This window comes from Arachis ipaensis, chromosome B6 (genome assembly GCF_059453495.1).
Source record: "Arachis ipaensis isolate K30076 ecotype BB chromosome B6, ASM5945349v1, whole genome shotgun sequence".
Lineage (NCBI taxonomy): Eukaryota > Viridiplantae > Streptophyta > Magnoliopsida > Fabales > Fabaceae > Arachis > Arachis ipaensis.
Genome location: NC_142441.1, coordinates 46,935,220 through 47,007,308, shown reverse-complemented (window position 1 = coordinate 47,007,308; position 72,089 = coordinate 46,935,220). Strand labels below are relative to the sequence as shown.

The window sequence follows — 72,089 nt, the reverse complement described above, 5'->3', positions numbered from 1 at the left end:
AGAAATTGTGATTACACTTTGATTATGTAAAATTCATCGCTCTTTCTTTCCTTGGTAATGGCGCCAAAAATATGATACCAATACCATGGTTCACAACTTCGCACAACTAACCAACAAGCGCACTGGGTCATCCAAGTAATACCTTACGTGAGTAAGGGTCGAATCCCACGGAGATTGTCGGTATGAAGCAAGCTATGGTCACCTTGCAAATCTCAGTCAGGTAGGGTCAAATGTGATTGGATTAGATAATTAAAAGATAAATAATAAAGGATAGAAATACTTATGTAAATCATTGGTGAGAATTTCAGATAAGCGAATAGAGATGCTTTCGTTCCTCTGAACCTCTACTTTCCTGCTATCTTCATCCAATCAGTCTTACTCCTTTCCATGGCTGGCTTTATGTAATGCATCACCATTGTCAATAGCTACTTTCGGTCTTCTCTCGGGAAAATGATCCAAATGCCCTGTCACGGCACGGCTAATCGTCTGGAGGCATCACCCTTGTCAATGGTTACATCCTATCCTCTCAGTGAATATGGTCAAGGCACCCTGTCACGGCACGGCTATTCATCTGTCGGTTCTCGATCCTGCTAGAATAGGATTTACTATCCTTTTACGTCTGTCACTACGCCCAGCAATCGCGAGTTTGAAGCTCGTCATAGTCATTCAATCATTGAATCCTACTCGGAATACCACAGACAAGGTTTAGACTTCTCGGATTCTCTTGAATGCCGCCATCATTCTAGCTTACACCACGAAGATTTCGATTAAGAGATCTAAGAGATACTCATTCAATCTAATGTAGAACGGAAGTGGTTGTCAGGCACGCGTTCATAGGGAATAATGATGATTGTCACGTTCATCACATTCAGATTGAAGTGCGAATGAATATCTTGGAAGCGAAATAAGATGAATTGAATAGAAAACAATAGTACTTTGCATTAATCTTTGAGGAACAGCAGAGCTCCACACCTTAATCTATGGAGTGTAGAAACTCTACCGTTGAAAATACATAAGTGAAAGGTCCAGGCATGGCCGAGATGGCCAGCCCCCAAAACGAGATCACAGGATCAAAATACAATCCAGGATGTCTAATACAATAGTAAAAGGTCATATTTATAATAAACTAGCTACTAGGGTTTACAGAAGTAAGTAATTGATGCGTAAATCCACTTCCGGGGCCTACTTGGTGTGTGCTTGGGCTGAGCTTGAGTGTTACACGTGTAGAGGTCATTCTTGGAGTTGAACGCCAGTTTTGGTGCCAGTTTGGGCGTTGAACTCCACTTTGCAGCTTGTTTCTGGCGCTGGACGCCAGAATTGGGCAGAGAACTGGTGTTAAACGCCAGTTTGCATCGTCTAAACTTAATTAAAGTATGAACTATTATACATTTCTGGAAAGCCCTGGATGTCTACTTTCCAACGCAATTAGAAGCGCGCCATTTCGAATTCTGTAGCTCCAGAAAATTCACTTTGAGTGCAGGGAGGTCAGAATCCAACAGCATCAGCAGTCCTTCTTCAACCTCTGAATCTGATTTTTGCTCAAGTCCCTCAATTTCAGCCAGAAAATACCTGAAATCATAGAAAAACACACAAACTCATAGTAAAGTCCAGAAATGTGAATTTAACATAAAAACTAATGAAAACATCCCTAAAAGTAACTAGATCCTACTAAAAACATACTAAAAACAATCCCAAAAAGTGTATAAATTATCCGCTCATCAAGGGGCGTCCCTCCCTCCTATTGAGATCTCTGAGACCTTTCCGGATGAGCAACTGTTTTTCCATTCAGGAAGCACCATGGTTTGCAGACATTGCAAATTATAAAGCTGTGAGGTTCATACCCCAGGAATACAGCAGGTTGCAGAAGAAAAAACTAATTTCTGATGCAAAGTACTACTTATGGGATGAACCATATCTCTTTAAGAGATGCGCAGACGGAATGATCCGCATATGCATCCCTAGAGAGGAGGCACAGAAGATCCTGTGGCATTGCCATGGATCACAGTATGGAGGACACTTCGGAAGTGAGCGAACAACCACTAAAGTCCTCCAATGTGGCTTCTATTGGCCTACTCTCTATAGAGATGCCCGAGAGTTTGTGCGTAACTGTGACAGTTGCCAAAGAGCTGGTAACTTGCCTCATGGTTATGCCATGCCTCAACAAGGGATCTTAGAGATTGAGTTGTTTGATGTATGGCGTATTGACTTCATGGGTCCTTTCCCACCATCATACTCAAACACTTACATTCTGGTGGCAGTAGACTACGTATCTAAATGGGTGGAAGCAATTGCCACACCCACTAATGATACCAAGACTGTGCTGAATTTCCTCCAGAAACATATTTTCAGCAGATTTGGTGTTCCCAGAGTACTAATCAGTGATGGGGGCACCCATTTCTGCAATAAACAACTTTACTCTGCTATGGTTCGATATGGAATTAGCCACAAAGTAGCAACTCCGTATCATCCACAGACAAATGGGCAGTCTGAAGTCTCTAACAGAGAATTAAAGAGAATCCTGGAATGGACTGTAATTGCCCGTAGAAAGGATTGGGCAAAGAGCTTGGATGATGCTCTGTGGGCATACAGAACATCATTCAAGACTCCTATAGGAACCTCTCCATACCAGCTTGTGTATGGCAAGGCCTGTCATCTGCCCGTGGAACTAGAACATAAAGCCTACTGGGCAACCAGATTCCTAAACATGGATGCTAAGTTAGCTGGTGAGAAAAGATTGCTCCAGCTAAATGAGCTAGAGGAGTTCAGACTCAATGCTTTTGAAAATGCAAAAATTTATAAGGAAAAAGCAAAAAAGTGGCATGACAAGAAATTGTCATCCAGAGTCTTTGAGCCAGGACAAAAGGTTCTGCTGTTCAACTCTAGGCTCAGATTATTCCCCGGGAAATTAAAATCCCGGTGGAGGGGACCATATGTGATCACAGGAGTGTCACCATATGGATATGTTGAGCTTCAGGATATTGATTCTGACAAAAAGTTCATTGTTAATAGACAGAGAATCAAACATTATCTTGAAAGCAATTTTGATCAAGAATGCTCAAAACTGAGACTAGAATAAAACTCAGTCAAGGTCCAGCTAAAGACAATAAAGAAGCGCTTGTTGGGAGGCAACCCAATTTTATTATATCTATTTATCTTCTATTGTTATTTTATGTTTTCTGTAGGTTGATGATCATGTGGAGTCACAAAAACAACTGAAAAAGCAAAAACAGAATGAAAAACAGCATTAAAAACAGCACACCCTGGAGGAAAAACTTACTGGCGTTTAAACGCCAGTAAGGGTAGCAGAATGGGCGTTTAACGCCAGAAATGGGCACAGAGCTGGCGTTTAATGCCAGAAAAGGGCAAGAAGCTGGCGTTAAACGCCAGAAATGGGCAGCAACCTGGCGTTTAACGCCAGGATTGGCAGCAATGGGCGTTTTGCACGCCTAACAGGATTGACACCTCAGGATCTGTGGATCCCACAGGATCCCCACCAACCTCAACTCACTCTCTCCCTTCACCAAACCACTTTCCATCCCAAACCCACCCATACATTTTGACGTGATGGCAATACTATTGTTTTTCTGAATGAATGCTTGAACAGTGCATATTTTTTAATTTAATTGTTTATGAATGTTAAAATTGTTGGCTCTTGAAAGAATGATGGGAAAAGGAGAAATGTTATCTGATGATCTGAAAAATCATAAAATTGATTCTTAAAGCAAGAAAAAGCAGTGAAAAGCTTACAGAAAAAAAAGGATATATGCGAAAAAAAAAGAGAGGCGAAAAAAAGAGAAAAGAAAAAGAAAGAAAAAGAAAAGCAAGCAGAAAAAGCCAATACCCCTTTAAACCAAAAGGCAAGGGTGATAAAAAGGATCCAAGGCTTTGAGCATCAATGGATAGGAGGGTCCACAGGAATAAAATCCTGGCCTAAGCGGCTAAACCAAGCTGTCCCTAACCATGTGCTTGTGGCGTGAAGGTGTCAAGTGAAAACTTGAGACTGAGCGGTTAAAGTCGTGGTCCAAAAGAAAAAAGAGTGTGCTTAAGAGCTCTGGACACCTCTAATTGGGGAACCTAGCAAAGCTGAGTCACAATCTGAAAAGGTTCACCCAGTTATATGTCTGTGGCATTTATGTATCCGGTGGTAATACTGGAAAACAAAATGCTTAGGGTCACGGCCAAGACTCATAAAGTAGCTGTGTTCAAGAATCAACATACTTAACTAGGAGAATCAATAACACTATCTGGATTCTGAGTTCCTATAGCAGCCAATCATTCTGAACTTCAAAGGATAAAGTGAGATGCCAAAACTATTCAGAGGCAAAAAGCTAAAAGCCCCGCTCATCTAATTAATACTGATCTTCATAGATGTTTTTGGAATTCAGTGTATATTCTTTTCTTTTTATCCTATTTGATTTTCAGTTGCTTGGGGACAAGCAACAATTTAAGTTTGGTGTTGTGATGAGCGGATAATTTATATGCTTTTTGGCATTGTTTTTAGTATGTTTTCAGTATATTTTAATTAGTTTTTATTATATTTTTATTAGTTTTTATTTAAAATTCACTTTTCTGGACTTTACTATGAGTTTGTGTGTTTTTCTGTGATTTCAGGTATTTTCTGGCTGAAATTGAGGGACCTGAGCAAAAATTTGATTCAGAGGCTGAAAAAGGACTGCAGATGCTGTTGGATTCTGACCTCCCTGCACTCAAAGTGGATTTTCTGGAGCTACAGAAGCCCAATTGGTGCGCTCTTAATTGCGTTGGAAAGTAGACATCCTGGGCTTTCCAGTAATATATAATAGTCCATACTTTGCCCGAGATTTGATGGCCCAAACAGGCGTTCCAAGTCAGCTTAAGAATTCTAGCGTTTAACGCCGGAACTGGCATAAAAACTGGAGTTAAACGCCCAAACTGGCACAAAAGCTGGCGTTTAGCTCCGAGAAAAGTCTCTACACATGAAAGCTTCAATGCTCAGCCCAAGCACATACCAAGTGGGCCCCGGATGTGGATTTTTACACGAAACACCCTAGCTTACTCATTTTCTGTAACCCTTGGTCACTAGTTTACTATAAAAACTACTTTTAGTGATTCATCTTATACCTGATGACACTTTACACGTTTCTTATTGTATTCTTTACGGCATGAGTCTCTAAACCCCATTGTTGGAGGTGAGGAGCTCTGCTGTTCTTCATGAATTAATGCAATTACTACTGTTTTCCATTCTATCATGCTTGCTTCTATTCTAAGATATTCATTTGCACTTCAACCTGATGAATGTGATGATCCGTGACAATAATCATCATTCTCACCTATGAACGCGTGCCTGACAACCACCTCTGTTCTACATGCAATCAAGCTTGAATGTGTATCTCTTGGGTTTCTAATCTAAGATTGGAACCTTCGTGGTATAGGCTAGGATTATTGGCGGCCATTCCTGAGATCCGGAACGTCTAAACCTTGTCTGTGGTATTCTGAGTAGGATCTGGGAAGGGATGACTGTGACGAGCTTCAAACTCGCGAATGTTGGGCGTGTGACAGACGCAAAAGGATCAATGGATCCTATTCTAGCATGATCGAGAACCGACAGATGATTAGCCGTGCGGTGACAGCGCATTTGGAACGTTTTCACTGAGAGGACGGGAAGTAGCCATTGACAACGGCAATGCCCAACATAAAGCTTGCCATGGAAGGAGGCTTGCGTGCATGAAGAAGAATATAGTAGGAAAGCAGAGATTCAGAGGACAAAGCATCTCCAAAGCCTCAACCTGTTCTTCATTACTGCATAACAAGTATTTATTTCATGTTCTTTTACTTTTTACAATCAAATTTGAGAATTATTGATATCCTGACTAAAAGTTATAAGTTAACCATAGCTTGCTTCAAGCCGACAATCTCCGTGGGATCGACCCTTGGACGACCTAGTGCACTTGCTAGTTAGTTGTGCGGAGTTGCAAAAGTGTGATTGTAATTTCGTGCACTAACTCCCTTGTTCTGATGTGTGTTTCGCTTGTTGAGTCCGAGTATCTTGTGGAACTTAGGAAACGTCATTATATCTATAATCGTAGAAACCAGGAGAAAGATTATGAGTTGATCACGCCGGACTCCGTGGAGAGGGTTTGCTTTCCTTCTCTGACCCAAGGGGAGCGTCCCTTCTTTTATGGATATGACTATTTTTTCAGTCAGCTGAAAATTACCTTTCCTTTTTCATCTTTTGAGACCGACTTGTTATGGTCATGCAATGTGTCCCCATCCCAAGTTCATCCGAATTCGTGGGGTTTTGTCAAAATTTTCTAGTTGTTATGTTAGGAGCTAGATATTAAGCCTTCACAAACTCTCTTCCTCTATCTTTTTGTTTTGACTAAACCCGGAATTTCTACCAAAAAGAAAGCCTCCTGGGTTTCCATTCGATCCGCTCAGGGAAAGAAAGTATTTTCGATGTATGATGAGTCTTTCAGAGACTTCAAAAATTATTTCTTTAAAGTTCGAGCTGTTGAAGGAGCTCGCCCCTTTTTTCTGGATGAAAATGATGAGCCTATTTTTCCTTTAGAGTGGCAAAAGAATGTTGTGGTGTCGAGGTATTCGTGGGATATGTTGAGTGAGGTCGAACAGGCCTTTGTGAACTTGTTGGAGGAGAATTGGTGGTAGCCTCCTTACCTTGATACTAAAAAGTTTTTAGGGGATCCCTTGCTTCTCCGAGATGAGTTGGGTAGTGCCCGACTTCCCTCCTGTTATCTTTTTTTTTGTTGGTTTCTTTATCATTTTGTAACTTGGTTTTTGCTGTCTTTTTTCAGAGATGGTTAAAAACAATGACTCTATGAGGGCCTTTAAAAAGGCGAGGAAAGCTACCGCGGTCTAGAACATCTCGGCCAAGGTGTCCGGGGAGGGGTCCTCTCAGGTTCAATCGAAGCCGTCCATACCGAGCTCTTCTGGACCGAGGAGGATAATCCCTACTCCTCGGGTTCGTTTGGTTGATCCTCCACAAGCTTCTGTTGCTACCTCTGGTGCTCCTCCTCCGAAAAGCAAAAGACAGCTGAGCCCTTTAACCTTGATGCCCCTGACTTCGATGCTGTCGAGTTTGTTGACCAGCAAATCAGTCCTTCTGGTACCATCCCTACTGATGATGTTTCTCTTCTTCGCCATCTGGATTTTATTACTCACAGTGCATTAAGATGGCACACATGGGGGCGGCTTTATATCGAACTTCCCAAGATCTTCCCCTTCACGCTACAAAGGCCTTTATGGAGGAGGCTAAGTTGGAGTTCGACCGGATGAAGGGTTTAAAGGAGGAGCTCGAGGTGAAAGTGACCAAGCTAGAGAAGGAGTTGGAGGGGGAGAAGACTCGAGCTATTGGTCTGGCGGCCTCTGTGAAATTAGCTGAGGATACAGCGTTGAAACATAAGGAGAGCTATGTTACCACCTATAGAGAGATGATGGATCTCAGGAACAGCTTGGAATCTGTCTAGGCTGATTATGCTGAACTCCAAGGTCACCTTGTAGACAGTGTTAATGCTGCTTATGAGAATCTGAAGGAGCAAGTTCGAGTTCTTGCGCCGGAGCTTGACCTTTCCCTTTTTAGTCTGGACAACATTGTTAGGGATGGTAAGTTTGTTCCTGGTGATCCTGATGATGATGATGATGTCGGCCCTCATGTTGTTTCTTCTGCCAAAACCTCTAATATTCCGCCCTCCTCTACTTCAGCTGAAGTCGCTCAACCAGAGTCAGATCCCGATGTTCAAATTCTGAACCGAGATGATGGAACAGTAGATGGGGTGCCCCTTCAAACTCTACCTCCTTCACCCCGAGATGCTACCACTGGAGAATCCCTGAACCCCATGTAGTTTTATGAATTTTTTGGATGTGTATGGCCCGGTCTGTGGGTCTTTAAACTCTTTTCGATTTGTAGTTTTGTTATTTTGTCTTCTGAACACTTTTAGTTTCTTTGCTATTAGCAACTTTATTTTGGGAAAAACAAAGTATTTTCTTAGGCTTCTTCGAGGTCGACTTCGGGTGGCCTCTTTGAGCCTTGTTAATATTATAACTTTGTTTCTTTTCATAACATGTTTGTCTGCATCTGTCTGGTACCTTTTAGGTTTTTGGGGGTGTTGGAGCCTTGTTGTCCGACCTCTTGTGATTGCCTTTGTATTTTCATACTTGTGGCTTGACTCTTTTGAGGTTGTGGATGTTTGGGTTCAACTTGTATGTCGACTTCCTTACTTCGGCCTAAAGTTGTTTTTAGTAATCCGTTTTGTTTGGACCTTTGTTAGGTCTCTATTAGGGATTACTTTATAATGTTTTGGTTTTTTGGACCGACTTCATTATGTTGGTATCTTCTAAGTTATTTCTAGTAATACTCTTTTTGGACCTTTGTCAGGTCTCTTTTAGGGATTACTTTTTATAACTTGTTTGTGGGAGACCGACTTCATCATGTCGGTCTCTTCTAAGTTATTTCTAGTAATCCTCTTTTTGGACCTTTGTCAGGTCTCTTTTAGGGATTACTTTTTATAAATTGTTTTTGGGAGGCCGACTTCATCATGTCGGTCTCTTCTAAGTTATTTCTAGTAATCCTCTTTTTTAGGGCTGGCCAGGCCTCTTTCCAGGGATTCACTTTTTATAACTTTGGTTATTGTGGTCGACTGGTCCGACTTCTTTATGTCGGCCTGTCTTTTAAGTTATTTTTAGCAACCCATTTTATTAAGACCTCGTCAGGTCATTTCTATGGATCACTTTCGATAACTTCTTGCATTATTCTATTTTTATCGCTTTTTCATCTTTGCTGATTTTGTCGAAGTTAGGTTTGATCTTTGTTTGGTCGACCTTTTGATGAATTTGATTTTCATCTTCTTTGGTGTTTATTGTGGTCGGACAGTGAATTTGATATTCACTTTCTACCGATCTTGCAGCTTTATAATCGGGCGATGAATTTTTTAGCGTTTCAGACTAATGCGTCTTGAGAATTTGTAGAAATTCTAAAAAACTTTATTCAAAAGAAAATGCAAATATATACATGTGGGAGTTTTATCCCTCTAAGTTGGGCAATTTGTAGATCTTGGCTTGGCACCTCATTAAAAAACCTTTTCAGGAAAAAGAGTGCACCTTATTGTAAGATCTTTATTACCTTTAACTATAGTACCTTCTTAGGTTGCAGGCGTGCCATGACCTAGGAAGCTCTTGCCCTTCGAGTTCGGACAGTCTGTAGTAGCCCTTTCCAAGTACTTCTATGACTCGGTAGGGTCCTTTCCAGTTTGCTACCAGCTTTCCTTCTCCAGGTCGAGTTGTTCCGATATTATTTCGGATTAGGATGAGGTCGTTCTCGGTAAAACCTCGTGGCACTACCTTTTGATTGTATCTTGAAGCCATTCGAAGTTTTAATGCCTCTTCCCTGATTAGAGCTCTTTCTCGAATTTCTGGAAGTAGGTCGAGTTCTTTCTTTTGAAGTTGGGAGTTGGCTTCTTCATTATAGTAGATCACTCTGGGCGACCCTTCTTCGACCTCCACTGGGATCATTGCCTTCGTTCCGTAGGCTAGTCAGAAAGGTGATTCCTTTGTGGTAGAAGGTGGTATTGTTCGATATGCCCATAGGACTTATGGGAGATCTTCGGCCCAGGCTACCTTTGCATCCTGTAATCTCCGTTTTATCCCAGCCAATATGACTTTGTTAGCAGCTTCCGCTTGTCCGTTGGCCTGGGGATGTTCTACAGATGTAAATTGGTGTTTTATGTTCAGATCAACCACCAATTTTTTGAAGCATGTATCTGTAAATTAAGTGCCATTGTTTGTGATGATGGAGTATGGAACCCCAAACCTTGTGACAATATTTCTATACAGGAATTTTTGACTTCTTTGAGCAGTGGCGTTAGCTAGGGGTTCTGCCTCGATCCACTTTGTGAAATAGTTTACCCCTACTATGAGGAATTTGACTTGTCCCGATCCCTAAGGGAAAGGTCCGAGAAGGTCGAGTCCCCATTTTGCGAATGGCCAAGGTGAGGTTACGCTAATGAGTTTCTCTGACGGGGCGATGTGAAAGTTGGCATGTTTCTGACATGGTGGACATGTCTTTACGAACTCTGTGGCTTCCTTTTGTAGAGTTGGCCAATAAAATCCTGCCTGGAGTACTTTTTTGGTAAGTGCCTGCGCTCCGAGATGATTGCCACAGATGTCACTGTGTACTTCTTCTAAAACTTCCTTTGTGTTGGAAGTCGGCACACATTTTAACAATGGTATTGAAATTCCTCTTTTGTATAGAGTATTGTTTATGATAGTGTAGTATTGTGCCTCCCGTTTTAACCTCTTTGCCTCCTTTTCATCTATAGGGAGTGTTTCTATTTTGAGGTAGTTAATTATGGGAGTCATCCATCCTTGATCTAGACCTGTTATGGCTAGGACTTTTTCTTCTTCCGAGATTGACGGGTTCTGCAGCATTTCCTGGATGAGGCTTGTATTGTTGCCCATTGGTTTGGTGCTAGCTAGTTTTGAGAGTGCATCAGCTCGGGCATTCTGTTCTTGGGGTATGTGGCGGACCTCATATTCCTTGAGTTGTCCGAGCTATTCCCTGGTTTTGTCCAAGTACCTTTTCATGGTGGGATCTTTGGCTTGGTAGCACCCTGCTATTTGTGAAGTGACTACTTGTGAGTTGCTGAAGATGATAAGCTTTTGAGCTCCAACCTCCCTAGCCAGCTTCAAAACAGCTAGTAGCGTCTCATATTCAGCTTGGTTGTTTGAGGCAGGGAACCCGAATTTGAGGAAAAGTTCGATTTGGGTTCCCTAGTCGCTTTCAATTATCACACCCGCGCCGCTTCCAGTTTTATTTGAAGAACCATCTACATAGAGATTCCATTCTGTAGGGATTTCCGAGGTGTCTGTAAATTCTGCAATGAAGTCAGCCGGATATTGCAATTTGATGGCTGTCCGAGCTTCGTATTGAAGGTCGAATTCGGACAACTCGACTGCCCATTGCAAGATTCTGCCTGCTAAGTCTGTTTTCTGTAAAATCCCTTTTATGGGTTGGTTGGTCCGAACCCTAATGGTGTGGGCTTTGAAATATGGGCGAAGTTGTCGAGATGTTAGTATGAGAGCCTAGGCGAAATTTTCTATTTTTTGGTAGTCAGCTCGGACCCTTGTAGTGCTTTGCTGATGAAGTATATAGGTTGTTGTCCACTGTCATCTTCTCGGACCAGTGCTGAGGCTACTGCCCAATTTTCTACTGCGAGGTACAATATAAGTGGTTCTCCTTCCCATGGCTGAGTTAGAATAGGTGGTTGTCCCAGGAATTTTTTGAAATCTTGGAAAGCTTGCTCGCACTCCGTTGTCCATTCAAACCTTTTTCCCTTTCTTAGAGTGGTATAGAAGGGGAGAGATCTTATTGCCGGTCCAGCTAGAAATCTGGACAAGGCTTCTAACCTTCCATTGAGTTGTTGTACCTCTTTGACACAAGTCGGGCTTTTCATGTCGAGTATGGCCCGGCATTTATCCGGATTTGCCTCGATTCCTCTTTGTGTGAGCATAAAACCCAAGAATTTGCCAGCTTCTACTGCGAAGGTGCATTTTACAGGATTAATTTGCATGCCATGCCTTCTTATAGTGTCGAATACTTGGGTGAGGTCGGACAGTAACGTCTCTTCACGTTATGTCTTTATTAACATGTCGTCCACATAGACTTCCATGATTTTTCTGATGTGATCCGTAAAGACCTTATTCATTAATCTCTGATAAGTAGCTCCCGCGTTTTTAAGTCCAAAAGGCATGATGATGTAGTAGTAGTTTGCTTTTGGGGTTAAGAACAAAGCTTTTTCTTGGTCGGGTGGGTACATCGGGATTTGATTGTATCCCGAATATGCGTCCATAAACGAGATGTATTTATATCCGGATGAGGCATCCACCAGAGCGTCGATACTTGGGAGTGGATAAGGATTTTTTGGGCAGGCTTTATTGAGATCAGTGTAGTCGGTGCACATCTGCCACTTTCCATTTGATTTTTTTACCAAGACGACGTTAGCTAGCCATAGTGGGTACTTGACTTCTCTTATGAATTTTGCCTCCAGTAGAGCTTGTACCTGCTCTTCCACAGCTTGAGATCGTTCTGGTCTGAGCTTTCTACGTCTCTGTTGTACTGGCCGAGATCCTGGGTAGACTGCTAGCTTGTGGCACATTAACTTGGGGTCTATGCCTGGCATGTCTGCAGCCTTCCATGCAAAGAGGTCGACGTTATCTCGTAAGAATTGTATGAGTGATTCTTTTAGGTCTCCTTTTAGGATTGTACCGATATTGGTTGTTTTGTCCGGGATATCTCCGATCTGGACTTTTTCTACTTCACCTTTGGGTTGTGGGCGGAGTTCTTCCCGCCTCTGAACTCCACCGAGTTTGATGGTGTGGAATTTTTCTCCTCTGCCTCTGAGGTTTAGACTTTCGTTGTAACAGCGGCGCACTGTCTTCTGGTCCGCTTTTATTGTAGCTATCCCTTCTGCAGTTGGGAACTTCATGCATAGATGTGGAGTCGAGACTACTGCGCCGAGCTGATTTAATGTTGTCCGACCTATTAAGGCATTGTAGGCTGAACTTACGTCGACCACGATGTAGTCTATCTTGAGTGTTCTTGACTGGTTTCCTTTTCCAAAGGTCGTGTGTAGTGAGATGTATCCAAGTGGTTAAACTGGAGTGTCTCCCAGTTCGAACAGGCTGTTCGAATATGCTCTGAGTTCTTTTTCTTCCAGGCCAAGTTTGTCGAAGACAGTTTTGAACAAGATGTTGGCGAGGCTTCCTTGGTCTACCAGTGTGCGGTGGAGATTTGTGTTTGCCAATATGATAGTGATGACCATAGGATCGTCGTGTCCTGAGATGATACCGGATGCGTCCTCTTTGGTAAAAGTAATTGTGGGGATATCAGGTGCTTCCTCTTTTCCCTCGACATGATATACTTCTTTAAGATATTTTTTGTGAGATGATTTGGAGATCCCTCCTCCCGCAAATCCTCCGTGTATCATGTGGACATGTCTCTCAGGCGTACGAGGTGGTCGTTCAGCCCGTCCGACATCTTCATCCCTTCTTCTTTTTCTGGGATCGTCTACTCAGCTTGCTAAATACCGATCTAACTTTCCTTCTCTTACCAGTTTTTCTATGATATTTTTTAGGTCGAAACATTCGTTGGTGAAATGTCCATAGATTTGATGATATTCACAATATTCATCCCATTTTCCTCCTCCTTTTTTTGTTTTTAAGTGGTCGAGCTGGAGGTATCTTTTCAGTATGGCATACTTCTCTGTAGACATCCACAAGGGATACCCGAAGAGGGGTATAATTGTGGTATTTTTATATCTTTTCCCCATGTTGATCTTTTTTTTTTCTTGGATTCTTTGTCCTTATCTCGGGAGGAGTAGGAGAACCTGGATTTTGAGGTCTCTCCTAGTCGAGAGTTTTCCTCCATGTTGATATACTTCTCTGCTCATTCTTGTACCTCATTTAGAGATGTAGGATGCTTTTTCGATATGGAGTGGCTAAAAGGCCCTTCTCATAAGCCATTGATGAGGCCCATGATGGCCGCTTCTGTGGGCAGACTCTGTATGTCTAGACACGCTTTGTTGAATCTTTCCATGTAACTACAGAGACCTTCCCGATCTCATTGTTTAATTCCTAATAGACTTGGGGCGTACTTGGTTTTGTCTTTCTGGATAGAGAATCTGGCTAGAAATTTCTTGGCTAGGTCGTCGAAGCTTGAGATGGACCTAGGGGGTAGATTGTCGAACCATTTAATCGCCGTTTTTGTTAAGATAGTCGGGAAGGCTTTGCAGCAGACTGCGTCTGAGGCGTCAGTGAGGTACATTCGACTCCTGAAATTGCTAAGGTGATGGCTGGGATCTGCCGTGCCATCGTATAAAGTCATATCCGGGAGTTTAAAGTCTTTTGGAATTTCGGTCTTCATGATCTCCTTGGTGAATGGATCTTGGTCCTTGTGGGAGCTATCCTCATGAGTGGATCGAGTAGCTTTGGCCTTGAGATCGGCTTCGAGTTTTAGAAGTTTGTCCTCCAATTCTTGGCGTCGCCTTATTTCCCTTTGTAGGTCTTTCCCAGCTTCTCGTTGATATTGGGCTTCTTTTTCAAGTTGTTTTAAACGGTCTTGAAGCACCTCCAGGGCTTCCAGGTTTGGTGAACTCTTATCTCCGTTAGGTTGCGGGATATCTTTTGGTGTAGTGTCCACGTTTTTGTGTGGCGTTCTATCTTCTAGATCCGAGTCGTGGTCATTGTCATGGTCGTCCGCCATGGTAGTGGGATGAGTTCCAGATTCCCCGGCAACGACGCTAATGTTCCGAGGGTGGTGGTACCTGCAAGGGACTCTGATGCTTAAGTTAGCAAGGGTATTAAGCAGGTTTTTAGTTGAATCAGAGTATGAGTTATACCTGGGTACTCCAGTGTATTTATAAGGGTGTGGAGTGACCTTCTTAGATAAGATAAGTTAGTTATCTTATCTTATCTTATCTTATCTTTGAGTGAGGTCATCTTATCTTCAAGAGAACCGCCCTTATCTCTAGAGGTTTGAACTACCTTAGGATTTGGATTGTGTTCCTCTGTTGGGCCCTTATTGGGCTTTTCCTGGTGATTTGACCGAATTCTTTAAAAAGAGGTTGGACGGTCTGACCTGAAGAGGTCGGTCGTCTTGTCGCTAAACATCCTGGGTCGGACAGCTCGACTCAGGGTATGAACACAAATACCAAGGCATACATATCATACATACAAGCTTCCATCACATCCTCTAATAATCACTAACCACATACATATAATACAATCCACCACAACCAATCAATAATATCAACAATTCAACTCCTATCCTATGGTCACTAGCCTAAGTTTTCACAATACATTACATTTTAGATACGAAAAACCAAAACCATACCTTGGCTGATTCCCCGCTCAACCTGGAACACCTCCAATTCAACTTTTCCTCAAATTCGCAAGACTTCAACACCTCCCAAACAGAATTTTCAGCCACAAAACTTCACTTCAAGCCTCTAAGACCTCAATCAAGCTCTAATATCACAAGTTTTGACCTTCACTTGATTTCTCACCAACAACATTCAACCTAAACCACATATATCACTATAATTAATCTCTAAACTCAAAATATCAACAATTTCACATGAGGGTTATGGTTCTTACCTTGTCTACAGCTCAAGTGAGCCACACCCAACAAAATTCACAAGCTAATTCAAACCTAAACACTGAAATTAAACAATTCTCAACAAAATTATTCATTAAATTCGAAATTTAGGGAGGAGAAAATTGAAACACGGAAGTAGTTTCCATTCCTTATAATGTACTGGGCTTTGTAGAGCTCGATACTGTAGTCGTGTGGCCGCAAATGGTGCAGCGATCGGAACTCCAGATCAAAAGTTACGTGAATTTGATTATCAAGTGAAGGTTTATATTTTTGGAAGAGTGTTCTTCCCTTGTAGGTATGGTTTCAGCGTGTTTGCTGAATGAAGGAGAGAGAGTGAGCTGAAGCTCACTACGTTAAGTGAGTAAGTTGGGCCCACGAGCCCGTTTTGGGCCCGGTTCGATCGGTTTGGCCTATTCGGCCCAATCTTGGGCCAAATTCTTTAAAATTAGTGTTAAATTTCTTATTTTAATTACTCTATCACATTAAACTATAAAATTTTATATTATAATTTTTAAAATAAATATTAATTTATGAGTTAATTATTTATTAATCAGCCGGGTTTTACATTCTACCCACCTAAATAAGAATTTTGCCCACAAAATTCGAATTCAGTTACATGAGAATATGTGCCGGTAGTCTGTTCGCATCTCTGATTCAAGTTCCCAAGTGTGCTCCTCAACACCAACTCGACTCCACGCAACCTTAACTAACACAACTTCCTTTTCGCGCAATCGTTTAACACTGGTGTGTCGTCTATTCTGACCGGAGTCACTTGGAGCGTCAAATCTTCTTTTAGTTTTACGGATTCAGGTTCTAACACATGGCTAGCATCAGAAGTGTACTTCTGAAGCTACAACACGTGAAATACATTGTGCAGGTTCGAAAGATGTGGTGGTAGAGCCATCTGATACGCCACCGGTCCAACCCTCTCAAGAATCTGAAACGGACCGATGTATCGAGGACTTAGCTTCTTTGTTTTAATCGCTCAACCTACTCCTGTTGTTGATGTTACCTTCAGAAACTATGTTCTTCTTCCTCGAACTCTAAAGGCTTTCGCCTTTGATTAGCGTAGCTTTTCTGACGGTTTGAGCAGTACGCATTTGGTTTCGGATTTCCTTAATCAGTTCAGTGGTTTCAATGACTAACTAAGGCCCCAACAAACTTGATCCCCTAGCGTTATACTTCTATCTCGAGGTTTCTCAACTGCTTAGTTTTGGTTGCTCATTAAATCCCAATTTTGTTAAAATATCATGCATGGATATAGGACCTCCTCCTCCAAACTTAAAAAGTTCTCAAGTCAACATAATTCTTCTGTCGGCTTTTCATAGTGAGAATTTTAACTCAAATTTGCTTGATCATTCCTTGGTCATCTCAACTATCAATTCGAAACTTAAGACGCATCATCCACCAGGTTCACACCCTCACCGAGGCGTTTAACGCATCATGAAACCTCATCATTTTCATGGTGTATAGTCTCGCCAATATCTTAAATAAATAGTTTTCTCCAATAAATAGAAAGCAAGTGGACTTGGTTACTTGATCCATGATTACCTAGCAGCATCAATTTCTATTCTAAACCTTGGCGAACCCATCAGGAAGCCCATAGCAATCCTTTCCCACTTTCATCATTGAATCTCCTAAAAGTTGCAGCATTCTGGATAACTTCTGGCACTCAATCACCATCTTCTAACATGTCAGACACTCAATTATCTATGCCGCCACGTTGTTCTCCTTTCTGGGTCTTCCAAAAGATCTCCTTGACTCACGATGCATTGTAGCAGCTTTAGAGTGAAATGAAAATTTGCTCTGATGAGCTTCAGATGATAGTCTTTGTCTTGAACCTCTGAATTTGGCACAGAATCCTCCTTTGTCCCTCCAAATTTCTTCTTTGTCTTCCCTGATCACTTCTTGATTTAAACGGGCTTTAGTTTCCTTAGTAGTTCATTACTCTCTTACTGTACTTTTCGAATTTTGACCTGACAACTACTTGAAATTTTGAAATTGATTTGGTCTAACGTTCCCAGCTTTCATCTCTATACTCGACTTAAGACTATAACTGTTACTTAATGATCTCTTCTCCTCAATCATTTTCCAACCATACCCAAAGACTTCAAGTTGAGGGTGTCTGTTTACATATCACGGTATTACATTTGTACGCATCCTAAGCCCTTCGATAATGCATCATAGTAATTCTAAGGATTCTAAGGGTGTTCATTTACATATCATTTTGAAAAGTTTCATTGGTCCATATTCTAAGGATTCGAAATGAAATTGCTAATGAGTTAGCCCAAAATGCATCGAGATATAAAATACTCCCAGAAATATTGGAGAAATTGGCAAAAGTGCGTCAAATCCTAGTACCCATAGAAGAAAGAGAGGCCTTGACTTTAGACGAATGGGATGACGATGATTGGAGAAAGCCAATTGCTGAATATTTAAAAAACCCTAATATTCAGGTCGATCAAAAAGTAAAGTTAAAAGCAATGAATTTTGTGTTGATAGCTGATGAGTTGTATAGAAAAGGCATCAATGGAAGTCTTTCTAGGAGTTTGAGTCAGTTAGATAAAAATATTGCTCTAGAAGAGGTTCATAGGGGTATATGTGGTGCCCATCAGGCTAGAATAAAAATGAAGTGGGTACTTCGATGAGATCGTGTTTATTGGCCTTCCATGATTAAAGATTGTATTGATTATGCAAAAGCATGTCAAGAATGCAAACGTCATGGAGTGATACAATAGATTCTAGCTTTTGAATTACATTCGATTATTAAGCCATGGCCTTTTCGAGGTTGGGCTTTGGATTTGATTGGAGTTATACACCCACCTTCGTCAAAACATCATAAGTTTATTTTAGTGGCGATTGACTCTTTACAAAATGGGTTGAAGCTATTCCTTAAATAGAGGCAAGTCAGAATAAAATCATTGATTTGTTGAGGAATATATAATCTATCAATTTGGAATTCGTCAAACATTAAGTACTAATCAGGGGACTATGTTCACTGGCCAACGTATTAAAAACTTTGCAGCTTCAAGAAATATCACCATTGTAACTTCAACTCCATATTATGCACAAGCAAATGGTCAGGTTGAAGCAGCAAATAAAATATTGTTCAATTTGATAAAAAAAAACAAACTGGTCGTAAACCTCAAACTTGGCATGAAACTTTAAGCCAAGTATTATGGGCTTATCAAAATTCACCCAAAGAGTCAACAAGTACATCTCCTTATAAGTTGGTATATGGTCATGATGTAGTCTTGCCATTAGAAATTAATCTTAATACTTTAAGAGTAATGAGGCAGGATGACTTACCGATTGAGGATTATTGGAATGCAACGTATGATGAATTGAATGACTTAAGCCAGGAACGCATTCTAGCACTTGAACATTTAGTTCAACAAAAAGATAATATTGCTCAAAATTATAATCATTGAGTGAAAGAAAGTGTTTTGGTATAGGAGAGTTGGTTTTGAAAGTTATTTTACCAATAGAGAAAAAGTCAAAATTTCTTGGTAAATTGTTCCATAATTGGGAGGGACCTTTTCAGGTGATTGATTTGTATCCCGAAAATGCATATCGAATTAAAGATATTGATTAAGAAAGTGTGATTAAGTCAATTAATGGAAAGTATTTGAAGCAATATCGATGCATGGAAGATGAAGTTTAAATATATGAAGAAGTACAAATAGTAAAAAGAGTTTATAAAAATTAAACTTTGAGAAAGAAAGGTGCTAAAAGTTCCTGAAGTTTGGAATGAAGTTGAGCTCTTTCATCATCAAGAGCAGAATATGCTTCGACTTCATCATGTTCTTCATCTTGAGCTCTACCGAACCTTCTGTCAATTTCCTCTTACTTAGTTTCTACTATGCAAAGTTCCTTGAAGAGTTCTTGTTTCTTTTGTTGCACTATAGCATAGGGCCTTGCCAGTTCAACTCTTCTCTCTCGAATTCTAGTAAGCTCTTTTTCTAGTTCTTCCTCTCGTTTGTCAAAATAAGCTTGAGTGCTAGCAGCCTAGGCAACTCTCAAGTCATATTCCTTGTATGACTTTTGCATCGATTGGAGAACAGTGTTAACTTCTTTTGACTCTGTTTCAATTTTGGCCACCCTCTCCTTTGCTTCTTTTAACCTATCTTGAATAATAGCGCAGTTGTTCGAGAATTTTGTAAATCTTTTTACTATAGAAAAAAATTAAGGAGGAACCTGAAATTCAAGAGAAGAACTTAAGATATTAGACAAGAGGCCATTTAAATTAGGTTGCTCGACCTATTCATTTGCAGTATGTGTCAGTAGCTTTAAGATGGTGGTTAATTATTTGAAAGTTTGTTGGTTGAGATTTACAGGAAGACTTGATGTAGGTAAATCTTCAGTGGTGAGACTCGAGATAGGAATCGCTTCTTCTTGAGTAATTTTGGTTAAGACAGCCACCAATTTAGCCAACTCGACATCTTGAGGTTCAGAGGCTGTGACTGGAGTTTCTTTTGAGAGTTCAAGACCTTGTGAGGAAGAGAGGTTAGTTGCTTTTGTTGGACTTGGTATTTTTTGACAATGAGGTGTAATTTCTCTAACCTCTCGAATGAGAGAATTGAGGGATTGTGCAATGGGAGACTTAAGGATTAAATCAGTATTGATAGGAGAAGGAGGATTAAAAATGTCTACTACTTGAGGTGATGGGGGTTGTTGTTAAGTTAGATTAACTAAGTTTTGTGTTTCAGCATTTGATGAAAGAATGACTTGGATGAGTTCCACCGAAATGACAGTTTGAGCAGAAGAATGGGACTCTTGTGGAGTTGTGGTTCTGGTCTGGGCTGGTGGTGCATAATTTATAACCCACAAACTAACCGGCAAGTGCACCGGGTCGTACCAAGTAGTACCTCAAGTGAATGAGGGTCGATCCCACGAGGATTAATGGATTAAGCAACAATGGTTAAGTGATTTACTTAGTTAGACAAACAGAAAAGAGTGTTGAGAGTTCAAATGCATCAAACAGTAATTTAGAGAATCAAAAAGTAGGCAGTAAACAAGTTGTGAAATATATATGGAGAAACAGTTAAGGCTTCAGAGATATCTATCTTCCGGATTGACTTTTCTTGCTAACTATTTTAATCATGCAAGATTCAATTCATGACAAACTATATGTGACTAAATCCTAATTCCTTAGACCTTTTTAGTCTCCTCTAACCTTCATCAACCGCCAATTCCTTGGTCACTTAATTCCAATTAGAGGGTGAAGTTCAATTCTAGTTTATATGCCACAAAGACCCTAATTACCCAAATATAAGAGGATTATATGTCACGTATCTTGTTAAGTCTAGATAATTAGAAATTTAGGAGAAATTGTTTTCAAGCTGTTGTTCAAGTAAAGAGCTTTTCCAAGTTATATAAGAACTCAATTAGAAAAAGGGTCATACTTCCGTTCCACCTAGATTCATAAGATAAAGAACAAAAATAATTCTTGAAATAGAAATCAGTACATGAATTAAAATAGAAAAATAATAGTATCAATCCTCACAATAGGCGGAGCTCCTAACCTTAACAATAGAGGTTTAGTTGCTCATGGTTCAGAGAGAAAACTAGGATTCAGAAAGACTGTAGATTGCGGAATGAGGTAGAAGAGAAGAGAAGCCCGAAGGGCTATTTCTTTTTCCTTTTTATATCTAATCCTAATTAATGTAAAATATACTTTCTAAAACTAAATAATATCATTTTCTGTTTTTAAAATAAAACAAAAGTTTAATCAAAATCAATAAACATTTCGTGCAGGCCTTGAGGAGCGAGTGGGGACCACCAAGTTTACTAAAGGTAGCACCAAACTTGGGCTGAACCAAGTTTGGCGCCATCACACCCGAATGAAGTCTTCAAGATTCTCTTTAGATGGCGCCAAACTTGAAGTATCTCAAGCTTGACTTCAAATCTACGCCCTGCATTCCTTGGATAAGTGAGTGTGGCGCCAAACTTGGAGAATCCCAAGTTTGGCGTCGTTGAGGCCGAATGCAATGGGAGTTTAAAGCACTCCTGGCACCAAACTTGGAGAATCCAAGTTTGGCGCCACCTCCTTATTCTTCTGTGGCTTCATTTCTTAACACAAACTCTGTCAAATTCGTCTAAAATGCTACCTGAAATAAATAGAATTTCACACAACTCAAAGTAGCATTCATAGTGGCTAAAAGATATTTAAATGTTGATTAAACTTAACGATTCAAATGTAAATTCATTAGGAAAAGATAGAAAAGATGCTCACGCATTAGCTGGTCTCCTTGCTTTCCTGGTTTGAATGCAGGAGATGACGAAGAAATGGATTAGGTAGCCTTCCCAGCCTAAGATATGATAGCAACATTTGTAAGTGAAGTAATTTGAGGTTATTAAAGAAAATTTTAGATCGATAAAAATTATACCTGAGTGGGTTTCTCACAAACGAGGTGTGGGAACGAAGCGGTTTCTGATGTGTCATCCGAACTTGACTCACTTGTAAGACCCAGTTAATTAACGGCTAATTAACCCATAAATGAGAATTTATTCTAGAAAGCCAAAAATGTTATTTTTATGGCTAAATGTGATAGAGGAAATTGAGACGAGAATTTCGGTACCAATTTTATAGAAATCGGACCAAGATTGGACCGAACGGGCCAAACCGGGCCAACCGGACCCAAAGTGGGCCCTTGGCCCAACTAAACTAAACCAAAACCCTAGTTTTCAGCACTCTCTCTCCTCACAACACACTAAACACGCTGAAAATGGAGGCTATGGAGGGAAGAACACTCTCTCAAGTTCTTTCTCTCACTTAATCTTCAAACCACCATAACTTTTGATCTAGAGCTCCGATTGCTGCTCCGTTTGCGGCCACGCGTTCACCGCGGAGAGCTCTACAAAACCCATACAATCAATCTTGAGGTAAGCCACGTTTTACTGTTCGAAATTCCAGCCCTTGATTTCGAGTTTCATGAGCAAAAATGTTGAGATTTTGGGTTCTTTGATGTTATAGGACCCAACTCTCTTGAAGGAGAAGGTTAATCTTGTCTCCTTGGACCTTGGGTGTGGTAAGATTCTCAACCCTAGTATAATTTGTTGTTCTATGATGTTTGGGTATTGAGATGTTGTGTATGGGTATGATGATTGTGGCTTAGGTTGTGTATATGTGAATATTGGAGCTTGATTGGTGATTTTGGAAAGCTTGGAAGAGGGTTTTGTGTGATAAAATCTGTTCTTGGAGGTGTTGATACCTTGAGAGCTTGTGGACAAGTGGTTTGGAAGTGCTCCGGTTGAGCTTGGGGAATCGGCTAAGGTATGGTTTTAGTTTCCCGTATCTAATATGTAATGTGGTAGGAAATACTTAGGCTAGAGGCCCTAAGATAGGCATTGAATTGTTGGTGTTGTTGAATGGTTGAAATATATGATGTGTTCATATATGTGATTATGAATATTGATGCCTTGATTGTGTGAAATATGAGAAATGCATGTTGTGATATATGCTTGATGGATGATTGAGGTTGAATTGATGGGTGGTACCATGTTGATGGTGAGTATGATGTTGATTATATATAATGATGGTTAATTGGAAATGGTATTATTGGAAATTGGGATGAGGAAGGATGTATGACATGATATTGTGTTTGTCCTTTAGCCATTTGATTGAGAAGTGTTAAAATGGTTGGATGTGGTTTTGGAAACCTTGGTAAAGTGTCAATGTGTGAGTTGAGGATGGCTTGTTGTTGATTTTGGTACATTTTGAATGATTTCAAAGAGAAGGATTGAAATTGGCATGTTTGATTGATTTTGAAAAGAGTTGAAAGTGGCTTGTTTTGAAAATGGCACCTTGTGGTTTTGTATGAAAACATGGTTTTTGGGCATACTTTGACGGGACATAACTTGGACTACGGATCTCTGATTTGTGCCAAATCTGTTTAGAAATGAAATTGGATCCAGGATGTCCATGCCGTTCGAAGAACGAGTGAAAAACGATTTAAAATGAGGAAGTTATGTCCGTCGGAAGATTGGGGTTTGAATCTGTAAATTCTGCAGCTTTTAACTTAGAAAATTTTTAGCAGAATGACCCCTCGCGCATAGGCGCACTTGGTGCGTACGCGCCGTTCTTCGAGAAAGCGCCATCCACGCGTGCGCGTGGAGTGCGCGTACGCGTGGACCTGTTTTCATCCCAAAGTTGATTTTTGAGTTTTAAAAGCCAAATTTCATACTTCTAAGCCTCCGATCTCACCACTTATGTCTTAAATCATTATGATATGCCTAGCATGAGAAAAAGGGCTAGTGAATGTGGTAACTTGCGAGTGAAGCAAGGGAAAAATGAATGATCATTGAGGATCAAAGATGATTATGTGAGATGCGGAGAATGGCGGTGGAAGTGCTTGTTGTGCCATGGGCCGAAGGGCCGTAATTGTTAATGAATTGGCTGGTTATGGATTTAACCGTGAGTCGGATGGCTAGATTATTGCCGTGTTACGGCGGAGCCATGTTTATGGCCAAGTATAAATGCATATATGATGTTGATTGAATTGTGAAGGTTTGCACTTCCACCATTGGAGATGAGGGTTTCCCTGGGTAGTAGCAATGGCTAGCCACCATGTGCTCCAGGTTGAGTCTCGAAGCTCTTTTGACCCTATGTCGTAAGTGTGGCCGGGCACTGTGAAAGGCCCGGATGAGCTCGCCCCCATAAATATTCACCAGTGATGGTGATGGATAAATATTCACCAGTGAGGGTGATGGATATGGATCATGATTATGATCAAGTTTATGATGAGTATAACTCGAGTTGGGGATGCACGACAGAGGGACAGTCCAATGGCTAGCTACCAGGACTTGTCGGGTTGGCTCTATAACCGACAGATGATATCATCAGCCACTAGGGACAGGCATGCATCATAAGCATACTACATGAATTGTTTGAGATTGCCTATTTGACTGCATATTACTTGCTAATTGCCTAAATGCCTTATCTATTCCTATTTGTAAATCTCTTGTCTGATATAACTGTGTTTGCTATATTATACTCCTGCTGGTGGTTGGGAGGTCTGAAGGAATTGGAAAGGGAAGTATTAGTTAGACTGAAGAATCTTTAGTCAGTTGCCACTTACGGTTTAGCTTGTTTATAAGCTTTGATATTATCTGAAGGAAGTTCTAGGATTGCCTTCGGCTTTCCTCTATTATTATGTATTATATATGTGGAAGCTGTTACCGTACTGGGGACCTCTGGTTCTCACCCATGCGGATTTTGTGGTTTTCAGATGCAGGACGCGAGGCTTCTCGTTGAGGCATGCTGGAGACTTCTGGATTAGCGAAGATCCTTTGTTCTCGGGACTCTGTTTTGGGATATATATTTTGTTTAGATACTTTTATCTCCATTAAATAATACAAACTGTGATGACTCCTTCTAGAGGGGATTTTGGAGATTAGGTTTTCGGTATTTATGTCCCTTTGGGTTTTCCTTGGGGTTTTCATTATTTTATTATATGTATATATTGCTATGCTCGAACCGGTTATCTTCACAGCCGGATTTTGAGTCTTGATATTCCTGTTTTTGATACTCTTTATATATATGATCTTGCGTTAGCTTATCCTTTGCTCGTTGTGTTAGTGATCGGAGTGTTGCGCTTTGAGTTGCGGTTTTTGTTTATCCTTTTTTTTCTACAAGGCTCCTAGTTATAATCAATCATTCATACTACTATACGTACTAAATTTTTGTTTTAGAGGTCGTAATACCTTGCCATCTCTGAATTATGACTTAAGCATAAGTCTCTGTATGGTAGGGTGTTACATTATGGTATCAGAGCAGTTCGTTCCTGTAGAGCCTGAGGAATGGACTGACTATGCTTCTGTGCATTCTCTGTATGTGTGTTATGTGCTGTTAGTATATCTACTTGATATAGTTGGCATAAACGTTCATGAGCATGCATTTGGGACTTTAAAGTACTAAACTTCCGATATTGAGACTGATCAACTTAATATCGATTGTTTGGTGTGTATAGGAACCAGATGGCGCCTCGTGGACGCGGTAGAGGCCGTGGGAGAGGTCGTACTAATGCTCGTGCGCCGGAGACTAACCCTAATGACCCGTTGAACTTTATGACTGCGTTAGAGAACATGGCTGCTGCTATGCAAGCCACTGCTGAGGCTCTTGGTCAACAGATGAACAACCATGGTAATGACGGAGGTGGAGTTTAGGGTCCGATGACACTGGCGAACTTTTTGAAGGTTAATCCACCGAAGTTCAAGGGAACTACTAGCCCGACTGAAGCCGATACATGGTTTCAGGCCATGGAACGAGCATTGCAAGCGCAAGTGGTGCCTAAAAGGCAGCGTGTAGAGTTCGCTACCTATTTGCTCACTGGGGAAGCGTCGCATTGGTGGCAAGGAATCCGACGCCTCCTACAGCAGGGTGATGATTATATCACCTGGGACATCTTCCAAGAGGAATTCTATAAGAAGTACTTTCCGACTTCTGCTAGGACGGCCAAGGAGCTTGAATTGTTGCAGCTGAAGCAGGGTACTATGTCCGTATCTGAGTATACTGACAAGTTTGAGGAGCTGTTCAGATTCTCTCGTATGTGTCAAGGGACTCCGGTGGAATATGAGGAATGGAAGTGTGTTAAGTACGAGGGAGGACTCCGGAGTGATATTTTCGGTTCGGTGGGGCCAATGGAGATTAGGACTTTCTCCGAATTGGTGAACAAGTGTAGGGTTGCTGAAGAGTGTGTGAAGAGGGCAGCCGCTGAGAAAGGAAGTCACAAAGGATCATTTTCACAGAACCGAGGGAAGAGCTTTGCACCTAGAGGTCTGTCTTTCAAGAGGGGAGGTTCTTTTAGGAGGCCCAACAACAACTACTCCCAAGGGAAAAGGTTTGGGAAGCAGCCTCAGAATGATCAAGCTTGTACTAGGTGTGGGAGTCACCATCCGGGAGTACCATGCAAGGCCGGATGGGGTTTGTGCTACAATTGTGGAAAGGCGGGGCATAAAGCCGCAAGTTGTCCAGAGAAGCAAAAGCAAGGTGCTGGGAAAGCACAACAGACTGGTCGGGTGTTCACCACCTCAGCTGTGGGTGCAGAAGGATCTGAGACACTCATTCGAGGTAACTGTGAAATGGCTGGTCAAACTTTAAATGCTTTATTTGATTCGGGAGCATCGCATTCATTTATTGCATTTGAGAAAGCCCATGAGTTAGGATTGAAGATCGTAACCTTAGGTTATGACCTAAAGGTACATAATGCTACCCATGAAGCCATGGTAACTAGGCTAGGATGCCCGAAAGTTTCGTTCAGGTTCAAGCAGCGTGATTTTGTCCATAATTTAATCTGCTTACCGATGATCGGTCTTGATCTTATCTTGGGATTGGACTGGTTATCTGAGAACCATGTCCTGCTTGATTGTTCTACAAAGTCGGTGTACTTTATGCCGGAAGATACAGAAGGGCCGGTCGTGGTGAATAATTATTACTTGAATTCGATGATGGTGAACTGTTCTGGAATCGAATGTCAGGGTATCATGTTGTTAACCGCTGGTGTTTCGGGTGATGATCAAAAGTTGGATCAGATTCCGGTAGTGTGTGAGTTTCCGGAAGTGTTTCCCGATGATATTGAGGAATTTCCACCTAACCGAGAGGTCGAGTTTGCTATTGAGTTGGTGCCTGGGGCGGGACCAATCTCAAGTGCTCCTTATAGGATGTCACCGTTAGAGATGGCCGAGCTAAAGTCTCAGTTAGAGGAATTGTTGGGTAAGAACTTTATCCGACCAAGTGTTTCCCCGTGGGGTGCTCCAGTGTTACTGGTAAAGAAAAAAGATGGAAGTATGCGGCTCTGTGTGGATTACAGGTAGCTGAACAAGGTCACTATAAAGAATAAGTACCCATTGCCAAGGATTGATGATCTCATGGATCAGTTACAAGGAGCTGGGGTTTTCTCTAAGATCGATTTGCGATCCGGTTATCACCAAATAAGGGTAAGGGGTGAGGATATCCCTAAGACCGCTTTCAGGACTCGTTATGGTCATTACGAGTATACTATGATGTCTTTTGGGTTGACGAATGCTCCTGCAGTGTTTATGGATTACATGAATAGAGTATTCCGTCCGTTTCTGGATAAATTCGTTGTTGTCTTCATTGACGACATACTGATTTACTCCAAGACCGAAGAAGAGCATGCGGAACACTTGCGGACCGTGTTGCAAATTTTAAAGGAGAAGAAACTCTATGCGAAATTGTCTAAGTGTGAGTTTTGGAAGGATGAGGTAAAGTTTTTGGGTCACGTGGTGAGTAAGAGGGGAATAGCCGTAGATCCAACTAAGGTGGAGGCTGTGATGGAATGGAAGCAACCAACCACAGTAACTGAGATAAGGAGTTTTCTGGGTTTAGCTGGCTATTACCGAAGGTTCATCAAAGGCTTTTCGCAATTAGCTTTGCCGTTGACAAAGTTAACTCGCAAAGACACTCTGTTTGTTTGGACTCCTGAGTGCGAGGAGAGCTTTCAGGCATTGAAGAAAAAGTTGACCACTGCACCTGTGTTAGTGTTACCTGAGCCGAACGAGTCTTTTGAGGTGTACTGTGATGCATCGTTGAAGGGTCTAGGGTGCGTGCTGATGCAGCATCATAATGTAGTGGCGTATGCCTCACGACAGTTGAGACCTCATGAAGTTAGTTACCCTACGCACGATCTGGAACTCGCTGCGGTCGTATTTGCCTTGAAGGTGTGGAGGCATTATCTCTATGGGGTTAAGTTCCAAGTCTTTTCCGATCACAAGAGTTTGAAATACCTCTTTGATCAGAAAGAGCTTAATATGAGGCAAAGGAGGTGGATGGAATTATTGAAGGACTACGACTTTGAGTTGAATTACCATCCGGGAAAAGCGAATATAGTGGCGGATGCGTTAAGTCGGAAGTTGTTATATGCGTCTTGGATGATGCTTCAAGAGGAGAAGTTGCTCAAGGGATTCGAGAGTCTAAAAATTGGTGCTCGAGAAGTATCTGGAAACTTGTGTTTGAGCCGATTAGAAATCTCAAGTGACTTTAAGTTCGAACTCCTAAAGGCTCATGAAAATGATGAAGCATTATGGAAGGTGTTACCGGCTATCGAGCAAGGAAAACAGTGGAGAGTGTCGGAAGAAAAAGATGGGTTATGGAGATTCAAGGGTAGGATCATTGTGCCGGATGTTGGTACTTTGAGACAAGATATCTTAAGGGAGGCACACAAAAGTGGATTCTCCATTCACCCGGGAAGTACTAAGATGTACCATGATTTAAAGGTGATGTTTTGGTGGCCGGGTATGAAGAATGATGTGGCGGAATATGTTTCAAAGTGCTTAACTTGTCAAAAGGTAAAGATTGAACATCAAAGACCTTCCGGGATGTTGCAACCTTTAGAGATTCCGCAATGGAAGTGGGAAAGTATTGCAATGGACTTTGTGTCGGGATTGCCAAGGACTGGTTTTGATGCTATCTGGGTGATTGTGGACCGACTGACAAAGTCAGCTCACTTTTTGCCCATTCGGATGACTTACACCCTTGAGGAGCTAGCTCGGTTATACATAAAGGAGATTGTGAGACTCCATGGTGTACCTGCTACTATAATCTCTGATAGAGATCCTCGTTTCACTTCGAGATTCTGGGGTGCATTTCAGAAAGCTTTTGGAACCCGATTAAGCTTGAGTACAGCTTACCATCCTCAAACAGATGGTCAATCTGAGAAGACGATCCAAACACTAGAGGATATGTTGAGAGCTTGTGTTTTGGATCAACCGGCAAGTTGGGATTGGTATATACTGTTAGTGGAGTTTGCATACAATAATAGTTACCATATGAGCATCGGAATGGCTCCGTATGAGGCATTGTATGGGAGGAAATGTCAATCTCCGCTATGTTGGTATGAAACTGGAGAGAAAGGCTTGTTGGGGCCGGAAATGATAGCTGAGACTACTGAACAAGTTAAGAAAATCCGAGATAGGATGCTTACGGCGCAGAGTCGCCAAAAGAGTTACGCCGATCAGAGGCGGAAGCCCTTGGAATTTGAGGAAGGAGATCATGTTTTCCTTAAGGTTACTCCGACCACAGGAATAGGTAGAGCGATTAAAGCAAAGAAGTTGAATCCTCGATACATTGGTCCATTTCAGATCCTGGAGAGGATTGGGCCGGTGGCGTATCGCGTGGCTCTACCACCTCATCCTTCGAACCTGCACGACGTGTTTCACGTGTCGCAGCTTCGGAAGTACACCCCTGATGCTAGCCATGTGTTAGAACCCGAATCGGTTCAGTTAAGGGAAGATTTGACGCTTCCAGTGGCTCCAGTCAGAATTGATGATACTAGTATCAAACGACTGCGTGAAAAAGAGGTTTCATTAGTCAAAGTGGCTTGGAGTCGAGGCGGTGTTGAGGAACACACTTGGGAACTTGAGTCGGAGATGCGAATGGATTATCCGCACTTATTCTCAGGTAATTGAATTTGAATTTGAATTTTGTGGGCAAAATTCCCAATTAGGTGGGTAGAATGTAAGACCCAGTTAATTAACGGCTAATTAACCCATAAATGAGAATTTATTCTAGAAAGCCAAAAATGTTATTTTTATGGCTAAATGTGATAGAGGAAATTGAGACGAGAATTTCGGTACCAATTTTATAGAAATCGGACCAAGATTGGACCGAACGGGCCAAACCGGGCCAACCGGACCCAAAGTGGGCCCTTGGCCCAACTAAACTAAACCAAAACCCTAGTTTTCAGCACTCTCTCTCCTCACAACACACTAAACACGCTGAAAATGGAGGCTATGGAGGGAAGAACACTCTCTCAAGTTCTTTCTCTCACTTAATCTTCAAACCACCATAACTTTTGATCTAGAGCTCCGATTGCTGCTCTGTTTGCGGCCACGCGTTCACCGCGGAGAGCTCTACAAAACCCATACAATCAATCTTGAGGTAAGCCACGTTTTACTGTTCGAAATTCCAGCCCTTGATTTCGAGTTTCATGAGCAAAAATGTTGAGATTTTGGGTTCTTTGATGTTATAGGACCCAACTCTCTTGAAGGAGAAGGTTAATCTTGTCTCCTTGGACCTTGGGTGTGGTAAGATTCTCAACCCTAGTATAATTTGTTGTTCTATGATGTTTGGGTATTGAGATGTTGTGTATGGGTATGATGATTGTGGCTTAGGTTGTGTATATGTGAATATTGGAGCTTGATTGGTGATTTTGGAAAGCTTGGAAGAGGGTTTTGTGTGATAAAATCTGTTCTTGGAGGTGTTGATACCTTGAGAGCTTGTGGACAAGTGGTTTGGAAGTGCTCCGGTTGAGCTTGGGGAATCGGCTAAGGTATGGTTTTAGTTTCCCGTATCTAATATGTAATGTGGTAGGAAATACTTAGGCTAGAGGCCCTAAGATAGGCATTGAATTGTTGGTGTTGTTGAATGGTTGAAATATATGATGTGTTCATATATGTGATTATGAATATTGATGCCTTGATTGTGTGAAATATGAGAAATGCATGTTGTGATATATGCTTGATGGATGATTGAGGTTGAATTGATGGGTGGTACCATGTTGATGGTGAGTATGATGTTGATTATATATAATGATGGTTAATTGGAAATGGTATTATTGGAAATTGGGATGAGGAAGGATGTATGACATGATATTGTGTTTGTCCTTTAGCCATTTGATTGAGAAGTGTTAAAATGGTTGGATGTGGTTTTGGAAACCTTGGTAAAGTGTCAATGTGTGAGTTGAGGATGGCTTGTTGTTGATTTTGGTACATTTTGAATGATTTCAAAGAGAAGGATTGAAATTGGCATGTTTGATTGATTTTGAAAAGAGTTGAAAGTGGCTTGTTTTGAAAATGGCACCTTGTGGTTTTGTATGAAAACATGGTTTTTGGGCATACTTTGACGGGACATAACTTGGACTACGGATCTCTGATTTGTGCCAAATCTGTTTAGAAATGAAATTGGATCCAGGATGTCCATGCCGTTCGAAGAACGAGTGAAAAACGATTTAAAATGAGGAAGTTATGTCCGTCGGAAGATTGGGGTTTGAATCTGTAAATTCTGCAGCTTTTAACTTAGAAAATTTTTAGCAGAATGACCCCTCGCGCATAGGCGCACTTGGTGCGTACGCGCCGTTCTTCGAGAAAGCGCCATCCACGCGTGCGCGTGGAGTGCGCGTACGCGTGGACCTGTTTTCATCCCAAAGTTGATTTTTGAGTTTTAAAAGCCAAATTTCATACTTCTAAGCCTCCGATCTCACCACTTATGTCTTAAATCATTATGATATGCCTAGCATGAGAAAAAGGGCTAGTGAATGTGGTAACTTGCGAGTGAAGCAAGGGAAAAATGAATGATCATTGAGGATCAAAGATGATTATGTGAGATGCGGAGAATGGCGGTGGAAGTGCTTGTTGTGCCATGGGCCGAAGGGCCGTAATTGTTAATGAATTGGCTGGTTATGGATTTAACCGTGAGTCGGATGGCTAGATTATTGCCGTGTTACGGCGGAGCCATGTTTATGGCCAAGTATAAATGCATATATGATGTTGATTGAATTGTGAAGGTTTGCACTTCCACCATTGGAGATGAGGGTTTCCCTGGGTAGTAGCAATGGCTAGCCACCATGTGCTCCAGGTTGAGACTCGAAGCTCTTTTGACCCTATGTCGTAAGTGTGGCCGGGCACTGTGAAAGGCCCGGATGAGCTCGCCCCCATAAATATTCACCAGTGATGGTGATGGATAAATATTCACCAGTGAGGGTGATGGATATGGATCATGATTATGATCAAGTTTATGATGAGTATAACTCGAGTTGGGGATGCACGACAGAGGGACAGTCCAATGGCTAGCTACCAGGACTTGTCGGGTTGGCTCTATAACCGACAGATGATATCATCAGCCACTAGGGACAGGCATGCATCATAAGCATACTACATGAATTGTTTGAGATTGCCTATTTGACTGCATATTACTTGCTAATTGCCTAAATGCCTTATCTGTTCCTATTTGTAAATCTCTTGTCTGATATAACTGTGTTTGCTATATTATACTCCTGCTGGTGGTTGGGAGGTCTGAAGGAATTGGAAAGGGAAGTATTAGTTAGACTGAAGAATCTTTAGTCAGTTGCCACTTACGGTTTAGCTTGTTTATAAGCTTTGATATTATCTGAAGGAAGTTCTAGGATTGCCTTCGGCTTTCCTCTATTATTATGTATTATATATGTGGAAGCTGTTACCGTACTGGGGACCTCTGGTTCTCACCCATGCGGATTTTGTGGTTTTCAGATGCAGGACGCGAGGCTTCTCGTTGAGGCATGCTGGAGACTTCTGGATTAGCGAAGATCCTTTGTTCTCGGGACTCTGTTTTGGGATATATATTTTGTTTAGATACTTTTATCTCCATTAAATAATACAAACTGTGATGACTCCTTCTAGAGGGGATTTTGGAGATTAGGTTTTCGGTATTTATGTCCCTTTGGGTTTTCCTTGGGGTTTTCATTATTTTATTATATGTATATATTGCTATGCTCGAACCGGTTATCTTCACAGCCGGATTTTGAGTCTTGATATTCCTGTTTTTGATACTCTTTATATATATGATCTTGCGTTAGCTTATCCTTTGCTCGTTGTGTTAGTGATCGGAGTGTTGCGCTTTGAGTTGCGGTTTTTGTTTATCCTTTTTTTTTACAAGGCTCCTAGTTATAATCAATCATTCATACTACTATACGTACTAAATTTTTGTTTTAGAGGTCGTAATACCTTGCCATCTCTGAATTATGACTTAAGCATAAGTCTCTGTATGGTAGGGTGTTACATCACTAGAAGAAGCAAAAATGTCTGATTCGAATGATTGTTGACTTTTGTCAGATGAGCTTTCACTTGATGATTGTTTCTAAATTAAGATCGAAAGGTTAATACGAGGTATGTTCAGAAAAGGTATATTCAGATAAATATGAAACTTCGTTGAGAAGGTGAAGTGGTGGAAAGAGAAACCGATAATAGTGGGGAACGTGTCGGAGTAGACACAAATAAATGAGAATTAATGAATTTTATTTATGGTTAATTAATTGCTTATAATGGCAAGGTGAGAACATTTTAGGATTAAGTATTTTTTATTTTTGGTATCGAAAAATACATTAATCCTAAGGGGCCAATTTGTTAGTTGAAAATATTCTATTTCAAAGAGATGTTGAATTCGAGATTTAGTAAGTTGGTGTCCTAAAAAATAATAAACTTCTGTATCAAGAAAGTTTATGACAGGGAATATGAAGCAAGATTTAATCGATGGATTTAGTCGAAGATGCTGGTTAATGTTTGAATCGAAGAGTTCAAGTGGAGAAGGTTATTTCTAGCAGTTATTTATGTTAGGCAAAAGGAGCAGGAACAGTTGTTTAATAAGTATGAGAGGACTCGAAAGAACAAGAATTGGAATCTTTTCAGAAAAAAACTCAAGCACACTCACATTCCAGAGACTTTCTGAGTCTGCCTCGAGTTATCTTTCTGTAGGGTTCCTTCTATTATTTTTACACTTTCATTTACATTTTCTGTTATCTATAATTTCTTTGCAAATTTACTTTTCAAAGCAACATTTAATTTCCATATTCAATTTTACGTTTTAGTACTTTAATTTCAATTTCAAAAACCCTTTGATTTGATCGAAGGCACTTTATTGCTTTCATTTAAATTCAATGCAATTTATTTCAGCTCTAGTCAATTTATTTTCAAAATTACTTTGTTTGTGTTTTAGATTTCTTTTTTATTTTGTTCAATCGAAAGGTCCTTTGATGCACTTTTAGAAAACTGGTACTCATAAAGAGGAGTAGGTTTTGCTCCTAGACCACTAGATATCGAACCACTCCTAGTTTGTTAAAAATCGACAAAACAGATATATATTACTTTTTGATTATGATATATATATATATACCTGGTTCTAGTATCTTCTCATGAGACCACCATATAAACATAATATAATGAGAAGATCAATTAAACTCTGTCCTTATTGTTATCCATATGAAACAAACTATATTATCCAAGATGAGGAGATCCTTTATAATCAATTACTTGCGATTAAATTTTTACATCATTATACTAGACTTTATTACAATCTCTAAACTTTGTTATATCTTACTTCTTTAATATATTTGTACTTTATTCCTTTATTATTATTCTGAACTTTGTTAAACAACTAAAGACTTTGTAGAACTCCATACTATAATCTATTAAAGATAAGTGTAGTGGTGAGAGCCGTCTATACGTTGGTCAGCCCAGTGAGCATACCTGGTGATAAGTCCTCTTTGAAGGCAATAAAACCATTGGTAAGCTAGGGTGGTCCCGTACCATAAGTCTTTAAACAGATCATGGCTGGAATTCTAAGATCTTTAGCTGAATTAAACAAAGGAAAGTACAATTCAATAATAATACGGAATAATGATACTGAAGTCTAAAGTTCATCCTCGGAATTACAAGTAGTAAAATTAGAAAAAAATTTTCATAACTGGTCTGTACCTCTTATAAGCAAAAACGAAGTTTATAAAAGACAAGCATTTTGGGAACAAAAGGATAATGAAATACACATGTTAGAGTACAGTTACCCAGGAACTAGTAATAATCACTTCATAAACATACTAGAGGAAGAAAAACTAAAAGAGCATCAATAAAAGGGTTATAATTTTATTCATATAGGACTTATCCAAGTAGCAGTCAAACCTAACTTTAGACTAGGAATTAACATACCTATCTTAATGGTATTATGAAACACAAGGCTTAAAAAATTTAGAGACTCACTAATAGCTATATTAGAAAGTAATTTTCATGATGGCCTAGTATTTTTTAATTGTTATCCAAATTTTTTCATGAGCCTTAAAAATGAATACACCTCTAAAGCTCTCAAATTATATATTAAAACACCTAAAGACATCATTGATGAAAAATATGATCCTTTTGAAGTAATTTATAGAATATATTATAAAATTACAAGGGTAAACTATAACTTTAGGGCTAAAAGAGAATCATCAAAAGACGAAACTATTATTATTCATGCTATTTTACGAAGATCTTTTGTTCAAACGCCTAAAAAACTTCAATGAAGAACTAATGGAGAATATCCCTGAATAATGGATTTTAGAAGATATAGTGGAAGAAGAAAAATAGAAAATACATAAATTAGGGATATTATTAGAGAAGGTCCAAATATTAGACTAAGAATGAATAGGTCTCATTCAGTTAGAATACCGAATTATCATAATAAAGAAGAAATTTCACTAAGACATTCTATAGATAATTCTGTCATAAATGATGGAGTTATAGGAATAAATAATAACAGACCACATATAGCAACTCCTTTATATGGAACAGAAAATAATTATTCGCCAACTACCTCTCAAATCCTAGGAGTTATAATGAAAGAAGAACCATTTGAGATTGATAAAAATTGGATTAGTAAAGATTTTTATGCAGAATATAATACAGGATTAAGAAAATGGTATTTTGCTAGATATTCTGAAGAGAAAACTACAGAAATAAGAAAAGAATTTTATGATTACTTAATAAAAAATAAAATCAATTTATATTTTTTCGACTGGTTAAAAAATTACTTTCATGATTTCAAAAAAGAATTTTGTCATTTAACTAAGACAACCACTACTTGGAAAACAAGTACAGGGAAAACTGTAGAATCCCAATATCCACCAAAAGAAACCATAAAACTACAGGTAGCACACAATTTAGAATTAGAAGCCACCCCGTATAAAGATAGTAGAATAGAAGGAAGTGTAGACAAAAGAGACATTAAAAAGGTACATCAACAACTTAACTACACCAACACAGTCCTAGATATTATGAAAAATCAGTTAGAAATAATTGAACATAAACATGAACAACTTAAGCCCATAGAAAAACCTATATATAAGTTTCAAAGTCCTTATGTAATCAAACTTAGTACAAATATAGAAGCAGACATTGATGAGTTAAAAGAAAAACTTAAGTCCATAAGTCTAGAAAAAATAGTTGTTAATACAATAGAAATTAACAAAATGACACATAAGAATCAGTATTATCCAAAACTAACAAATTACTATCCAAGACCAACCCCGGCTGATGTAAGCCTTGAAGAAAGAACACAGCTAGTACAAAATAGTTTTACCGGATCCGAATTAGTAGAATGGAATTTAGATGGGTTAAGTGAACAAGCCATTTTAGATCTAATGTGTAGTATGACTATGGCAGCAACTGCATATAAGGCAAAACGAGCTACTGATAGAGAAGCAGCAGTCATGATCACACAAGGGTTCACGGGACAATTAAAAGGATGGTAGGATAACTTTTTAACTATACCAGAAAGAGAATTAATCCTAAGTAGTATAAAACCAGAAGACCAATCACAAGACGCCACAGCAACCTTAATTTTTACAATTATAAAAAACTTTCTAGGAGACCCAAATATTTTTAAAGATAGAATAGGAACCCAACTAATGAACTTACGATGCCCTACAATGTCTGACTATTGATGGTATAAAGATGTTTTTATTTCTAAAGTTATGATGAGAGATGATGTAGCAGTCCCTTTTTGAAAAGAAAGATTCACAGCTGCCCTACCTAAACTCTTTTCAGAAAAAGTTTTACAAAAATTACAATCTTTATTCGATACTCAGATACCATATGAAGGCCTAACTTTTGGCCAAATACATAATATAGTAGTACAAACCGGAGTAGAAATATGCACTGACACTAGATTACAAGAGAAAATGCGAAAAGAAAATATGAGCAATAAACGAGAATTAGGAAACTTTTGTCAACAATATGGCATTACAACTGAAAAAGTACCTAGCAATCAAAATAGAGTCATTAAGAAAAGAAATACAAAAACTTTTGGGAATAGATATAGGTATCAATCAAAAGAACCTTACATATCAGGAAATAAGCCAAAAGAAAATTATAGGAAAAAACAAAAGTGGAATAATCAAAAGAAAAGTAACAAAAAACAAATAGTTTGTTAGAAGTGTAGAAAACCAGGTCATTATGCCAATAATTGCAAAACAGAAGAAAAAATAAACAAAATTAGTAATGAAGAAGTAAGAAAAGCTTTAGCGGCTATATTAATTGACAGTGAATCAGAAAGCGAAACAGAAAAAGAGTATTCTTCTGATGATTTAAAAAATTTTATACAACAATTAGATATACCATCTTCTTCAGAATCTTCTGAAATAGAGGAAGATTTGTGTCTACGACCAGGAATATGTAACTGTGATAGTTGTGTAAAATCTTTAAATGTAATTACGAGAACTCAAAAGTTAATCAATACCCTAATTAGAGAACAAACAAACACTTTAATTTCTATAATAGATAAATTAGGAGATTCTCCCATAAAAGATGAATTCTTATTTCAATTAAATGATCTGATTAGAAAAGAAGAAAAATCTAAAGAAGAAATAAGGCCAGTAGAAATTAAGGAAATATATAATAGGTTTAGAACACCTAAAGAAGAAACTTCTTTAAAACATTTACAAGGTGAGATAAAAATGTTAAAATCTGAAATTTCTGAATTGAAACAACAAAATATAGCTCTTGATTATAGAGTACTAAAATTAGAAGGCGAAAATATAGTAAGATTACAAAATGGAAAAGAAAAATTAGAATCAATAGAAGAAGAAGAAGAAATTATAAATCCAATTAATTATATTAATGAATTATCATTATTAGTTAACCAAAAATGGTATACCCCTATAGTCATAATAATCGGAACAGAGAAATTTGAGTTTATGGCTATGATAGACTCAGGGGCAGATGTAAATTGTATCCAAGAAGAATTAATACCTACCATGTACTATGAAAAAACAATTGAAACTATTGTCAAAACAGAAAATGACAAAATGACTATAAAATATAAGACTTCTAAAGAAAAAATTTGTAAGGAAAATGTATGCTTTTCAACTACCTTTTTCCTAGCAAAAAGAATATCTCAACAAGTTATATTAGGAAACCCCTTCACTCTACTATTATACCCTTTTACGGTAGATGTAGATGGTGTAACCACCTATTGTATACCAAACCAACCTATTCTATTTGAATTTATACAAAAACCAAAAAGGAAGGAACTAAATTTACTACAACAAATGGCTACTTCACAAATCAATATAATAGAAAGAAAAAAGAAACAAGTTAGTTTCCTGAACCAAGAAATTGTATACAAGAAAATAGAACAACAATTAGAAAGTCAAAAATTTAGACTCTAATAAAAAGGATAGAAGATAGGATAAAAAAGGACTTGTGCAGCCTAAACCCAAAAGCTTTTCATTATAGAAAATTATATGAAATATCTCTACCCTATGAAGATGACTTTAATGAAAAAGATATCCCCACTAAAGTCAAACCAATACAAATGAACAAAGAATTATTGACATATTGTAAAAAAGAAATCCAAGAATACTTAGATAAAGGACTAATCAGGCCATCAAAATCTCCTTGGAGTTGCACAGGATTCTATGTAATGAAAACTTCATAAATCGAAAGAGGAGCTCCAAGGTTAGTAATTAATTATAAGCCTTTAAATAAAGACTTAAAATGGATAAGATATCCCTTACCAAATAAAAATGACTTAATTAAAAGATTAAGTAAGGCTACTATATTCTCTAAATTTGATTTAAAATTCGGATACTACCATATCTCAGTAAAAGAAGAAGACCGATAGAAAACAGCTTTTATATTACCCTTTGGACATTGTGAATGGAATGTAATGCCCCAAGGATTAAAAAATGCACCAAGTGAAAATTATGAATAATATTTTTTATGCATATGTAGATTTTACCATAGTCTACTTAGACGATGTTTTTGTATACTCTAAAAGAATAAACAAGCATATTCAACACCTAAAAAATTTTATTAATATTATAAAAGAAAATGGTCTTGTCCTATTTGAAAAGAAAATGAACATATTTATAACAAAAGTAAGGTTTCTAGGATATGAAATTTTTCAAGGAATAATTACTTCAATTAAGAGACCTATTGAATTTGCAAAAAAATTTCCAAATGAAATTATCGACAAAAAATAATTACAAAGATTTTTAGGATGTCTTAATTATGTAGCAGAATTTATACCAAGAATAAGAACTTTATGTGAGCCTTTATATATAAGGCTAAGAAAACAGCCTCCTCCTTGGACAGAAGACATGTCTAACATAGTTCAAAAAATTAAATATTTAGTAAAAAAAATTCCTTGTTTAAGTATACCAGACCCTAAGACAAGTCTAATTGTAGAAACAGATGCCTCAGAATTAGGGTATGGAGGAATACTTAATCAAGTCCTTCCAAACTCATCAAAAAAACAAATAGTTAAATATCATTCAGGTGTATGGAATTCAGCCCAGAAAAATTATGCAACCATTAAAAAAGAAATATTAGCCATTGTATTATGTGTTTCACGTTTTCAGGAAGACTTGTTCAATAGAACCTTCCTAATCAGAACTGATTGCAAAGCAGCTCCTAGTGTATTAAAGAATGATGTTAAAAACCTAGTTTCTAAACAAATATTTGCTAGATGGCAAGCTATATTATCATGTTTTGATTTTTCTATTGAGCATATTAAAGGAGAATCAAATGCATTATCTGATTTTCTAACAAGAGAATTTTTGCAAAGTAAAAATGAGCAAGAAACAAGCAACCAGTGAAGATTATAGTTAACCCTTAACGATGTCACATGTTGTTAGAAGTGAAAAATCATCAGCATCAACTAAAAGCTTATATGAGGTCCCTACAGTTAACATATTGGTGCACGAAATTGTGATCCTTGGTAATGGCTCCAAAAACTTGGTGATCTAATCTTAATTCATAATTTGTCACAACTTTGATACAACTAACCAGCAAGTGCACTGGGTCGTCCAAGTAATAAAACCTTACGTGAGTAAGGGTCGATCCCACGGAGATTGTCGCCTTGAAGCAAGCTATGGTTACCTTGTAAATCTCGGTCAGGCGGATATCAAATGGTTATAGTATTTTCGAATAATAATAATAAATAAACAGAAAATAAAGATAAAAATATTTATGTAAATCATTGGTGAGAATTTCAGATAAGCGTATAGAGATACTTTCGTTCCTCTGAATCTCTGCTTTCCCGCTATCTTCATCCAATCAGTCTTACTCCTCTCCATGGCAGGCTTTCTGTAAGGGCATCACCGTTGTCAATGGATACATCCCATCCTCTCTGTGAAAATGGTCCAAATGCTCTGTCACGGCATGGCTAATCATCTGGAGGTTCTCGATCATGCTGGAATAGGATTCACCCTCCTTTTGCGTCTGTCACTACGCCCAGCACTCGCGAGTTTGAAGTTCGTCACAGCCATCCCTTCCCAGATCCTACTCGAAATACCACAGACAAGGTTTAGACTTTCCGGATCTCAGAAATGGCCATCCATGGGTTCTAACTTATACCATGAAGATTCTGATTAAGGAATCCAAGAGATACTCATTCAATCTAAGGTAGAACGAAAGTGGTTGTCAGGCACGTGTTCATAGGGAATGATGATGACTGTCACAATCACCACATTCATGTTGAAGTGCGAATGGATATCTTAGAAGCGGAATAAGTTGAATTGAATAGAAAACAGTAGTACTTTGCATTAATTCATGAGGAACAGCAGAGCTCCACACCTTAATCTATAGAGTGCAGAAACTTTACCGTTGAAAATACATAAGTGATGAAGGTTCAAGCATGGCCGAATGGCCAGCCCCCAAACGTGATCAATATGATCCAAAGTTGAACTAAAAATCATAAGATGTCTAATACAATAGTAAAAAGTCCTATTTATACTAAACTAGCTACTAGGGTTTACAGAAGTAAGTAATTGATGCATAAATCCACTTCCGGGGCCCACTTGGTGTGTGCTTGGACTGAGCTTGAAGTTTACATGTGCAGAGGCTTCTTTTGGAGTTGAACGCCAAGTTATAACGTGTTTTTGGCGTTCAACTTTGGTTCGTAACGTGTTTCTGGCGTTTAACTCCAGACTATAGCGTAGAACTGGCGTTCAACGCCCTTTTGCGTCATCTAAACTCGGCCAAAGTATGGACTATTATATATTGCTGGAAATCCTTGGATGTCTACTTTCCAACGCAATTAAAAGCGTGCCATTTTGAGTTCTGTAGCTCCAGAAAATTTACTTTGAGTGCAGGGAGGTCAGAATCCAACAGCATCAGCAGTCCTTCTTCTACCTCTGAATCTGATTTTTGCTCAAGTCCTTCAATTTCAGCCAGAAAATACCTGAAATCACAGAAAAACACACAAACTCATAGTAAAGTCTAGAAATGTGAATTTAACATAAAAACTAATAAAAACATCCCAAAAAGTAACTAGATCCTACTAAAAACATACTAAAAATAATGCCAAAAAGCGTATAAATTATCCGCTCATCACATATATACAGTATTGCAGCCATCAGATTTGTTTAAAACTAAACCATTATTTGAAGAACATCCTTATCATGAAAAATCAATACCTCTAAAAATAGGAAAAGTCTAGGGGGCCATCAATTTTATTGAATTTTGGCCAGCATGTAACCAGCAGAGAAAGGTGAGCCATTGGATGAAATCTCACACCAATATCACACCATTAAATTATCATTGATGGTTATTTGATGGCTACTAATTACAAAAGTTGCTGTCCCCCTAGCATTGCTCCTAAAAATAATGGCTTTAGAGAAAGAGTGGTTTAAAATGGATAAAAGAACCCTTTATAAAATAGTTTTTCCAAATACTTTTCACTATCCTCCAACAAACATCCAAAAAACCCGAACCTTTTTATAAATTTATCTTAGTAGACATATGATCAATTGAATTAACTCATAATAAAGATACAATATTCTCAAAAATTAAGATTATGAGAGTAATAACATTATCAGAATAGGAAAAATCTCTCTTTCATTGTAAAAGTTTTACTAGAAAATTTGAACCACAGCACTACTCCTATTTTGATTACATAGATACCTAGTGGAACAGCCTGTATCTTATATATATATATAACTTTTGAATGGCTAAAGATTATATAGCAATAAGCATAACTGCCATGCTTTATATCCTAGGAGGATTTCGAATATCTAAATAAGTTTAAAAATGGTGATTAATCAATATATCTCTTAAGAGCATTCAGATATATACTGATTCGAATAATTATTTCTGTCAATAATAAATTGGCCGTTTCTTTTTGCTCCTTTTTTTCCTCTTAACAAGAGTCTAATAAGTAGAGCATTTATTAAAAATATAAAATTGGATTTTTTTTTTAAAAATAAGATTTTAAAACTTTAAATGATAATAAGGATAATTTAAATACATAAAATGAAATAAGAAATCAAATTATTCAATTGTTCTAAATTAAGTTTTGCTACTTATTTGTCTTCTTTTTACTCAATGGTAGTTTGTGGGATATTACGTCTACATAAAACACATTATTCCAAGCCTATGATTTAGTAACATGAATACACAAGAAAATACCCTATTAAATCATGGGACATGACAGTTTTACAAACTATCTCCAAAGCCCAAAGAAATACAACAATTAGTAATGAAATGGAGGCCCAAAAACCTAGCTACTAGTATTTATTATGATTATGTAGGACTACAAATAAAACCTGAATATCGATCACGATTTATTAGTGGCACTAAAACCTATTGATATACTGATTCATGAAGAAAATGCTTTGCAGTTTCATATCTTAGTGCTTTACTAGCTATCCACAGACAAAAAATGTCTAATAACTTTTTAGCTCTATACATCACAAGAGAGACATGAAGAGAAGTGAGGAGAGAGTATCTTTTAGCGACAAATCCAACTGGTCTCTTTATACAACCATTTACCACATTTGCAGAATTACTAAATCTCATTTTACAAAACATTAGTATATGGAAAAGACAAGTGGATCAAACATTGTGCAGGATCCCAAATACACTTGGATAAGGATTTGTGAAGTTTGCCTCTTTAATGATACATAATGATGATGAAATATGAATACTATGTCATTGTTGTGAGAATTTTTCTGATATTCGAATGACAGAATTGTAAGCCAAGCTTGAAGATATGGCAGTTAGCTTTGGAGGATTTGCTTCTAATCCTCGTTCTGTTGGCATAACATTGATGGTGTCTTTTTCTTTTGCAGTGGATTTGAATTGTGATGTTGATGTTGCATATGACATAGGAGATAATCACACATCCAATCAACTTGTGGTTGCAATGGCGTTACCTCATCATGTGTTTAGAGCCACTATGGACGTCAAAGACTCAGATACAATAGAGAAAAGCACTTGGCGACGATGATGACAATGAGGAACAATGACAAGGATAGAGGGAATATTTTGGCGATAAAGGCAAGTTATCCAATGAGTTTAGAGAACAATACCCCTCTCCAATTCTCAACTCTCAATCTTGATGACGGGGATGGATAGGATTTTTGGATTTAGGTTCTAGGATTGGGAGCAATGATCCATCCGAGATTTTCGTGCACCCAATGAGTTTTAAATGAGATAGCATTTTCAACATAAGGAGGAAGTAGTTCTTAGTGTGGAGAATTATAGCATTTACTGTGATGTTGAGTATAAGATATTTGAGTTAGATCACCTAAAATATCATAGAAAGTACAAAAGACTTTGAAATAGTTAAAAATGGTTTATTCAGGTCACACTCTGACAAAAGGATTACTGGGACGTTAAGAAGTATAATGGAACTTACACAAATTTGCAACCGAGATTTCAAGTGATGATCACAGGAAACTTATGGTTTTAAGCTGAGTTATAGAAAAGTCTTCTAACAAAGAAATTGTAAAAATCTATAGAAATTGAGAAGATTTGTGCAACGATTTGCCTAGATAGGTTATAGGCATATAAATGACTATGCCTGACACTATTGCATTGCTGAAATGAATTGGATAAGACATTCCGTATTTTTTAATGGGCTTTTATAGACATTTCGCACCATGTATTAAGACTTTCAAGTACTGCAAGTCACTAATTAGTATTGACAAAACTTGTTTGTACCAAGTATGAAGGCACATTGCATATGACAATTGCACGGGATAGAAATTTCAATATACTCTCCATCACTTTTGCAATACTTGAGGGTAAGAACGTCGAGTCATGAAAGACTTATTTATAGAGATTGAGTTTGATTATTGGTTTGACATCCTAGAAAGCGAAAATCTAAAAATATGTAGTTGGACTAATAGGATGAACTTAGCTAAGTGGATGCAACATCGAGATACGGGTCGTAGGTTTAGCTACATGAAAACCAACATCTCTAACAGTGTAAATGTCATTTTAGAAGGCACAAGAAACTTTCTAGTCACTTCTTTAATGACCTCTACATACTGCAAAATTTTTTGAGCTATTTGTTCGCAAAAGATGTGACGCCAAAGCAAAATTTAATCTTGACCAACAGTTTTGTCAGGAACTTGTTAAAGCAATTGAGGCCAACTTGAAGGCTTATCAAAACTTCAGTGTCACATATATGACCAGGGTAGCTTAGAATTTATGATGGATGAGACGATACCCATAGGTGGATTTTCTTGTTGTCACAATGCACTTGTGGTTGAGGGTACTTCCAGACACTTTATTATTCATGCCATCATGTGCTTGTTTGTTGTTCATATTCTCAATTTAACTTAGCAACTAATATTGATGATGTCTACCACATGAGTACGGTGTCTATAAAATGAATTAGACCCCCCAATTCCTGAAGATTTTTCCCTCCTCCCATTATGCTTGTCGAGTTATTAATTTCTAATCTTTCCAAGAGATGTGTTACTGAAAGTCGCCAAAAAACAACCAGGATTTGGATAAACATGGACCAGACTAATCCAAACCATCCTAAGCGAGGCAGGTTGGTGACAAACCCCATTTGTAGGGTTTATCTTGTATTGATTTTTGGGGATTTTATCACCTTTTACCCACATTTATTCAATGAAATAGCATGGTTTTATAACTTCTCCTTTAATTGTGCTTAAGAGTGAAAACATGCTTTTTAGGTCTTAAAATAGCTAAATCTAATTCTCCTTGATTCCATTAGATACCTTGATATGTTTGTTAAGTGATTTAAGGTTTAGGAGGCAAAGATTGGATCAAGGGAATGAAGAAAGAAAGCATGAAAAGTTGGAGAACTCATGAAGAAATGAAAGAACTGGAAAGCTGTCAAGCCGACCTCTTCGCACTTAAACGACCATAACTTGAGCTACAGAGGTCCAAATGATGCGGTTCCAGTTGGGTTAGAAAGCTAACATCCGGGGCTTCGAAACGATATAAGATTTGCCATAGTTGCTACACATATGGTGGCGCACACACGCATAGTACGCGCACGCGCCGTTGCTGCCACCTGGTTCACTTAAAGCAAAACATGGCCAGCGATTTTAGAAGCCTTGTGAGCCCAATCCAACTCATTTCTGATGTTATTTAAGCCAAGGATTGAAGAGGAATCAACATACTTTTAATCATTAGCTTAGTTTAGTAATTAGAGTTAGTTTCTAGAGAGAGAAGCTCTCACTTCTCTCTAGAATTAGGATTAGGTTTAGTTCAATAATCTTAGATCTAGGTTTTAATCTTTGCTTTCTTCTACTTCTACCTTTCAATTCTTGTTGTTACATTGCAATTTCCTTTATGTTGTTCTTATGTTTTGTTGTAGACCTACTATTGTTCATTCCATTTTCTTCTTTCAATTCAATAAGAGGTAATTCATGTAGATCTTGTTTCCTTTAATTGTTGTTAATTCTTTACATTTGATTGTAGTTAGAATTAATTCTTGTGATTGATTTACTATGTTTTTCTTTTATGCCTTCCAAGTGTTTGATGAAATGCTTGGTTGGATCTTAGTATAGATTTTGTTCCTCTTGGCTATGGTAGAGTAATTAGTGACGCTTGAGTTATCTAATGTCTTTGTTGATTGATAATTAGAAGTTGCTAATTGATTTAGATACCACTAAAGCTAGTCTTTCCCTTGGGAGTTGGCTAGGACTTGTGGAATCAAGTTGATTCATCCACTTGACTTTCCTCCATTATTAGAGGTTAACTAAGTGGTAGCAATGGACAATTGTGGTCACAATCGAGGAGGATAACTAGGATAGGACTTCTAATTCTCACAACCTTGCCAAGTGCTTTTTAGTTGTTAGTTTATTTTCATTGTCATTTACATTTCATGTCTCTTATCCCAAAACCCCAAAATACAATCCATAACCAATAACAAGACACTTCATTGTAATTCCTAGGGAGAACGACCCGAGGTTCCAATACTTCGGTTTATAAATTTAGGGGTTTGTTACTTGTGACAAACAATCTTTTGTATGAAAGGATTATTGCTTGGTTTAGAAACTATACTTGCAACGAGAATTCATTTGTGAAATTCTAAACCATCAAAAATCCAATCATCAAAATGGCGCCGTTGCCGGGGAATTGCAATGGTGTTATGTTATTGGTTATTGTATATATGTGAATAGTGTGAATATGTTTGCTTTTGTTAGCTCTTGCTAGTTTTAGGATTTAATTTTCTTGCTTCTTATTTGATTTTGTTTTCATTTTCCTCTTGCTATCATGAATTCTCATGTTGGCTATGAGTGTAGTTACAATTATGTTGTAGGTGATGAGGACTATAATGAGAATGTGTATCAAGGATGGGATAACCAAAGGTGGGAGGAGCCATATGCTTATGATCAATCCTCATGGCAACAACCCCCACCAATGCACTATGAAGAAGAGCCATTCTTTGATGCATATCAATCTAATGGCTATGGAGAACTCCCTTGTGACTTTCAAGAACCACCACCATATGCCCATGAGCCATACCCTCAACATAACCTTCAACCACATTCACAAGCCTATTTTCAACAAAAACCTCCATATGATCATGATCCTTACCCACCATACCAACCTCCTTTTGAACCATATGAGCCATACATGGAACCACAATTCCAAGATTACTACTCCCAAGAACCACCTCAATACACACCACCACCTTACCAAGAAGAACCACCTTCCTATAATGAACCCTTTCTCCAAGACAATGAACCTTCTTATCCACTCCAACCTCTAATGGATGGAACCCTTGGTGTTCTTCTTCAAGGACATGAGGAGATGACAAGGGATGTGCAACAATTCATGACCGCCTTGGATGCGGTGGTAAACCGGTTAGCATCCCAACTTTTGGACACTCAAGGAACTCCCATGGCTCAAGAAGAGCATAGCATGAAGGAAAGATTGGAAACTCCGGTGGAAAAGGAGGAATGCTACTTTGTGTTAGAACAATTGGAGGAGCCTATGATTATTAAAGAAAAGGAAGAAGTGGTTGAAGACTTAGGAGATGCGGAACCTCCATGGGAAGCTAAAATCATAGAAAATCCATCCAAGAAGATTGAATTTGATGTCGAGGAGGAAAGTGCACAACCTCCAAAACAATTTTTGAATGAAGACTTGGAAAGAATGAAGCAAGAATTGAGTTCCCTTGGTGATGAAGATCATGCATCCAACCATCTTGGTGGTGAATCCTTTGAATTTGAAGAACCTTCTCCCAATGAGATAGAAAGCAATGTGGAGGTAGATTTCTCTCAACCTCCCATTTATGATTTGAGTGATGAGGAAGAGTTAGATGAAATTGATGAACAAAGGATTGGAAGTGAAGAAGCTTATGAAGAGGTGGAGATTAATAAGGAAGAACACAAGGGAGTAAAGCTTGCTAGCACGTTGGAGATACCTCTCCCCAAGCCACCACCATCCATTCTTTCATTCAAGTGGGTAAATTCCTTATACTCAAGCCTTATTATTCCCCTTGAATATGGTTTGCTTGAGATGGATGGTCAACTTAGACATATTTGTGGCTTTAAAAGCAAAAAGGAAATGGCTAGTGGTTGGAAACATTATTCTAGGCTCATTATGGTTGCATGTTCAAAGCTTAATTGTACGGTTTGGTATAGAGCTAGATTGTTTGGGTCTAAGAGAATGTTTGGTCACTTTATTGAGAATTCTAAGGTCATGCCACCCAAATGGAATAATGATAATCAACTTGAAGATGGGTGTGGAAATAAGATATGGGATCCGGGAATATATGAGGATCAATTTTGGGAGCCCATGGTTTGTGAAGAACTCCATCAAGGCTTGAAGATATTAAAATTGAAGAATTGAGCTTATTGGAGATTCAAGCATTGGTGGATGTTCAAGGATAGCTTCAAGCACAAGCCACCTTGAGAGGAGCTCCCCATAAGTCCAACTTAAGGACAATAAACAAAAGTGCTAGGTGGGAGACAACCCACCATGGTAAAATCCTTTCATTTTCTCTTTTGTATATATTGGTAGAATTAGTTTAATTTCATATTTTGTTTAGTTAGTTAAGTATGTTTGGTAGTTTAAGTATGTTAAATAAGGTTTTATGGTGTTTTGGTAGCTGTTTGGAGGTTTGGAATGCTTGGATTGGTGCAAAAACATAGAAAAAATTTTGAAAAACAGAGCACCATCCACGCGTACGCGTACATGGCGCGTACGCGCACTTACAGCATTTTTGACCATCCACGCGCGCGCGCCATGCGTGCGTACGCGTGGATTGAGAAGTTCCAACCTCCATACATTTTCCAGAGAGTTGTGCCTGCGCCGCGCCAACGTTATGCCTCTGGCACAAACCTATTTGCGCGCTCGCGCACATGACGCGTACGCGTCACTCTCGAAATAAGCCATCCGCGCGCGCGCGGCATGCGCACGTACTGATGAGCGGATAATTTATACGCTTTTTGACATTGTTTTTAGTATGTTTTTAGTAGGATCTAGTTACTTTTAGGGATGTTTTTAATAGATTTTGTGTTAAATTCACATTTCTGGACTTTACTATGAGTTTGTGTGTTTTTCTGTGATTTCAGGTATTTTCTGGCTGAAATTGAGGGACTTGAGCAGAAATCAGATTCAGAGGTTGAAAAAGGACTGCTGATGCTGTTGGATTCTGACCTCCCTGCACTCAAAGTGGATTTTCTGGAGCTACAGAACTCGAAATGGCGCGCTTCCAATTGCGTTGGAAAGTAGAAATCCAGGGCTTTCCAGCAATATATAATAGTCCATACTTTGGCCAAGAATTGACGACGTAAACTGGCGTCCAGCGCCAGAAAAGGATCCAAAACCAGAGTTGAACGCCCAAACTGGCACAAAAACTGGCGTTCAACTCCACAATTGGCCTCTGCACGTGCAACACTTAAGCTCAGCCCAAACACACACCAAGTGGGCCCCGGAAGTGGATTTATACATCAAATACTTACTCATGTAAACCCTAGTAGCTAGTTTATTATAAATAGGACCTCTTACTATTGTATTAGGCATCTTTGGATTACCTTATGATCCTTTGATCACGTTTTGGGGGCTGGCCATCTCAGCCATGCCTGAACCTTCACTTATGTATTTTCATACGGTAGAGTTTCTATACTCCATAGATTAAGGTGTGGAGCTCTGCTGTTCCTCAAAGATTAATGCAAAGTACTACTGTTTTCTATTCAATTCTTCTTATTTCTCTTCTAAGATATCCATTCGCACCCAAGAACGTGATGAAGGTGATGATTATGTGTGATGCTCATCATCCTTCTCCCTTATGAACGCGTGCCTGACAAACACTTCCGTTCTACATGAAGTAAGCTAGAATGAGTATCTCTTAGATCTCCTAACCAGAATCTTCGTGGCGTAAGCTAGAATGATGGCGGCATTCAAGAGAATCCGGAAAGTCTAAACCTTGTCTGTGGTATTCCGAGTAGGATTCAATGATTGAATGACTGTGACGAGCTCCTAACTCGCGATTGCAGGGCGTTAGTGACAGACGCAAAAGGATAGTAAATCCTATTCCAGCATGATCGAGAACCAACAGATGAATAGCCGTGCCGTGACAGGGTGCGTGAGCATATTATTCACTGAGAGGATAAGATGAAGCCATTGGCAAGGGTGATGCCTCCAGACGATTAGCCGTGCCGTGACAGGGCATTGGATCATTTTCCCGAGAGATGACCGAAAGTAGCCATTGACAGTGGTGATGTATCACATAAAGCCAGCCATGGAAAGGAGTAAGAATGATTGGATGAAGATAGCAGGAAAGCAAAGGTTCAGAGGAACGAAAAGCATCTCCATTCGCTTATCTGAAATTCCTACCAATGATTTACATAAGTATCTCTATCCCTACTTTATTATATAATATTCGAAAACACCATTATCACTTTATATCTGCCTGACTGAGATTTACAAGGTGACCATAGCTTGCTTCATACCAACAATCTCCGTGGGATTCGACCCTTACTCACGTAAGGTATTACTTGGACGACCCAGTGCACTTGCTGGTTAGTTGCATCGAAGTTGTGACAATTATGAATTAAGATCAGAGCACCAAGCTTTGGAGCCATTACCAGGATTTGTTCGAGCCTGGAGATCACAATTTCGTGCACCAAGTTTTTGGCGCCGTTGCCGGGGATTGTTTGAGTTTGGACAACTGACGGTTCATCTTGTTGCTCAGATTAGGTAATTTTCTTTTTGTTTTCTTTTCAAAAATTTTTCAAAAATCTTTCAAAAATTTTTCCTTTGTTTTCAAAAAAAAAAATGTTTTCAAAAATAAATTATTCTATGGCTTCAAAATTTTTAAGAATGAATTCTAGTGTTTCATGAAATATGTTGAATCATATCTGGCTGTAAAGCCATACCCAAACTATTTTGGGATTAGTATTCAACTAATCACTCCAGCCCATGTAATTATATGTTAAAGCTTGGCTGGCTGTTAAGCCATGCCAGACCCTTTGATTGGAGCTTTAAGACTAACATGGCAAGATTCCTGGAATTCATATTAAAAATTTTGGAATCCTTATTTTTCCTTTTTCTAAATAATTTTTCGAAAAAAATAAAATAAAAATCCAAAAAAAATTAGAAAATCATAAAAATCAAAAATATTTTTGTGTTTCTTGTTTGAGTCTTGAGTCATGTTATAAGTTTGGTGTCAATTGCATATGCATCTTGCATTTTTTCGAAAATATCACTCATTCATGGTGTTCTTCATGATCTTCAAGTTGTTCTTGGTAAGTCTTCTTGTTTGATCTTGATGATTTTTTGTTTTGTGTCTTTTCATGTTTATCATATGCATTCTTGAATTCTTAGTGTCTAAGCATTAAAGAATTCTAAGTTTGGTGTCTTGCATGTTTTCTTTGCATTAAAAATTTTTCAAAAATATGTTCTTGATGTTCATCATAACATTCATAGTGTTCTTGGTGTTCATCTTGACATTCATAGCATTCTTGCATTCATCACATGTTTTGATCTAAAAATTTCATGCATTGCATAATTTTCATGTTTTTCTCTTGCATCATAAAAATTCAAAAATCAAAAAAATATCTTTCCCTTTTTCTCTCATCAAATTCGAAAATTGAGTTGACTTTTTCAAAAAATTTTAAAATCAAGTTGTTTCTTATGAGTCAAATCAAATTTTCAAATTTGAAAATCTTATCTTTTTCAAAATCTTTTTCAAAAATCAAATCTTTTTCAAAATTCTTAGTTATTTTCGAAAATTCCAAAAATATTTTTCAAAAATATTTTTCTCATTTTAAATCATATTTTTCGAAAATAACTTAAACAATTAATGTTTTGGTTCAAAAATTTGAAGTTTGTTACTTGCTTGTTAAGAAAAATTCAAACTTTAAGTTCTAGAATCATATCTTGTGATTTCTTGTGAATCAAGTCATTAATTGTGATTTTAAAAATCAAATCTTTTCCAAAACTAATTTCAATCATATCTTTTCAAAAATATCTTCTTATCTTATCTTTTTCAAAAATATCTTTTCAAAATATCTTTTCTAACTTCCTAACTTCTTATCTTTTCAAAATTTGTTTCAACTAACTAACTAACTTTTTGTTTGTTTCTTAACTTTTTCAAAACTACCTAACTAACTCTCTCTCTCTAATTTTCGAAAATATCTCCCCTCTTTTTCAAAAATTTCTTTTTTAATTAACTAATTATTTTTATTTTTTTATTTTTGATTTCAAAAATTTTCGAAAATTACTAACATTTTTCAAAAACCATTTTCAAAAATCACTAACTCTTTTTCAAAATAATTTTCGAAAATTATTCCTCCCCCATCTCATTCTATTTATTCATTCATGTCCTAACATCTCATCTCACATTCCAATCCTCACAGTTGTGTTTCTTCCTTTACATCACATCCTTTATCTTCCCCTCTTCTTCTACTTACAAAGAGATCCCTACACTGTGGTATAAAGGATCTCTATTATTATTATCATTTTCCTGGCCATTCTTCCTTATCATATGAGCAGGAGCAAGGATAAGAACATTCTTGTGGAAGCAAATCCAGAACCTGAAAGAACTCTGAAGAGAAAATTAAGAGAAGCTAAAATACAACAATCCAGAGATAACCTTTCAGAAATTTTCGAACAGGCAGAGGAGATGGCAGGCGAAAATAATAATAATGTAAGGAAGATGCTTGGTGACTTTACTGCACCTAATTCCAATTTACATGGAAGAAGCATCTCCATTCCTGCCATTGGAGCAAACAACTTTGAGCTTAAACCTCAATTAGTTTCTCTAATGCAGCAGAACTGCAAGTTCCATGGACTTCCATCTGAAGATCCTTTTCAGTTCTTAACTGAATTCTTGCAGATATGTGATACTGTTAAGACTAATGGAATAGATCCTGAAGTCTACAGGCTCATGCTTTTCCCTTTTGCTGTAAGAGATAGAGCTAGATTATGGTTGGATTCTCAACCTAAAGACAGCCTGAACTCTTGGGATAAGCTGGTCACGGCTTTCTTAGCCAAGTACTTTCCTCCTCAAAAGCTGAGCAAGCTTAGAGCTGATGTTCAAACCTTCAGACAGAAAGAAGGTGAATCCCTCTATGAAGCTTGGGAAAGATACAAACAGTTGACCAAAAAGTGTCCTTCTGACATGCTTTCAGAATGGACCATCCTGGATATATTCTATGATGGTTTATCTGAGCTATCAAAGATGTCATTGGATACCTCTGCAGGTGGATCCATTCACCTAAAGAAAACGCCTGCAGAAGCTCAAGAACTCATTGACATGGTTGCTAATAACCAGTTCATGTACACTTCTGAAAGGAATCCTGTGAGTAATGGGACGCCTATGAAGAAGGGAGTTCTTGAAGTTGATACTCTGAATGCCATATTGGCTCAGAACAAAATATTGACTTAGCAAGTCAATATGATTTCTCAGAGTCTGCATGGAATGCAAGCTGCATCCAACAGTACTCAAGAGGCATCTTCTGAAGAAGAAGCCTATGATCCTGAGAACCCTGCAATAGCAGAGGTAAATTACTTAGGTGAACCTTATGGAAACACCTATAACTCAACATGGAGAAATCATCCAAATTTCTCATGGAAGGATCAAAAGCCTCAACAAGGCTTTAATAATGGTGGAAGAAACAGGTTTAGCAATAGCAAACCTTTTCCATCATCAACTCAGCAACAGACAGAGAACTCTGAACAAAATGCTTCTAATTTAGCAAACTTAGTCTCTGATCTATCTAAGGCCACTGTAAGTTTCATGAATGAAACAAGATCTTCTATTAGAAATCTGGAAGCACAAGTGGGCCAGCTGAGTAAAAGGATCACTGAAATCCCTCCTAGTACTCTCCCAAGCAATACAGAAGAGAATCCAAAAGGAGAGTGCAAGGCCATTGACATAAGCGCCATGGCCGAACCTAAGAGGAGAGGAGAGGACGTGAATCCCAAGGAGGAAGACCTCCTGGGACGTCCAGTGATCAATAAGGAGCTTCCCTCTGGGGAATCAAAGGACTCTGAGGCTCATCTAGAGACTATAGAGATCCCATTGAACCTCCTTATGCCCTTCATGAGCTCTGATGAGTATTTCTCTTATGAAGAGAATGAGGATGTCACTGAAGAGCAAACTGCCAAGTTTCTTGGTGCAATCATGAAGCTGAATGCCAAATTATTTGGCATTGATGCTTGGGAAGTTGAACCTCCCTTGTTCATCAATGAACTAAGTGATCTGGATCAACTGACATTGCCTCAGAAGAGACAGGATCCTGGAAAGTTCATAATCCCTTGTACCATAGGCACCATGATCTTTAAAGCTCTGTGTGACTTTGGTTCAGGAATAAACCTCATGCCCCTCTCTGTAATAGAGAAACTGGGAATCTATGAGGTGCAAGCTGCTAAAATCTCATTAGAGATGGCAGACAGCTCTAGAAAACAGGCTTATGGACAAGTAGAGGACGTGTTAGTAAAGGTTGAAGGCCTTTACATCCCTGCTGATTTCATAGTCCTGGATACTGGAAAGGAAGAGGTTGAATCCATCATCCTAGGAAGACCTTTCCTGGCCACAGCAAGAGCTGTGATTGATGTTGACAGAGGTGAAATATTCCTTCAATGGAATGAGAACTCCCTTGTGTTTAAAACTCAAGGATCTCCCTCTGCAACCATGGGGAGGAAGCAGAAAAAGCTTCTCTCCAAGCAGAGTCAACCAGAGCCCCCACAGTCAAACTCTAAGTTTGGTGTTGGGAGGCCACAACCAAACTCTAAGTTTGGTGTTGAACTCCCATATCCAAACTCTAAGTTTGGTGTTGGAGAGTCTCAACAAAGCTCTGCACATCTGTGAGGCTCCATGAGAGCTCACTGTCAAGCTATTGACATTAAAGAAGCGCTTGTTGGGAGGCAACCCAATGTTTATCTAATTCTTATTTTTATTGTTTTTCATGTTTTCTTAGGTTCATGATCAAGTGGAGTCACAAAATAAAAATAAAAATCAAAAATGGAATCAAAAACAGCAGAAGAAAAATCACACCCTGGAGGAGCATCTGCCTGGCGTTCAAACGCCAGAACATAGCATGGTTCTGGCGCTGAACGCCCAAAATGGCAACATCCTGGCGCTGAACGCCGAGAACAAGCATGGTTCTGGCGTTCAACGCCAGAAATGGCAGCAAATGGGCGTTGAACGCCCAAAATGGGCACCAACCTGGCGCTGAACGCCCAGAGTTGTGTGCAAGGGCATTTTACATGCCTAATGGGTGCAGGGATGTAAATCCTTGACACCTCCGGATCTGTGGACACCACAGGATCACCTCAAGATCTGTGGACACCACAGGATCATCTCAGAATCTGTGGACCCCACAGGATCCCCACTTTACCTCCTCATAATCCTAGTTTTTATTTCCACATCTTCTTCATCTATTCCTTCTTCTTTTGCTCGAGGGCAAGCAATATTCTAAGTTTGGTGTGGTAAAACAATTATGTAAAGGATCTATAGCTCAGTGGTAGAACATGTGGCTGCAAATCAAGAGATCCCTGAGATACCTCAGGAGATGCACTTCCCTCCACGTAATTATGGGAAGCAACTGAGGATAGAAATACCAAAAATCACTAGGAATCAAGCTACAAAGGCAAGGAAAAGACATAGAAGAGCTCAAGAACATCATTGAAACGCCATCATCACTAAGGTGGATTCATTCCTTGCTCTTATTTCTTCTGTTTTTCGTTTTTATATGTTATGTGCTTATATATGTTTGTGTCTTCATTACATGATCATTAGTAGTTAGTAACTATGTCTTAAAGATATGAATGTCCTATGAATCCATCACCTCTCTTAAATGAAAAATGTTTTAATTCAAAAGAACAAGAAGTACATGAGTTTCGAATTTATCCTTGAACTTAGCTTAATTATATTGATGTGGTGACAATGCTTCTTGTTTTCTGAATGTACGCTTGAACAGTGCATATGTCTTTTGAAGTTGTTGTTTAAGAATGTTAAATATGTTGGCTCTTGAAAGAATGATGACTAGGAGACATGTTATTTGATAATCTGAAAAATCATAAAAATGATTCTTGAAGCAAGAAAAAGCAGCAAAGAACAAAGCTTGCAGAAAAAAAAAAATATAGGCGAAAAAAAAATGTAGAAAGAAAAAGAAAAAGCAAGCAGAAAAAGCCAACAACCCTTAAAACCAAAAGGCAAGGGCAATAAAAAGGATCCCAAGGCTTTGAGCATCAGTGGATAGGAGGGCCTAAAGGAATAAAATCCTGGTCTGAGCGGCTAAACCAAGCTGTCCCTAACCATGTGCTTGTGGCGTGTAGGTGTCAAGTGAAAACTTGAGACTGAGCGGTTAAAGTCAAGGTCCAAAGCAAAAAAAGAGTGTGCTTAAGAACCCTAGACACCTCTAATTGGGGACTTTAGCAAAGCTGAGTCACAATCTGAAAAGGTTCACCCAATTATGTGTCTGTGGCATTTATGTATCCGGTGGTAATACTGGAAAACAAAGTGCTTGGGGCCACGGCCAAGACTCATAAAATAGCTGTGTTCAAGAATCATCATACTGAACTAGGAGAATCAATAACACTATCTGAACTCTGAGTTCCTATAGATGCCAATCATTCTGAACCTCAATGGATAAAGTGAGATGCCAAAACTATTCAAGAGGCAAAAAGCTATAAGTCCCGCTCATATGATTGAAGCTCTGTTTCATTGATAGTTTGGAATTTATAGTATATTCTATTCTTTTTATCCTATTTTGATTTTCAGTTGCTTGGGGACAAGCAACAATTTAAGTTTGGTGTTGTGATGAGCGGATAATTTATACGCTTTTTGACATTGTTTTTAGTATGTTTTTAGTAGGATCTAGTTACTTTTAGGGATGTTTTTAATAGATTTTGTGTTAAATTCACATTTCTGGACTTTACTATGAGTTTGTGTGTTTTTCTGTGATTTCAGGTATTTTCTGGCTGAAATTGAGGGACTTGAGCAGAAATCAGATTCAGAGGTTGAAAAAGGACTGCTGATGCTGTTGGATTCTGACCTCCCTGGACTCAAAGTGGATTTTCTGGAGCTACAGAACTCGAAATGGCGCGCTTCCAATTGCGTTGGAAAGTAGAAATCCAGGGCTTTCCAGCAATATATAATAGTCCATACTTTGGCCAAGAATTGACGACGTAAACTGGCGTCCAGCACCAGAAAAGGATCCAAAACCAGAGTTGAACGCCCAAACTGGCACAAAAACTGGCGTTCAACTCCACAATTGGCCTCTGCACGTGCAACACTTAAGCTCAGCCCAAACACATACCAAGTGGGCCCCGGAAGTGGATTTATACATCAAATACTTACTCATGTAAACCCTAGTAGCTAGTTTATTATAAATAGGACCTCTTACTATTGTATTAGGCATCTTTGGATTACCTTATGATCCTTTGATCACGTTTTGGGGGCTGGCCATCTCGGCCATGCCTGAACCTTCACTTATGTATTTTCATACGGTAGAGTTTCTACACTCCATAGATTAAGGTGTGGAGCTCTGCTGTTCCTCAAAGATTAATGCAAAGTACTACTGTTTTCTATTCAATTCTTCTTATTTCTCTTCTAAGATATCCATTCGCACCCAAAAACGTGATGAAGGTGATGATTATGTGTGACGCTCATCATCCTTCTCCCTTATGAACGCGTGCCTGACAAACACTTCCGTTCTACATGAAGTAAGCTAGAATGAGTATCTCTTAGATCTCCTAACCAGAATCTTCGTGGCGTAAGCTAGAATGATGGCGGCATTCAAGAGAATCCGGAAAGTCTAAACCTTGTCTGTGGTATTCCGAGTAGGATTTAATGATTGAATGACTGTGACGAGCTCCTAACTCGCGATTGCAGGGCGTTAGTGACAGACGCAAAAGGATAGTAAATCCTATTCCAGCATGATCGAGAACCAACAGATGAATAGCCGTGCCGTGACAGGGTGCGTGAGCATATTATTCACTGAGAGGATAAGATGAAGCCATTGGCAAGGGTGATGCCTCCAGACGATTAGCCGTGCCGTGACAGGGCATTGGATCATTTTCCCGAGAGATGACCGAAAGTAGCCATTGACAGTGGTGATGTATCACATAAAGCCAGCCATGGAAAGGAGTAAGAATGATTGGATGAAGATAGCAGGAAAGCAAAGGTTCAGAGGAACGAAAAGCATCTCCATTCGCTTATCTGAAATTCCTACCAATGATTTACATAAGTATCTCTATCCCTACTTTATTATATAATATTCGAAAACACCATTATCACTTTATATCTGCCTGACTGAGATTTACAAGGTGACCATAGCTTGCTTCATACCAACAATCTCCGTGGGATTCGACCCTTACTCACGTAAGGTATTACTTGGACGACCCAGTGCACTTGCTGGTTAGTTGCATTGAAGTTGTGACAATTATGAATTAAGATCAGAGCACCAAGCTTTGGAGCCATTACCAGGATTTGTTCGAGCCTGGAGATCACAATTTCGTGCACCACGTACGCGCGGATTTCCTTCCTTCACCACATTTCTTTTCTTCTCCTCTTTCTATTTCTTTCCTTCTCCTTTCTCCTACTCCTCATCCAACACTTCCAAACACCATTGACAACCATTTATTTTAGTTAACAAATTAGTTATTTAGTTAGTTGATTGGTTAGTTTTAGTTTAGTTTTCACTTTATTTTCTCTCTTTTCATCATAAGTGTTGGAGTATTGACTTTGTTTACTATACATTGCTATATCCCTTATTGCCCAAATGCTATTTTAGCATGAATGTTTTTAGATAATCTTTTTTGGATTCTATGATTGAGGTTATATTTTGTTACTTGGTTTTGAGTTCTTCATGCTTACCTTTTGAAAAATACCAAGTGATGAGAATTGTCTTCGAGCTTATAACTCTTTCGAATTGCATGTTGTAGCTAGCCACCATGTGATTTGGATCCTTTTCCCTTGATTAGGCAATCTCTTGATGGATAATGTTGAGCATTTACCTTAATGCTTTGTATTTCATGATTATATCCATCCATATGTTTGACTTGAATGCTTTCATGCTTCTCTAATGCTTGTCTTACCTTACAAGCTTACTTAAAGCATCTCAAGCACACTAGGATAAATGAAGTGCATGCTTCTTTTGTGACATAGCTTTTATGCTAATGTGTATTCTAAACCGCGCAATTTAGAATTCACACACCTAATATTTCTTAATGTCACACTAATTCACTCACCTCATTCTAGTGATTTACCTCATTCCAACAATGTATGCTTCCTTGCTTTTATATCTTCTCATCTTATAGTGTTATATTTTTGTTTTTCATAACGAATGCACCACAAGCAACCATGGAAGCGGAAGAAAGAACACATAGCAATCCGGAGAGTCGTCGTACCCCCTTGCTCATCTTCGAGTGCACCGAGGACGGTGCAAACTTTTAAGTGTGGGGAGGTCGTCCGACCGATCGGCAATCTTGGGTGACAAATTTCTAACTCCAATACTTTTGCATTTCATTTTAGGTTCTTAGGATTTTTACTTTCATTTTCTTATTTTTGCATATGTATACACAATAAGCTTAGTCAAAATAATGAAATTTTTCAAGGATTTCTATCTATAGGGCACCTCAATTGATTTGAGTGAAAACTTTTCATAGAACTTGCTTGAATTATATATATTATGGATCATGTTTTGAGCTAAGAACACAAGCTTGTGAGACTTGAGCCTAATGGTGTGGTTACATCTTACAACCACTTATTTTTCCTTCTTGTGTGCATTATTCTCTTTCTATGATTGTAATCTTTGATTTGTTTGATTCTTTATGTCCATTATTTTGTGTATTCATGCATTTATATGATTGAGGCCATCATTTCATTAGCTCACTTACCCAAATAGCCTACCTTTTATCTTCCTTTGTTAGCCAAATTTGAGCCTACGCTTAACCCACTTATTCTTATTTTAGCACATTACAAGCCTTAAAGCGAAAAACAATAATTGTCCCTTAATTTGGATCTTTGATTAGCTTAGGCTAGTGTGTGTGAGTATCATTCAAGTGTGAGAACCTTGGGACATTGGGTGAATAAAAGGGTAGTTTTGTATTTTTGTTGTAAATATTGGGAATTGGGTACATGCTCATGTATTGATTAAATGTATAGACCTTATGCATTGGTACTCTTGTATATAGTTTGAAAGAAAAAAAATGAGAAAAACAAAAAAAAAATATATATATATATATATATGAAAAGTATAGAAAAAATGGAAAAAGAAAGAAAAAGAAAAAGAAAGAAATAATAAGGGGACAAAATGCCCCAAAGTGAAGCTCAATAAGATCAATGCATATGAGTTGTGAAATGAAAAGAAAATGCATGAGTATGTGAAAAAGTGAAAAATGGGTAGCTAGATTAGAACTTAATTGTATAGGATGTCATAGGTTAGGTGGGAAGTTTAAGCTTATCAAAGATTCAAATTTCAAGTCCACTTGACCAAATATGCATCCTACCTTGACCCTAGCCCCACTACAACCAAAGAAAAGACCTCATGATATATGTATGCATGCATGAAGTATTTGTTGATTGTTAGAAGAAAAACAAATCTTGGAAAGCATGAAATAGAGGAGAATTGAGTGAATCATCCCTAAACACTTGAGCGAATAGAGTGCAAACACATCCGGTGAGGGTTTGGTGCTCAATTACATGTTTTCACCTATGATCATAATTTTCATGCAAGTTTGTAAAAATATTTAATAACTCAATTCAATTGTGGATTAGACTTGCTAGTCCTTAGCCCTTGTGCATATATGTTTCTTGGGAATTGATTTATTTTGACCAAGCACTTGCATTCATTTAGATAGTTGCATATAGGTAGATTGCATTTAGTTAGTTTCCATTGAATAAATGTTGATACCCTTTGTTTCTCTCTTGGCTTGAGCATGAGGACATGCTTGGTTTAAGTGTGGGAAGGTTGACAAACCCCATTTGTAGGGTTTATCTTGTATTGATTTTTGGGGATTTTATCACCTTTTACCCACATTTATTCAATGAAATAGCATGGTTTTATAACTTCTCCTTTAATTGTGCTTAAGAGTGAAAACATGCTTTTTAGGTCTTAAAATAGCTAAATCTAATTCTCCTTGATTCCATTAGATGCCTTGATATGTTTGTTAAGTGATTTAAGGTTTAGGAGGCAAAGATTGGATCAAGGGAATGAAGAAAGAAAGCATGAAAAGTTGGAGAACTCATGAAGAAATGAAAGAACCGGAAAGCTGTCAAGCCGACCTCTTCGCACTTAAACGACCATAACTTGAGCTACAGAGGTCCAAATGATGCGGTTCCAATTGGGTTAGAAAGCTAACATCCGGGGCTTCGAAACGATATAAGATTTGCCATAGTTGCTACACATATGGTGGCGCGCACGCGCCGTTGCTGCCACCTGGTTCACTTAAAGCAAAACGTGGCCAGCGATTTTAGAAGCCTTGTGGGCCCAATCCAACTCATTTCTGATGTTATTTAAGCCAAGGATTGAAGAGGAATCAACATACTTTTAATCATTAGCTTAGTTTAGTAATTAGAGTTAGTTTCTAGAGAGAGAAGCTCTCACTTCTCTCTAGAATTAGGATTAGGTTTAGTTCAATAATCTTAGATCTAGGTTTTAATCTTTGCTTTCTTCTACTTCTACCTTTCAATTCTTGTTGTTACATTGCAATTTCCTTTATGTTGTTCTTATGTTTTGTTGTAGACCTACTATTGTTCATTCCATTTTCTTCTTTCAATTCAATAAGAGGTAATTCATGTAGATCTTGTTTCCTTTAATTGTTGTTAATTCTTTACATTTGATTGTAGTTAGAATTAATTCTTGTGATTGATTTACTATGTTTTTCTTTTATGCCTTCCAAGTGTTTGATGAAATGCTTGGTTGGATCTTAGTATAGATTTTGTTCCTCTTGGCTATGGTAGAGTAATTAGTGACGCTTGAGTTATCTAATGTCTTTGTTGATTGATAATTAGAAGTTGCTAATTGATTTAGATACCACTAAAGCTAGTCTTTCCCTTGGGAGTTGGCTAGGACTTGTGGAATCAAGTTGATTCATCCACTTGACTTTCCTCCATTATTAGAGGTTAACTAAGTGGTAGCAATGGACAATTGTGGTCACAATCGAGGAGGATAACTAGGATAGGACTTCTAATTCTCACAACCTTGCCAAGTGCTTTTTAGTTGTTAGTTTATTTTCATTGTCATTTACATTTCATGTCTCTTATCCCAAAACCCCAAAATACAATCCATAACCAATAACAAGACACTTCATTGTAATTCCTAGGGAGAACGACCCGAGGTTCCAATACTTCGGTTTATAAATTTAGGGGTTTTGTTACTTGTGACAAACAATCTTTTGTATGAAAGAATTATTGCTTGGTTTAGAAACTATACTTGCAACGAGAATTCATTTGTGAAATTCTAAACCATCAAAAATCCAATCATCAGTTGGTCACACCAGAGGACTTGCCCCAATGTGGTGATGCATCTAGATTGGCGAGCAATGCTTAAAGTCCTTATGTTGTTAATTTTATATGTACTTGTGGTTGATTTATTATTGGATTTATTGTTGACATTACGAGTACTTTTGTTTTTAGTTAGAATTAATTTCTTAAATCCCAAGAAACAACGTTGTTGGCATTATGATGGGGTGATGCGTCGATTCATGGCAAAGAAAATTGCTCTGCCTCAGCAAGTCATACCTTAATTCTACGATGCAAGACAAATATGGGAGAAAAGATATGCTAAAATTAACTACAACATATAATCTGCGTAAAGAAACTCAACATTAGAAGGCATGAGTGGTCCCAAATCAAACTGAAAATGTATTAGGATCAATTATTACTCGTTGCAAATTCTATCAGAATCCAAATATAAAAAAGTTTGCTTTAGCGCCACATTCTCTCTTTATTGCACGCTCCAGCAGTGCTCGCCTCATGTGTGCGCCTCAACCATGCTCCTCGTGGTCACATTGCTCCCATGCTTTTCTCTAGTTTCGACGGTGAGCACAAAATAAGAAGAAGTGGCTCCAATAGAAGTGAAGAAAAAAGGTGTGAGGTGGTGTGAGAAGGAGAGGCAAAGAGAGGAGGTTGATACAGTGCCATAGAATAATAATAATAATAAGAGAAAATTTCAGTCCCCTCTTTTACGAGATGCTAAAATGACACTCCCCTCCCTTCTATTTATAAAATGTACATTCTCCTCCCTTATAACTTTTAAAAAACCTCCTCTTTAATCCATTTTAAATTTTTTATATTAACTAATGTTAACTTTATCCATTTTTCAAGAAAAAATAAATTATTTTTTACAAAAATATCCTTTAGCAAAAAATTTATTTTTTTGTCATTAAATTTTGCTTATCAAAATATCTTTTAATAAATTATTTTTTATTGATTAAATTATATTTTTACCAAAATATTTTTTAAAAAATTTAATAATTAAATTATTTTTTTAAGAGACCCTTCAATAATTTTTTTAATTATTAAATTATGATTTTACCAAAATTTTTGTTAACAATTTTTTTATATTTTACTATTAATTTTTCGATATCAATGTATATTATTTAAATATTAAATAAAAAAATCTTACCATTGTTAATATGTATAACAATTAATATATATTGATATTAAAAAATAATCTTACTAAAATTTTTTTAATATTAAAATAATATATATTGATATCGAAAAATTAATAGTAAAATATAAAAAAATTGTTAACAAATATTTTGGTAAAATCATAATTTAATAATTAAAAAAATTATTGAAGGTTATCTTAGAAAAAAATAATTTAATTATTAAATTTTTCTAAAAATATTTTGGTCAAAATATAATTTATTCAATAAAAAAATAATTTATTAAAAGGTATTTTGATAAGTAAAATTTAATGAAAAAAATAAAATTTTTGCTAAAAGACTTTTTTTGTAAAAAATATTTTATTTTTTTAAAAATAGATAAAGTTAACATTAGTTAATACAAAAAATTTAAAATGATTTAAAGAGGAGGTTTTTTAAAAGTTATAAGGGAGGGAAATGTATATTTTATAAATAGCGGGGAAAAAAGTGTCATTTTAGCATCTCGCAAGAAAAGTGAATGAAATTTTCTCTAATAATAATAATAATAATAATAATAATAATAATAAGAGCTGCTACCTATTAATAATTAGAAATTGCTCACGTTAATGTTGTTGTAATATTAATATTGTGTGTCCTAAAAGAGTATCCGGGACTGGTGAGGTCTGTGATGACATGGAAAGGGTGGATAAAGGTTGACCAACCAATACTTGTTGACACTTGACATTTGGCAAGAGAATTATGAAGGAAGGATAGTTAATCAGCATGAAAATCGAATAAGTTATGGGAATTCATTGGAATGTTACTGTGAGGGGTATAAATGAAATTTGGACACCAAAAAATTAAGCTTATGTTATGGAACCTAGATTTAGGTAAAAAAAAAAAAAAAAGGGGGATAAAACAACATCAATAGGCCTCAAAAAATTGTAGAGTCTATAAATTTTAATGGTGATTTATTTTTTTGTTACCTCAATATTAAATAAGTAACATCAATAAAAAATAACAAATTTATAATTCTTGAGTGGGAAAAAGAAAAAAAAAAACTAGAAGAACAAATTTATTCGAGTAAATAGTAAAAACTAAAAAAAATTGTTAAATAGATGTTTGAGATGAATTTTTTTTTTAAAATGAAGTGATTTATATTGAGACACAAACTTTGAATAATTTTTTATCAATTATATATTAATATTGGGGTTTAGATTTTAAGTTTTTCTTGTATAATTTTTTTTTTCTTATTGTTATATAAGAATTTAGAATTTTAAATTTAGGATTTTAAATTTTTCTCCTTTTATAGAATTTATGGAAGAGATTTATTTTTAAAAGCGTTTACATATACAGAATATTTGCATAAAAATAATTCACAGATATCCCAAAAATATTTTTCACTCCATACGAAATTTCATGTTATGTATTTGCTGACGCTATATAGTCAATGGAGTCTAACAATTTAGTATAGAAGAAAGGCAATATCTCGATGCATGTTTTAAAATTGTGTAAATAATTGGTTTATGAAAAAACCGTTTGATATGAGCAAACTTAACTAAAGTGATATAATTGCGTAGAATTTGATTGATTTGAGATGATTTGTAAAATTTAAATATTGTCTGAATTAGAAAACAAACTCATCTCGATGAGATATTTTTTTTTTATTACGATTGACAGATTCATTCTTGACATAGCATACTCTTTTTTGGTGACTAAACAAGGAAAGAAACAAAGCAAAAACTATTCTAAATCCGAGCGGATGATTCGTTGGAGATCAACACTAGGCTCAGACCAAATAACATGATTAGAGTTACTCTTGGCACCATATTTAGCCATCCAATCCGCAGCTCTATTTGCTTCTCGGGACACCCATTCAACGTGAACAAGCCAAGGACGAGATAAAAGCTCCTGAATCTTGTGAACCAAATCTGTTACTTCAAATGGATACCCACTTGTAAGCTCATGCATGATGGGCAGAATGTCAAGGCAATCTGTTTCACATATAATATCCCTCAAACCGCAATCCCAAGCTAAAACCAGCCCCCTCCAAGCAGCAAATAATTCACATCTGATTATAGACCAAGGGGGAATGCTTCCAGAGCAGCCTGAGATCCAATCTCCCTTAGAATCTCTAATAATACACCCAAATCCCGCTAAATTTGAATCCATATACAAGCTTGCATCACAATTAACTTTAAAACTATTGCCTACCGGTGGTTCCCAACACAGGCAATTTCGGAGAGACCTAAAGGCATTGCTTCGATTCCTGTAAACCTGTAAGTCCTTGGCGGTAATTCTGGCCAAGGCAACAACCTTATGGTCTGTCCAAGGGTTGTCAGTGTTGAATATGTCATTGCACCTATGTCTCCATACCCACCAAAGTCCTGCACCAAAGGACGCCTCATTGTTAGCCAAGGCCTTCCGAAACCACTCTTCAAGAGCAGTACCAGCCGTCGAGTCCAGGATACTAGGATCCAACATATACCAGATTGCCTTTGATCGTTCACAGTCTCTAAGGCAATGCTCCATAGTCTCCTGCGCCTTGTTACATCTCTTACACATATCTGAAGAAGCTAAATGCCGCTTGAATCGAAAGGTCTCAGTTGGTAGAGCATCATGTAAGCTAAGCCACATAGTAAATTTGAACTTCTCTGGAATGTTTGTGTTCCACAATCAGTTCCAATTACTGTTAGCATTCCAATTTAATGTTTTCTTTAATAACCATCTGTAACCCTCCCTTGCACTATACTTTTTTGTTGCTGCAGGCCACCACTCCCACTGTGGCTCCAACTCAGTCAAACTAGGATATCTCAGACCACAAATAAACTGCTTAATCTCATGCGGAATAGGCGTGGTAAGACTATCAACCTCCCAAGACACCCCTTTCCACAAGTCAGCCACCATGAAATCTGATTCAGAAATATGTACATAAGGAACAAGGTTGCAAAGCTTACCAAAAGGAGTCCACTCATCATACCAAACTGATTTGTGGACATCTCCAATATTCCAATGAAGCCCTTCCTTGAGATGCTCATAGGCACTAACAATGTTCTTCCAGGTAGCCGATGAAGAATTTCTACTGTTTCCGTTCATACCAGATTGATTCCTGAGATATTTATGCTTCAGAACCTGCACCCATAACTTCTCACTATTATTTAGACAATCCCATACTAACTTTCCCAGAAGCGCCATGTTAGCACAGGAAGTATCCCTAATACCCAATCCTCCTGCCTTTTTAGGAGTTATGGCGACCTCCCACCTGACCAGAGGCAGCCCTTTTCCAGTCGCTTGACCTTTCCACAAGAATTGTCTCATCAAGGAATCAATTTTACTACATGCATACTTCGGGAGAAGAGAAATTTGCATTTCATAAACTGGGATAGAGGCCATAACCGATTTAACAAGACAAAGCCTCCCTGCCTTATTCAGTAGGCGTCCTTTCCAACTGGAGAGCTTTCTCGAAATTTTTTCAATAATCTCCTGAGCCGTCTTCCTGGAAGCTCTGGCATGACCGATGTTAATTCCCAGGTATTTACCCAAATCATTGCAGAACCGGATGTTAGAGACCCCTGAGAGAACCTCTTTTCTCCTCTCCGACACCCTCTTGGAACATTGGGCCTTTGACTTATGAAGATTTACCTTTAAACCTGACGCTCTAGAAAACAAGTCCAAACAATGCATGACCTCTATTACTTGAGCTTTTGATGCCTTACAGAAAAGCAAAAGATCATCTGCAAACATCAAATGAGAGAGTCGTGGTCCATTCCTAGAAACCGCAACTGGGTTCCACAAACCTTGGGAAACTCTATGAGAGATAAAGCAGGCAAGCATTTCCATACAGAGTACAAATAGATAAGGAGACATAGGATCTCCTTGCCTCAACCCTCTCTTCGGATTGAAATTTTGGAGCCTGTTCCCATTCCACAAAACTGCCAACGAAGAGGAAGTCACACAATTCAATATAAGATTAATGGTAGCCTTTGGAAACCCAAACCGGACCAAAGTAGCTTCTAGAAAACGCCAGTCTACCCTGTCATAAGCTTTTTCCAAATCAATCTTGAATGCCATGGTCCCTTTTCGAGACTTGGTGTTCCTCATGAAGTGCATAATCTCTTGAGCAATGATAATATTCTCTGTGGTTCCTCTTCCTGGAATGAACCCTCCTTGCAAAGGACCAATGATCTCCGACAGGAAAGGTCTGAACCTGTTAACTAGAACCTTTGTGACAATTTTATAAATTACATTACATAAGCTAATAGGCCGAAACTCTCGTAAGGAAGAGGGAACTTCCACTTTAGGAATTAGAACAATGAGAGTATCGAAAATAGCCGCATTCAATGGCTCACCCTCAAAGGCTCGCTTGACCAATCTACACACATCGTTGCTAAGAGAGTCCCAGAACTCTTTGTAGAAAATTGCTTGAAATCCATCTGGCCCTGGGGCTTTAAATGAACTCATGGTCATCACAGCTCTTTTAACCTCTTCAGACGTCACCGGTTCCACTAACTTTCGACAAGCCTCAGTACTAAGAGACGGGCAAGGAAAAGGCCCCATGGCGTCCAGGTCAATATCCTCCCTTGTAGAAAAGAGCTTTTGAAAGAAAGAATTTGCCGCCAGTTCTAGAGTCGTAGTCTCCGTGGTCCAAGACCCATCCTCCAAAAATAACCCATGAATTTTGTTCCTCTTTCTCCTGATAACTGTCTGCAGATGAAAAAATTTTGTATTTCTGTCTCCACATCTCACCCATTGTTCTCTAGATTTTTGATACCACAACAACTCTTCTTGAAGAAGGACAGCATTCAGTTCCTGATGCAAAACTTGCTCTTTGATCCTAAGCTGTTGATCCTCCCGACTTTCCAGAGTAATCTGAACGTCATTCAAAAGCCTCTCCAACTCCCTTTTCTTAACAAAAATATTGCCAAAAACCTTTTTATTGAAGCTAGTTGCATCTTTTTGAACCTCCAACAAACATTTAACTACATCCGGAGCTCCTCTATTCCAAGCTGTATCAACAACATTCCTAAAAAGAGGATGAGTCATCCACGCAGCCTGGAATCTGAACGGACGATGGCCCTTAGTAGCCCTCTTTGCCATCTTGCACCTAGTGAATAATGGGCAATGATCAGAGTGAAGGCGCGCCAGCACCTCAGTATAAGCCTCTGGAAACATTAGTCGCCAGTCCTGGTTGATGACTGCTCTATCAAGCTTCTTGGCCACCTGCACCCCACCTTTCACCTTCCTGTACCAAGTGAATCTTCTCCCAATAGCCCCCATATCAAACAGCCCACAATCCTCCAATGTTTCCGCAAATTGTTCTGCTCTGGCAAGTCTAAATTGCCCCCCTCTAACTTCACTCTGCAACAAAACATCATTAAAGTCCCCTAACACAATCCAAGGTCCGTGGATCATATTAGCAATCCTTGTCAAGTCACCCCACAGTTCTTTACGCCGATGTATATGCGGATTAGCATACACCGCACTACAGTAACTAGATGTATTGCCCATAGTGATTTCAAAACTGATACATTGATCAACTACATCCAATACTCTCACAGAAATATTTGAATTAGAACATAGAACCCAGATACCCCCACTATGACCATTAGCCTCAACAATACCAACACCCTGGTAACCTAGATTATTCCAAAAAGATTTCATCCTCTCGAAAGCAATATGGGTTTCAAACAGAATGAAAAAAGTAGGATGAAATTTATTCGCTAACTCCTTACTATGAACCCGGGCCAATTTATTAGAGGCACCTCTAATATTCCAAAATAGAAAGCTTAAATCTAAATAATCCATAAAACAATTTGTATTGTAAAAAGGACCAACCTCAGCTGAAGTCCCTAACGAGATGATGAAGATCCACCATCATATCCCCCTGAGCCTTGCTTGTCCTTGTTCGGTTGTTGCCCGGTCTGTCTGTGTCCCTCCACTGACAACCCTTCCAATTTGCCGATTTGCTGCTTGCTGGTGTCGCCAAGGCAGTCCGGAGTCGACGGCGAATTCTGCAAAGAAGAAGGGCGCAACCTCTTGTGTCCGTTTTTGATAATGGCAGTGAAAGTCGGCACCGCAACGGAGACAGATTTGCCCTTCACCCCTTGCTGTTTGGAAGATGCCATGCGTGCCTTAGATCTGCTAACCGACCCGGTCTTCACCCCTGATTCGGCTCCTCTCATACGTAGCCCAAAGTCACGGTTCTGGTCCAATTTCTGATTTGAGCGCACCGGCATTTTATCTTTAGATGTTTGTTGGGCTTTGTTTGATTGACTCAATTTTCCTCTCCTTTTGCCGCTGACTTTGGTCCAGCCAGTCTCATTTTCCAAATGTTGGGACCCCACTTCCTTCCCATGCAACGTATCATCTAATTCCTCCCCAATTTCTGCAACTATCACTGACTCTTTGGGATTGCATCCAAATTCAAAAATTTTCTCTTTTGAAGCTTCCTGTGGCTGCACCACCCGGGCTGCCGTCTCGGTCACTGATGTTTCCTTTCGATCCACCCTTTCCGAATCTATTAGGGTCATTCTGCAGTCAGTTGCTGGATGCCCGAAACAATTGCACTTGTCACAAATAAGGTGTAAGCATTCATACTCCACCTTATATTCAAACTCATCGACAATCACACTCCGGACCACCGGCAAACCAAGATTAATTTGCACGCAAGCCCGAGCAAATTTTCCCCTTTCCGCCAACTTAGTAGCCAGATCCACCTTGACTGGTCTTCCCACAGCAGAAGCGATTCTCATCATGGCTTTATCCTGATAGTACCATATGCTCAAACCAGAGATTCGAATCCAAACCATAGTCTCCCCGAAAGTGTCCTCACAAGGTTTAAAATTCGGTGTCCATGGCTTGACCGCAATATAGTGACCGAAGATCATCCATGGCCCCCCTAGTAAAACCTTCTCTCGATCGTCCATGCGATCAAATTTAACGAGGAAGTACCCAAAACCCACATCCAAGATTTCATATCCACCGGTGATCCTCCATACCCCTTTCAATTTATGAAACATGGCCGTGTAACTAAGGTTTTTTCCAAGAACCTTAATCACAATTGCTTCCTTGTATGGTTGAGAAAGGATGTTCCTAGCCTCTTCGGAGAAGCAAACTCTTGGAGGCATAGGATCTCCTTGTTTTCCAGTGACCACTGCCATGGAATCCTCATCTAGAGCTTCAGCCCGATTTATCCCTGTGGCTACCGTAGAACCAATAACCTTGTCACGGAACGAAATCTTGGAAGTCACCCTGGAACTAAGGTCGCCCTTACTTGATCCCTCCTTCACACCTGATGCAAACCCTCCCACACTCTCCCCCTTATCTCTTTCGATGGCATGGCCATCTTCTTCACCGTGTTTCACCCTCAAACGCTCTCTCCCGCTCTCTCCTTCTCTCATTCTCTCTGAGTACGGAGTACGTACTCTTTCTCTGCTAGGGTTTTTTTTTTCTTTTTCCCCTGGCTCGCCCTTTTTGTCTCTAATATTTGCTATCTTAAAAAACATTCATAATGTTTAAGTTTACATAGCATACTCTAATTATTCGGGTTTAGTTCTAATTTTGATTAAAATTATTTTTTATACTAGTATTAATTAAAAGTTTTTCTTAATGTATTAATATTGAGTTGTTGAAAATTAAATAATATAACATGAATTGACAATAAAATTATTTTAGATTTATTTGTTTAAAACAATTTTTTTTAAATAATTTTTTTGCTTAACATTTTTTACTATCAAATAATTTAAATAATTCGTATTAGTTTGTACTTTGTAGTCCCGTGATAAGTTGAAGAAATAAAATCATTCAAACGGTAAGTAATTAGAATGATATCCAAATTTTTCAATACAAGAATTAAAATGGTAAAGTGTAATGATTTATTATCTTATTTTTTTTGTTTATTTTAAAATTAAAAAAACCAAAAATAGGATAATAAATAATTTTGTTTATTATGCAAATTGTAAAGTATAATGATTTGTTGTCTTATTTTTTGTTTATTTTAAAATAAAAAGAAAACCAAAAATAGGATAATACATAATTTTGTTTATTCTAAAAATTGTAAAGTATAATTTTGTTTGCTCTTTTTGTTTTTTCAATTTTTAGAATAAACAAAAAAAAATTTATACAAATAAAACCTAAAGCCTAAACTCCAATATTGATATATAATTGACAAAAATTTATTCAAAGTTTGTATCTCAATATAAACCACTTCATTTTATAAAAATTTCATATCAAATATCAATTTAATAATTTCTTTTTATTTTTACTATTTATTCGAATAAATTTGATCTTCAATTTTCTTTTTTTCTTTCCACTCATGAATTGTAAGCTTGCTTTTGATTTTTCATTGACTAATATTATTTATTTAGTATTTAGGGTAACAAAAAAATAATTTATCATCAAATTTTATTGACTCTACGAATTTTTTCGACCTATTAATATTACCTTATTCAATTTTTTGCCCAAATCTAGGGCTCATATCACAAGTCTAATTTTTTGATGTCCAAATTTTATTTATACTTCTTGTCAAATATCAAGTGTCCAACAGGTATTGGTCAGTCAAGCTTTATCCACTCTTAGCCACCTTTTTTTATGCCACCACAAACGTCACCGTCCAGAATTAGGTTTAATGAGTGGTTTGGACATTTTTGCTAAGTGTTTG

At 38.1% G+C, this 72,089-nt stretch overlaps 2 protein-coding genes and 1 non-coding gene across 3 annotated transcripts; all 3 read right to left on the bottom strand.

Annotated features, from left to right (window-relative positions):
• Positions 1 to 52,910: 52,910 nt before the first annotated feature.
• LOC148555428 (small nucleolar RNA R71) lies at positions 52,911 to 53,018 on the bottom strand. The gene has a single exon (XR_015887301.1). It is a non-coding gene; the product is annotated as a small nucleolar RNA R71 (small nucleolar RNA).
• Positions 53,019 to 67,311: 14,293 nt separating this feature from the next.
• Positions 67,312 to 69,091, bottom strand: LOC148555427 (uncharacterized). Its single transcript, XM_088490650.1, has 3 exons — positions 68,202 to 69,091; positions 67,676 to 67,958; positions 67,312 to 67,362 (listed from the first exon to the last, which is right to left on the bottom strand). Exons 1-3 carry the CDS (start codon positions 69,089 to 69,091, stop codon positions 67,312 to 67,314), a joined length of 1,224 nt encoding a protein of 407 aa, XP_088346776.1.
• Positions 69,092 to 69,279: 188 nt separating this feature from the next.
• On the bottom strand, positions 69,280 to 70,830 carry LOC148555426 (uncharacterized). Its single transcript, XM_088489807.1, has one exon. The coding sequence runs from the start codon at positions 70,828 to 70,830 to the stop codon at positions 69,280 to 69,282; it is 1,551 nt and encodes a 516-aa protein (XP_088345933.1).
• Between the last annotated feature and the right edge of the window lie 1,259 nt (positions 70,831 to 72,089).

Excerpts from the sequence above, each read along its gene's own strand:
- LOC148555426 (XM_088489807.1), bottom strand. The coding sequence starts at position 70,830 with ATGAGAGAAGGAGAGAGCGGGAGAGAGCGTTTGAGGGTGAAACACGGT.
- LOC148555427 (XM_088490650.1), bottom strand. The coding sequence starts at position 69,091 with ATGAAATCTTTTTGGAATAATCTAGGTTACCAGGGTGTTGGTATTGTT. Across the intron at positions 67,959-68,201 it reads CTTCAAGAAGAGTTGTTGTG|TACTGAGGCTTGTCGAAAGT; the intron begins GTATCAAAAATC and ends CCCGTCTCTTAG. Across the intron at positions 67,363-67,675 it reads GGCCTATTAGCTTATGTAAT|TTTTGTGGAATGGGAACAGG; the intron begins GTAATTTATAAA and ends CTTCGTTGGCAG.